The 60,948-nt window shown below is 48.7% G+C and overlaps 5 protein-coding genes across 8 annotated transcripts in view; 2 read left to right on the forward strand and 3 right to left on the reverse strand.

The window, feature by feature from the left end:
* The window catches only part of ago2 (argonaute RISC catalytic component 2), a 15,458-nt gene extending 7,510 nt beyond the window's left edge, over window positions 1-7,948 (forward strand). The window contains exons 16-20 of the mRNA XM_076044407.1: window positions 1-51; window positions 744-878; window positions 1,432-1,533; window positions 1,662-1,861; window positions 2,583-7,948. The exon at window positions 1-51 is cut by the window's left edge and continues 144 nt beyond it. Coding sequence (XP_075900522.1) covers window positions 1-51; window positions 744-878; window positions 1,432-1,533; window positions 1,662-1,861; window positions 2,583-2,691 — 597 coding nt within the window. The 3' untranslated portion in view covers window positions 2,692-7,948. The remainder of the gene's footprint in view (window positions 52-743; window positions 879-1,431; window positions 1,534-1,661; window positions 1,862-2,582) is intronic.
* A 3,762-nt stretch (window positions 7,949-11,710) lies between these two features.
* pals2b (protein associated with LIN7 2, MAGUK p55 family member b) lies at window positions 11,711-24,038 on the reverse strand. The gene is made up of 13 exons (XM_076044408.1): window positions 23,990-24,038; window positions 22,246-22,471; window positions 20,216-20,340; window positions 18,816-18,968; window positions 17,339-17,494; window positions 16,510-16,737; window positions 15,700-15,831; window positions 15,518-15,614; window positions 14,885-14,953; window positions 14,598-14,759; window positions 13,769-13,971; window positions 13,508-13,636; window positions 11,711-12,901 (listed from the first exon to the last, which is right to left on the reverse strand). The coding sequence occupies exons 2-13, from the start codon at window positions 22,367-22,369 to the stop codon at window positions 12,725-12,727; spliced, it is 1,755 nt and encodes a 584-aa protein (XP_075900523.1). The 5' UTR covers window positions 22,370-22,471; window positions 23,990-24,038; the 3' UTR covers window positions 11,711-12,724.
* A 6,849-nt stretch (window positions 24,039-30,887) lies between these two features.
* Window positions 30,888-32,612, reverse strand: npy (neuropeptide Y). The gene is made up of 4 exons (XM_076044410.1): window positions 32,534-32,612; window positions 31,919-32,106; window positions 31,125-31,214; window positions 30,888-31,035 (listed from the first exon to the last, which is right to left on the reverse strand). Exons 2-4 carry the CDS (start codon window positions 32,104-32,106, stop codon window positions 31,014-31,016), a joined length of 300 nt encoding a protein of 99 aa, XP_075900525.1. The 5' UTR covers window positions 32,534-32,612; the 3' UTR covers window positions 30,888-31,013.
* A 5,251-nt stretch (window positions 32,613-37,863) lies between these two features.
* Window positions 37,864-40,758, reverse strand: fam221a (family with sequence similarity 221 member A). 3 transcript variants are annotated; one of them, XM_076043903.1, is made up of 6 exons: window positions 40,568-40,758; window positions 39,372-39,545; window positions 39,100-39,290; window positions 38,931-39,004; window positions 38,668-38,838; window positions 37,864-37,993 (listed from the first exon to the last, which is right to left on the reverse strand). In XM_076043903.1, exons 2-6 carry the CDS (start codon window positions 39,476-39,478, stop codon window positions 37,913-37,915), a joined length of 624 nt encoding a protein of 207 aa, XP_075900018.1. In that variant the 5' UTR covers window positions 39,479-39,545; window positions 40,568-40,758; the 3' UTR covers window positions 37,864-37,912. The 3 variants fall into 3 exon arrangements, with proteins under 3 accessions (XP_075900018.1, XP_075900017.1, XP_075900016.1); XM_076043902.1 differs by lacking the exon at window positions 40,568-40,758 and adding an exon at window positions 40,299-40,423 and having other exon boundaries at window positions 38,706-38,838; XM_076043901.1 differs by lacking the exon at window positions 40,568-40,758 and adding an exon at window positions 40,299-40,423.
* A 1,142-nt stretch (window positions 40,759-41,900) lies between these two features.
* On the forward strand, window positions 41,901-60,261 carry carmil1 (capping protein regulator and myosin 1 linker 1). 2 transcript variants are annotated; one of them, XM_076043899.1, is made up of 37 exons: window positions 41,901-42,201; window positions 43,720-43,817; window positions 45,132-45,182; window positions 47,730-47,789; window positions 47,909-48,033; window positions 48,118-48,212; window positions 48,296-48,366; window positions 48,518-48,591; window positions 48,750-48,825; window positions 48,962-49,050; window positions 49,216-49,310; window positions 49,462-49,548; window positions 49,684-49,787; window positions 49,933-50,010; window positions 50,096-50,172; window positions 50,713-50,817; window positions 50,927-50,996; window positions 51,403-51,484; window positions 51,575-51,674; window positions 51,770-51,824; window positions 52,693-52,865; window positions 52,961-53,029; window positions 53,137-53,230; window positions 53,500-53,598; window positions 54,760-55,044; window positions 55,118-55,302; window positions 55,401-55,488; window positions 55,854-55,973; window positions 56,092-56,152; window positions 56,241-56,467; window positions 56,744-56,880; window positions 57,007-57,505; window positions 57,601-57,637; window positions 57,793-58,008; window positions 58,100-58,231; window positions 58,593-58,727; window positions 59,223-60,261. In XM_076043899.1, the coding sequence occupies exons 1-37, from the start codon at window positions 42,162-42,164 to the stop codon at window positions 59,342-59,344; spliced, it is 4,311 nt and encodes a 1,436-aa protein (XP_075900014.1). In that variant the 5' UTR covers window positions 41,901-42,161; the 3' UTR covers window positions 59,345-60,261. The 2 variants fall into 2 exon arrangements, with proteins under 2 accessions (XP_075900014.1, XP_075900013.1); XM_076043898.1 differs by having other exon boundaries at window positions 41,903-42,201; window positions 57,790-58,008.
* The last annotated feature ends 687 nt before the right edge of the window (window positions 60,262-60,948 follow it).

A 60,948-nucleotide genomic window follows, 5' to 3' on the forward strand; every position in this document is an offset into this window, starting at 1 on the left:
ACCAGGATCATCTACTACCGCGACGGCATCTCCGAGGGCCAGTTCAACCAGGTGAGGCTCAGGACCAGAACAGCAACTCGGCCCTTTTTTTGTTGTCGACTCATCTATTGATTTTTTTTTTTTCCCATTAGTCAATCAATCATGTTTATATTCTTTATTTCTCACCACCATTTTGGACTTCTGTTAAACCTAACTTGCTTAAATCTCCAGTCCTGTGTTGTACTTTTGTACTCTGTACAGCATATGTTTTTTTAAGAATTATATTATACTAGATTAGATTTAAATAATGACACCTAGTACATTTATCTGGAATGTAGTTTTATTTTTCAGCATAAGAAAATATCACAGGTGTCTTGTGTCACAATTTAAATATTCTATGCAATTTTTGTCACAGTTAAATACCTTCAACAGATTTCTAACTACTTAAACTACCTAAAAATCAGTTTATCAGTGACCAGTGGAAGAGTTACATTTCAGTTTCAACGCTGGTATCGGCAGGCGCCGTCATTCATTAATTCCTGCTGTGAAGCACACACTCACTCAAGTGAACTAGCGTTTTCCCAGCTAGCTCGTGCCACTGTTTGCCAGCTGGTGAACGAAACGAAAAAACGTTATGTGCTTGCGTCGTAGGCTGATGGTTCGTAAGTATGTAATTAAAAAAAATAATAATAATTTGGTTGCCTATGGTACTTGCCGGTGCTGACTTGGTCCTTTTCTTTCTCTCTCACCTGCTGCGGGTCCAGGTGCTCCAGCACGAGCTGCTGGCCATCCGCGAGGCCTGCATCAAGCTGGAGAAGGACTACCAGCCGGGCATCACCTTCGTGGTGGTGCAGAAGAGGCATCACACCAGGCTCTTCTGCATGGACCGCAACGAGAGGGTCAGTGTTTGACGTGATTGACGGTGGGCGGGCGGGGGGGTTGGAAAATTTGTGACTAAAGTGAATTTCTTTCCACTTTTGTGCCTGATGGGCTGACGATTGTTTTCCAGCGATTGTCGGTCGGTGTTTTACAATGATAATGGCCTTTCAAAGGTCCAGTGTGAAATATTTGGCTTGATTTGTGATTTTTATATTGGTAAAAGCTTAATGTACTTCCCAGAAATGTATATACAAAAAATAAGAACATACATAGATCAAGGGTCTTGCTCCCAGTTAGCTGCCATCTTGTACTGCCATATTTCTAAGGATGCAAATGTTGCAGATTTTGACAGCATACAGAGGCTGTATGCTGTCAAAATCTGCAACATTTGCATCGTCTCAGTCGTGCGCTTAGTCTGCACGGAGTGTTTTGCAGAGCACCAATCTTCTCTAATTCAGTGTCGGCTAACGCTAACTGTGTCAAAAGGCTAACTTAAAACTCTCGCCCGATGGATCTGCGCTTCGAAGGCCGTCTTTCTGTCACAAGTCAAACAATGCTTTTGCGTCCCTGCAGGTTGGAAAGAGCGGCAACATTCCCGCCGGCACCACAGTCGACACCAAAATCACTCATCCTTCAGAGTTCGACTTCTACCTGTGCAGTCACGCCGGCATCCAGGTGAGGACGCGTGCAGGTTGTAGCCCTACCCCCCCGTCCCCCAGCAGCTGCTGGTTGGTTGGTTGGTTGGTTGGTTGGTTGGTTGACCCACTGATCCCCTCTTCCCCCTCCCCCTCCCCCCCCTGCAGGGCACCAGCAGGCCGTCTCACTACCACGTGCTCTGGGACGACAACCACTTCTCGTCGGACGAGCTGCAGGTCCTCACCTACCAGCTGTGTCACACCTACGTGCGCTGCACGCGCTCCGTCTCCATCCCGGCTCCGGCCTACTACGCCCACTTGGTGGCCTTCCGGGCCCGGTATCACCTGGTGGACAAAGAGCACGACAGGTATGTAAAAAAAAAAAAAAAAAAAGTACAAAACGATCTCCGCCCACTTTTGTGAGAGCTGATAAGAATTAAAAATCGATGTAATTAAAAGGTCAAATAGTTATTATATTGTACATCAGCGACTGTCACAAGTTTCACTGCAGTACAAACACACATTTCCGGTATCGTTCTTGGAGAATATTGTTTTAATTCAAGTATCATAAAACATACATAACAATAATATTATTATAAAATAATAATATTAGTAAAAAATAATTATAACAATAACAATAATAAATCATCATATTGTTAATAATACATTTAATGCAATAATATTCATTATAACCAATTATTGAATAGTTTTTCAGTGCAAAAATTCCGATACCTCCGAGAGAGTAAATCTCATTGTTTTTGCGAGCCAATAATCATTTGGAAGCAACAATCTAAAAAGCAGCTGCTGATTGGCTTTCATGTGATATAGGCGGGAACCAAAGACACCGGCAAACTTTCAAATGAAAATTATTTGGAGGAAATCCTGATTTGAATCAGCAGTAAAATGGGAAAAAAAAAACGTTGTGCTGTCTATGCAATCGGAATCGGCATTGCGTCGAAAAAAACATTCGGAATGGTGCTCAGCCCTGGGCCTCTGAGCCCCCACCCACTCCCTCCCTCCCTCCCTCAAGAATGTGGACCCTCACCACATTCTCTTGTCCCCCCACCCCCCACCCACCCCACCCCACAGCGCCGAGGGCAGCCACACCTCAGGCCAGAGCAACGGCCGGGACCAGCAGGCTCTGGCCAAGGCCGTGCAGATCCACCAGGACACCCTGAGAACCATGTACTTCGCCTGAGCAGCAGCAGCAGCAACAGCAGCAGCAGCAGCAGCAGCAGCAGCAGCAGCAGCACCACCCACTGGTCTGGGGCCAGGTGACCCACACAAATGCAACCCCCACCCGACCCCTCCCCCAACCACGGCCCCTCCCCCTCCCACCAGCGAGCAGAGCTGCCAGTCCAACCGGACGTCATCGTCGTCCACCACTGTTGTTACTTGAGCCTTCGACCTTTGACCCTTGACCCGAAACAAGCCAGCAATTAGACTGTAAGATGCAAAAAAAAACAAAAAAAAAAACAAGAGTCTCTCCCTCTGGTGGTTTTCAGCGGGAAGAGTTTTTATTTTATTTTATTTTTTCCAATGTTGTGCATTAAATGTGTTCAGATTTGTTTCTAATAGAGGAAAAAGAAATTAGTTCCAAATTGTGGAAGGTGAAAAAAGACGTTGGTTCCACCCAGTGAGGGTGGAGTCACGGCCTCCCCTCCCCCCTCCCCACCACCAATTCTCTTCCAAATGATCAGCCAATCACAGCCAAGTGCACTGAGCTGGGCGGCGCCTGTCAATCAAGACGGACGGAAGTGCCAACTGAGACCGCTCCCCCCCCCATCTCTCTAGCCATTTCTTTCCAAGCCCCACCTCCTCTGGGGGGATGGGTCATCAGTATTTGACCCTTGACCCCTTGACCCCTCCCCCTCTTTCAATGCCAAATACTGGCATTTTGTTTTGTTCTTTTAATAACAATTCTACGCCCTTTGCCCTGGTGGTGGCGCTCTCCTCTCCTCCTGCTCTCCTCCTCTCCTCTCCTCTCTAGTCGAGGGTTGCGCCAGGCGCCCCCCAGTGGTCTTGCCAAGAAATGTTGGGGTTGGGACTGGCTCCCAGAGAACCCAGGAGAACCTCACAATGTTTTCTGAGCCGCTTTCTCTGTCGCGATGGAGAGATTCTCTCCCTCCCTCTCTTTCTCTCTCTCTCTCTCTCTCCTTGCCGCCGTCTCATTTCTTTTTTCCCCTCCAATCATGTTTGTTACAAATGTGCTTGTAGAGCCGACTTGTGTTTCATTAGATTTCAAGGCTGATATTTTCTTTACTCCTGTCTTTTCTTTTCTTCTTTTTTTTTGAATCTTCCCTTTCTCTTGTTTTGTGTCGCCTCCTTGCGGCGTGTCTGCGTGTTTCGGGGCGTCTGACTGGATGAAGAGCGACGGCTGCAGCATCTTTTTTTTTGTTTGGTTTGGTTTGTTTTTTTATGTACATCTCTCACTTGATCAAAATACAAAGACAGGAAGAAAGGAAGAATCTGATTGGTGCTCCAGGAAGCACAAAAGCAACACAACGCTTTGGTCATTATGCAAAAAGGACTTTTTTTTGTGAGTCTCTAGACTTTGTGTGTTTGTTGTTGTTTTTTTAATTATCTTTCAGCTGATGATGATGATCATGATGATGATCATGATGATGATCATGATGAGTTTTTCTTTGTTTGTTTTTTTGTCTTTTACGCGACCAGTTTGCCCTCCTGGGTTCTACGCTGCACCAACAACCTTCACACAAAGTTCAGATCCTCTCTTGCCTTTACTCCAGAGACTTTCTACAGCTTATTAATGATTAATGTTATTATTATTATCATTATTATTATTATTGTAATGGATGTTTTTTCCCAAAACCAACCCCGCCGGGCTGCTGTTACAAAGTTGCCCGTATTTCCTAACTATGCATCACTTTGAACCAAGAGGTTGGGCCGTGGAGGGGGAAGGGGGGAGAGGGGGAGGGGCATCTCGTCATGAATTAGGTGTTTTGTTTTTTTTTTCTATTTTGTTTTCTTAGAAATAGCCAACTAGTATTTTTTTTTTTGTGTGTGTGCTTTGTTGTTTTGCGTGTTGGTCGTCTTTCCTCTGTGTTTTCTTCTTGAGGGCTCACTAGGGGGCGCCGTAGTATTTATGTGGTCATTTGTTGTTTTTTTTCCTGGCCTGATAATTGGCTGAAGCCTGTCTCTCTCTCTCTCTCTCTCTCTCTCTCTCTCTCTCTCTCTCTCTCTCTCTCTCTCTCTCTCGCCGCCAAACAAGATTACAAATGTTTTTTCGCGATGATGGTGACGAAGACGATGACAACTCGCTCTGTTAGAAGCACAAGCGGAGGTGCAGGTCGTGGCTGTCAGAACCATCTCAGTTCCTCAGGCGCCTTTGCTCCCCCCTTCCCTCCCTCTCTCTTTGTCGCTCTATCTTTATCAGACCCCCCCTCCCTCCTCTTCCTCCTCCTCCTCCCCCTCCCTCCTTGTAAACTCGACTACAAATCTGACTGACTGTGTTTGTTGGGGCATTCTGAGAGGAAAGAGAGAGAAAAACCAACAGAAAGAAAGAGATTCAGCTACTTGATATTTTACTGTTGTGATGTCGCTGTTGTTCTGATGGTGCTGGTGGAGCAGCAGCAGCGTGTCAATCTGGATGCACTTTTTTTTTTCTGGGCTTTTGTTTTTTGTAGTGTTTGTCGGTGCGCAGTGTGCTGGTGGTGGGAGGGGCTTCCTGCCCTGCGCGACGCTGGTGTAATTGCATGGAAATGGCCCAGTGTTCTACCTCTTGTTACCTGTTAAAGAGTGATGGTAACATCGCAGCGCGGGCCATTTCTGTATAATTACCCCAAAACTTCCCCACCACCACCACCACCCGGCCAGGCCAGGCCAGGAGCAAAGGCTTCTGGGACGCTGTGACACGTCTGCACTCAGTTTTGCGTGTGTGTGTGTGTGTGTGTGTGTGTGTGTGTGTGTGTGTGTGTGTGTGTGTGTGTGTGTGTGTGTGTGTGTGTGTGTGTGTGTGTGTGTCACGCTCTCTTCGCTTTTCCGAGTCGCTTTTCCTCGGATTCTATGCACCTGTGAGCTTTTCCCTGAGACACCTGGAATTGCATAGAAAATCTTTCAATTTTTTCTTCTTTTTTTTTATCTTGATATTTTTTTTTCCTTTTGCACCTCCGTTTGTAATTCTTTTCCTTAGACACCTTGATTTTTTTCGTTTTATTCTTTTTCTTTCGACACCTTGATTTTTTTTTTTCACACTCCTGGCATGGCAGTGCTGTTCGTCAGACTGTTCAAACCACTGGAGAGAAAAAAAGTAAAAAAAAAAAAAAAAAAAAAAAGATAAAACGACCCGCAAGCACAAGTCGAAAGACAAGAAAAAGTTTCTAATTCATTCAGCCAAGCGTCGGATCACAATGTAAAAAAAAGAAAAACATTCAGATTATAATGGAGTTTTGTATTTTTCTGATTCTAGAGCCTCCGTGTTTGGTAACAGAAAAAAAAAAAGATGTCCTTTTTTTATATATATCAATACTGGCCAAATGGATGTGTGTGTGTGTGTGTGTGTGTCTGTGTATGGGGGGGTTTACATCCTGGTGTCCCGTCGGCTTTATATACTGGTTTTTGCATGGTTGACCTTTTAGCAGCACCTTAAGATGAGTGAAATCACCACGGCATTGGAGAGGAAACTACACAATATATACGTATATTTGTTGGACAATTGTTGGGGGGGGCTTTTGCACTAAACTTAAAGAAATGGACATTTGTGGCCGTCGCTGCATTACAGGGGCGTTCTGCTGTTGTGTTCAGGGTCAGAAAAACACTTGCAGCTTTTCTTGACGAGTTGCTATCATATTAGAGAGAGAGAGAGCTGATGGTTGCTCAGCTGATCATTATGCAAACCTGGGCGGCGAGGTTGAGTGGGAGGAGCCAATGTGTGGAAAGGTCTCGGTTGATTGGTCGGTCGGTTGTTTGCAGCTCAGACCAGTTGATTATCATTTTCCATTTCCAAAGCCGAGACTTGAGGGGGCGCCAGTGAGGCGTCAACTATACATATCAACATTCAGAGCATTTTTATTTTTTATTTTCATCATCTTTTTTTTCTTTTTGTTTGTTCTTTTTTGGGCAAAAGCTGAACTGCGCTTGTTAGAAACGAGCCAAATCAAGAATGTTGTCGAGTGACGACGACCGCCAGCGAAAAGGCCGAGGGCGTCGCAGGATCACGTTTCACTCTCGACAACTGGCCTCTTTTTTTTTTTGTCTTCTCACATGTTGCATGTTTCATTATTTTTTTCCCCCTGGAAACGGCCCCGGAGCCGCTGGTTTTGTTAAAATCTTTAAATATCATATCAAATATAAGCTAATGTTGTTTAACGGAGCAGGTTGTTGTTGTTGTTGTTATTGTTTATTTTATTTTATTATTTGATCGCTTCGTTAATCCAACTTCTGTTTGTGCTTTGATTCCCTTCCGGAAAAGAAAAAAAAACCCAGTCGTTGCTCTTTTACGTCTGTCTGACCTTTGACCCCTCGGACGTGGTAAAAGAAAGTCAAAGAAAAGCTGGTAGAGTTAGAAACGTATTTTCCCAGTTCTTCTTCTTCTGATGATGATGATGATGATGATGAATGTACATATAGAGATTTCTAAAGGCTTTTTCTCTACCTGCAGTTTCTCGTCGACACACTTTTCGCGTGTGTGTGTGTTTGTTTTCCTGCTATTTATGGGCTTTGCTTGTATGCAGAAAGTGTTTTTTCTTAGGCGTCGGCGACGGTATCGTGGATGTTTCACTGGTTTAGCGGCTTTCCTGTATTATTTGGGATTGGGATATTTCAGTAGCTGTAGCTCAACTCGTGTTCTGGCTTTAGTTTTCTCTGCTGTGGGATGATCCGTGACCTTTTCTTCCCGTCGGGTGATCGTGCGATCTGGTCAAACCGGTCGGATTCATTTCGAATCTTCTCGTCTGGTTGCATTTATGACGTTGATCCTTCAACTTTTGAAAATTCAGCGCGCCGCGGCGGCAGGTGAGATGGAAAAAAACAAAAAACAAAAACCGACACAAAACGAGTGCCTCGCATCTGATGCTGTGCAGCGGGGGAATTTCAAATGTTGCCCTCTGGTGGTGTTCCGAGAAATGACAGGCGGCAAAAGTGTTATTTATAAAGAGTCTGTGGTCCCTCAATTTCAGAAGTGGTTTCCAGAGTTGCTTTTTGTTTGGTGTTGGTTGGTTTGTTCGCTAAGCTAGTGGGCTTTTCAGCCTTCGGTTGGTAGGGAGGGGAGGAAGGGATGTAGCTGATTGGACGACTGTTCTGATTGGTCCAAACGGACGCCGCTGGCCAGTCTGGCTGTAACTCGTGAGAAAGTCAGTCGGTGTCACCTTGTTTTTATTCCTTTTTTTTCCCCCCAATTAACCCATCGACTTGTTGTCGTCGCAGGAACTCGGATTATTAATTTTCCAACTGGGAGGACGAAATGGAAAAAAAAAAAAAAATACAATAAGATAAAACTACCTCAGAGCGGTTTTCAGGTGCTAGCTAATACTTGCCCTAATTTATATTGATGATGGTAACAAAAATTGTGAGATTGTCATGACCAAACCAGTACAAAGCCAATCATATCATGCGCTTCACTTTTAATCTGTAATCATTTTAACACGTTGGAGGGGAAGAAAATAAAATGGAAGATGAATCATGTTCTCATGGCCGGTTGCTTTTCTAGTTGGTTGCATTCTCCAAGGGGACCAAATCTGTTTTTTGTTTTACATAATCAGGAGTCAAAGTTGTGTTGTCAAAAAGTCTTTTTTTTTTTTTTTTTTGCATTTTTCTTACAAGACGTGACGCAAAATACAAGTTATAATAATAATAATAATAATAATAATAATAATAATAATAATAATAATAATAATAATAATAACAATTGCGTATCTGCAGATGTCGGCCACAAAACTCTTGATTCACTTTTTTATCTAAAGCGCCGGCAGCACTGATGATGATGATGATGATGATGATGATGAAGAGGGGGAATGTTGGTGAGGTCAGCAGGATGGATGTACAGCAATAACGTCGGTGTGTGTGTTTAGCTCGTGCTTTAGCCCGCTACCTAGCTAGCTACCTAGCTAGCTAGCTGGCTTAGCGTGCTCCCTGTTTTTCCCCATTCCAGCGTTGGAAAGTGGGGAACGCCGAGCCTGCCGGCCGGCTGCTTCCTCCTCAGCCGTTCACCTGCAGCTGCAATAATATCCGGGCGTCTGTGGGGGGGCGCTGTCGCTGTGTTTCATCCTTGACTCTGAGACATTTCTTGTTTTGTTTTTTTTTGTTTTTTTTTCATGTTTTTCATCTTCTACAGGCCATAGCATGTCAAACTTTTGCATGTGACAATTTACAAAAGGGAATATTTGACATTTGAAGCAAACGTGAGCTTTGACAAGTACGTGGCGTGAACCTGTCGGAGAAGCACACGGCCGAAGTGCGCGGCTGTAGTTTGTGTAGTTGAGAAATTGTCTTTCTAGTCGTCTTCTGTGCCTTTTGTCTGATCTCCGCATCTCCACCGGCCCCCACAACAGCAACAACTCTTAATGTTATTGTTTTTATTTCTAGTTTGTAGGGATTAGTGTTCCATTAGTTTCTCTTGAAACACAGAGGGTTTTTTCTTTCTGTCTGACAAAATTTGGCTCGCTGCATTGTCACAATAATTTCAAAACTAATTTAGTTTTTTTTCTTCTTCTTCTTCTTCCTCCTATGAAAACATGCAACCTTTTGCAAGTAGATGCTGCATAGAATGATCAGTATTTGTGTTTTTTGCACTTTCAAAGCAGTCTCAAAAAAAGGAAAAAAAAAAAAAAAGAAAACTGCCCACTCGTGGTCGGGCGTAAAGTTTTTAAAAACAAAAAAACAAAACAAAAAAGGTAACTGACGAGGTATTTTATGCTATCGATAGGAATTATAAGGAATTAATAATATGACTTTGAAGAGCTTTTCTAAAAAAAAAAACACCAAAAAAAACATTGATATATCTCTATATATTTATGAAGTACCTCATAAGCCTGATATATGCTGCATTGATTTTTTTTTTTTTTTTTTTTTTCTGGGTAGTGTACTTCATGTTTCCAGTATAAATTTTTTTTAATCCCCCCTCCTCGTCCCCCTCCTACCCCTCACCCTCCCTCGCCCACTTCTCTCTCTCTCTCTCTCTCTCTCTCTCTCTCTCTCTCTCTCTCTCTCTCTCTCTCTCTCTCTCTCTCTCTTGCCCTCCCCGTCTCTCTTGGGAGGTTTGAATGTCCCGCCAGGCTGCGCGCACTCGACGTTCCACGACAACTCGTGGCCAATTTAAAACACAAAAAACAAAAATGTGTCATTTTTATGCAATTCATTTTTTTTTTTTTTTTTGTTTTCCTGTCAAAATCTGAGAATTTGTAGCCGCCTCCTCGGATTTTTTTAAGTGGCGTCTTCTCATTTTGTGTGTTTTTTTTTTTTTTTTTTTTTTTTTTTTTTTTGTCTGTTTGTTTTCACCATATTTTTTTTTTGTGTGTGCGTGCATGTGCTTAGCCAAAACTGTGTTGCGTTAACTCAAACAAAGTGTGGTGTTTTTGGTGTGGTGCAGCAGGGCCACTGCAACTCGACTCAGGTATTGTCGATTCTATTTTAAAGGGCTGTAACTGCGTCTCCCCGCCCCCCTTATCCCCAAGCCCCTCCCACCCACCACCCCCTTGTCTTAAAACAGCCTCGGCGCTGCTCGTGAGGCGTGTGATCGGCCTTAACAAGAACAAATGATGCACTACAAAGTTCTACCGTGCACACCTTTTTTTGAGAAAAATAATGAAAAAAATAAAATGAAATTTTTTTCTGGGTATTTTTGTTTTGTTTGTTTGTTTGTTTTTTTTCCCCCGAGCATTCGCATCCGCAGCGCCGTATATATCTACCTCCTCTGAATGTAGGGGGCGTCCTGGAGTTTGGTCCCGCTTGCGACGTCTCTTTCCAGTTGTTTTTTTCTCTCGCTTGTCTCAGTTTTGAAGAAAAAAAAAAACTGACAATCATGTCGAGTCTTGACTCAAGAAAGTGGGAGGGGCTTGTGTTAGTTTCTCTTTTTTTTTTTTCATTTCCCTGCATAAAGGTTCCTGCTTTGTGTTGTTGTGAATTGGCACCACCAGGGGGCGCCAGTGAGAACTGAAAGAGCTCCCCGCTAGCTCACTCTGTTGTGGCTGCAACGCAGGGACTGCTTTGAAGGTTCCTGCTTTGTTTAGTTTTAAATTGGCACCACCGGGGGGCGCCAGTGAGAACTGAAAATAAATAAATGAATTTAATCGTTAATCACTGAACCATCTGTTTCAAGATGTTCGCTTGCTCGCTTGCGGTTCCTGTCGTGGCTCGTTAGGAACCTGGGACTGGGGGGGGGGTCCCTGTTGGGACAAAATTAAGAACTAGAAAAAAGTGGTGCTACAAAGGGGGGTGGGGGCCGGTGTAAGGGGGGGGGGAGGCTGTCTGTGCTCGAGTTTGTCGACGACTCCAGGACGCTCCGACTCTTCCCCTCATCGGCCGGTTTTCATTTTGTACGTTTTTCTTTTTTTTTTTTTTTCGTTTTTCATTTTCTAATCGCAAAGCCATAAGTGGAGAATCAAAAGTGACCAAAGTCTTTAGGCGGCGGCGGCAGCACAGCGCAGCCTGCTGGATTCAAACCTCCCTGCACCGTGTCCACCCCTGCCCCCACCCTCCCCCTCCCCCCATCCCCTCTCACTCTCTCTCTCCTCCCTTATTTAATGCACGACATGCCAAAACTGAATTTGCTGTCATTCCTGTTCTGGTGAGGGTCTTTTATTTCATTTTTTTTAAAAATTTATTTCATTTTTCGCTGATTTACAATTCGTTGACATCCACTGCTTAAGCTCCTCCCCCTTGTTCATTCATTGTTGTTGTAAAGATGTAAAGCTTTTGATTTCTATTTCACGTTTTTTTCCTCCTCCTCCTAATACTTCTTTTTTTTCTTTTTTTTTTTGTTTTGTTTGTTTTTTTTTGTTGTTGTTAACAAGTTATGCTTACAGACGACAAGATATGCTGTAAACCCTGTTAGGACATAATGTGAATACGTATCATTTAATCTAGTTCACTCTCCGGCTTGACTGTAAGTTGCATTAATTAATAAATCAAAAATGTTTAAAAAAGGAAATTCTGCGTCACGCCCTCATTTGTCTGATGAGATGGATGAGATGACATTGAACTCACCTGGGTTGTCCAGAATGACCGAGGTTTTGACGGCAGATTCTTAGTGACCACCAGGGAAAGTTGCTGTTTTTATGTATTTATTTATTTATTTGTGTATTTTTCAATTCCAAACTTTTATTTAAATTATAATGAATCAGGGCTTTGGCATAATGCAACACTGAAGATCAGAACCACCGGCAACAAATGGGTTTCGTGTCACATTCACATTTACAAAAAAATAAAAGTAAACATGAAGGGAAGCGACCGACCGCAGCGGACACGACAAAAGTAACGACAACAGTGTTTGTGTGGGCGGGGTTACAAAAAGTAATAATAATCATTACAATCACAGGATGGAGGCTGATTGGAGAAAAAAAAATCAAAAACACTACAACACTATAAATCACCACAATGACGACAAATCTAACATGACGACACAAGAACCTACAGCCAAAGAAAATTGACCAAAAAAGGGGAAAAAAAAAAAAGGAAAAAAAAGAGAGAATTTTGATCTTGGAAAAACTGGTTTTGTTGCTCTTTTTGATCCTGTTTTCAACAAAGTTCAGGTCAAACTGCATCAAAGCACCAAAATGATTCAGTTTTTCACATTAAAAACCAGCTGCTCTTGGCGCTTGAAGATATTTTTTTCCCCCCCAAGAGACAGAAACGCCCGAAAATAAAGGAGAACCACAACAGAACCCGAACCAGAAGCTATAATAAATTAATACAAAAACTAATGTGGCTGCAACCAGATTTCATTATAACTTTTTTTGTATGTATGTGTGTGTGTGTGTGTGTTAAATTTTTAATGAAATTGAACAGTGAATAGAAAGATCTTTCATAAAAAGTTATAAAATAAATAAGCACTCTTTCCCTTTTGAGGTTTTTTTGAGTAGAAAAAAAGTTTCATGTGTGCAGCGCCTGGAGGACGTTCGTTTTTATCCTTGTTTTATTTCTTTTATTTAATATTATTATTACTAGCAGGAACCTCTGCACTCCTCTTCGTCAGCCCTTGTGGTCAGAAAACTCACTCACTCTCTCTCTCTCTCACACACACACACACACACACACACGTGTTGGTTCGGGCGACTTCAGAAGACCCAGTTTACGGGGACCCACTGGGACTCGCTGCACAGTTTGTCCACGGCGGCCTGCAGCGTCTCGAAGGCTTTGTCCAGGTTGTCGTTGACGATGGTCAGGTCGAAGTAGTGGCTGTAGGCCCGCTGGATCCGGGCGCTCTCGTCCACCGTCTTCTTCAGGTCCACATCCTGCAGTGGAGGCGGTGAGGTGGACAGACAGACGGACAGGTGAGGCTCCTTTAAAATTTTACCCAATCATAATTATTAATATTGTCATGAAATGTTGGCCAGCGATTTTCTTTTTGTGTGCTTTGTTAAAAGGTTCGGCTGCATCAGAGGCCCACAAACGAATGAATGGAAATGATTTTGTTGTTAATTGTTAATAAGACAAAACAAGAAAACGAAACCCGTAGTTTCTTGTAAACCAGTAGTCTTGTATTCTGGATGTGTTGAATCAAAAGACAAAAGTTCTCCTGCTGAAACATCCGGTTGTGAGCTGGATGGAACAGTGCAAACTGCACTTGGAGACTTCAGGCCGATTCTTAGCAGACAATCCTATATACCACAAATGCATGCTGGTGTCCAAAGATTTTGTTCCACCACTGTAACATGGGAATCTTCAATTATGTCAGAAAAATATTACTCTGTACAAGGTAGCCCATAATAAATATTTTGGGTTAGGTTAGATATAGATATAGATAGATAGATATAGATACAGTATATATAAAAGTATAGATACATATATATGTTCACCCCTTACACCCCCCACTGAAACTCCAGACTGACTGGACCTACCGTCAGCTGCTTGGTGGTGATGCCGGCGTCCACCACGGCCTTGTGCATCCCCTTCAGGGTGTCAAAGTCGGGTGCCGCGATGAACACCACGTAGGGCATGAACTCGGCTGTCTTCAGCACCTTCAGGGCCTGGAGGACCGAGAGAGGACGACCAGAGGAGGACAGAACCACGGCGTGAGGACCATCTGACCACCATCCTGACCGACCGACACCAGCAGCAGCAGCAGCAGGTAATCTTGACCGCCCGGCGGCGCCTCCTACCTGCGGGTTGACGTCCAGGATGCAGGTGCGGCCGGTGGCCACCACCTGGTGTATGGACTCGATCTTGGTGCCGTACAGGTTGCCGTCGTACTCGCCGTGCTCCAGGAAGCGGCCGGCCTTCACGTCTGCCTCCATCTCCGTCCGGCTGGTGAAGTGGTAGGTGTTGCCGTTGAGCTCGTCGTCACGCGGCCGCCGAGACGTGTCTGGGGTCACCAAAACAAAGTCAGGGTCATGGGGTCAAGGACACACAAGCGTTGAGTGTGGGGGAAAAAAAAAAAAAAAAAGAAAGAAATAGAAAAAAGATTGGCAAAGCTACCATTTTCAAAAAGCCAAGCTCGTGAAAGTGGCCAGAAGGAAAATAAACTTGCATTCTATCGTTTGGCCAGCAGGAGTCGCCACTGTCTGTTGCAAAAAGACTAAACATGACAGTGGCTGGCAAATAGGGGGAGGAGCCTATGCACACCGTTACAAACTGGTTAGAATTTTGTTTTTGTGTTTTTCTGAATTACTTGAGTCGCTAGAAAGAACAAAACAACCATTTTGTGTTTTGGATTGAATCTAAACACATCCAAATATGTAATGTTACGATTTCCTAAAACCCTCGAGAAGCCAAACCTCTGGCGCTGTGGTTCTCAACAGGTTGAGTCTCAGGACCCCCCGCCCCCTCCCCCCCCTTTTTTTTTTTTACCTATCATGAAGTCACGACCCAAATGTATTCACACAGAACTCAAAATGACTCCACAAAAATAAGAAGGCTCGCCCATTTTCTATCACGTCTAGTCAATAAATGATTGAAATGAATTGTGTGTCCTGTGAGGGCGGGACCTACAGGGTATGGTGGTTCCGAAGCGGGTGGGGTAGAGAACCATGAGGCGGTTCTTCAGGCTGCGCCGGCCCACTCCCTGGGCACCAATCAGAACCAGCGTCTTCCTCTGGAAGGCCGGAACCTTCGCCACCTCCTCGTAGATCTGCAGCTCGTGCCTGTCAAACTCTGGTGGGGTGGAGGAGGACGGGGTGGGGGGGGGGGGGTGATTAAACTACATGACTAAAAAAGGTGACTAAGAAATAAAGTTGTTTTTTTAAAAAAAAAAAAAAAAGGGGGACGAGGCACCGAACCTGCGTTCTTGGCCGTCAGGTACATCATCTTCTTCTTCTTCTTCCCAGCGATGGTGCCACACAAAATCCCTTCAGAGCAAATGGAATATTTATTTTAGTTTATATTGTATTTATATAGTTTTATTATATATGTATATATATATATATATGTATGTATGTATATATATATATATATATATATATATATATATATATATATATATATATATGTATATATATATATATATATACATACATATATATATATATATATGTATATATGTATATATATATATATATATACATACATATATATATATATATATATGTATGTATGTATATATACATATATATATATATATATATATATATATATGTATATATGTACTGTATGTATAATGTATAATGCATACATTTTGCTTTTTATTATATATTACAGATATAAGGTTTGAATTTGTCATATACTGTTCATTCAGAACAGTATAGGACAGTATATATATTAGAGCCTTCGACCAGCAGAGGGCAGCAGTAAACCATTTTCTGCAGCTTGGTGACCCACAAACCTCATTCTGAACAATTTGTTTTGGGTTTTTTTCTTCCTTTTCGTAATTTGGAGGTGAAGGTCATCACAAGGTCACGACAGCGTCGACTCACCCGATCCGTCAAAGTCTCGTGGGACAAACGCTTTCCTCTTCTCCTCCAGGAACTGGCTGGGGATGAGTCCCGTGGCTCCGCCCACCATGTGACACGCCTACGGTGGATCACACACACACACACAGGATGTTGAGGCGCAATGTCTTGAAAGGACGACGACGTGGAGAGGAAGCCGGGCCGACCTGCCACCAGTTGGGATCTTCTCTGTTGACGATCTGGAGGACGTCGCCCCGCTGGAAAACCATCCCGGCCTCCCGGCACGGGATCAGGTTGTCGCTGGCGGGGTCGTAGTCAAAGTACGGCCGCACGTACACCTGAGAGAGACGGAGAGAGAGACGCAAAGTCAGTACTGGGAGACGGTGGGAGCTCCCCCTGCTGGTAGTGGTGGTGGTGGTCCTACATTATAATTTGGACTGACAGCAGATTCACTGACTTTCTGACTCTCCGGCTCTCTGACTCTCCGGCTCTCTGACTCTCCGGCTCTCTGACACTCCGGCTCTCACACTCTCCGGCTCTCTGACTCTCCGGCTCTCTGACACTCCGGCTCTCTGACTCTCCGGCTCTCTGACACTCCGGCTCTCTGACACTCCGGCTCTCTGACTCTCTGACACTCCGGCTCTCTGACACTCCGACACTCCGGCTCTCTAACTCTCCGGCTCTCTGACTCTCCGGCTCTCTGACACTCCGGCTCTCTGAAAGCCTGGGATGCTGATTGGTGTGTGTGTATGTGTGTACTGCCTGGGAAGGAGCTGGTGTGACCCAGTTAGCATGTGGAGTGTTATTAATAGGCCTCCCAGGGTTCACAATCCAGTGCAGGGCATTGTGGGAAGATGCTGCTGCTGCTGCTGCTGCTGCTGCTGCTGCTGCTGCACCACTGGCCCACATCTGCTGCTGCTGCTGCTGCTCGTTACATAAGGGTGTGTGTGTGTGTGTGTGTGTGTGTGTGTGTGTGTGTGTGTGTGTGTGTGTGTGTGTGTGTGTGTGTCCCTCACCTGCGGGGGGGCGGGGGCGTCCCGGTAGCTGGGCAGGATCTTGAGCGTGATGCCGCCGCTGCAGTCCTTCAGGGTCTCCTGCAGCTCGGTGGGGTTGTTGCCCACCTCCTTCCCGTTCACCTCCTTGATGATGTCGCCCACGTGCAGCAGACCCTGCCGGTCGATCATGCCGCCGTGCAGGATGCGGGCGATGACCAGGTCGTCCTTCTCCACCCGGAAGGTCACTCCCTGGGGAGAGGGAAGGAGGGGCCAGAGAGGGAGGGACGCTTGTCATCATTGGCTGCTACTGCTGCTAGCTGCTAGCAGACTTACTAGCCACAACACTGATGCACTGAATGGGTTTCATTGTGTCTTCATTTAATATATGAATTCAAAGATTTTTTTTTGCATTTGTCACACGTGACGTTACATGGTAGCTATAACACCTATATGGTGTTAAATGTTGGTGAATTGTGCGATTACGAGGAATCGAGAAAGTGTTCAAAGAATTTAGAAAGTGTCAAGTTAAATACGAGTTTACAAATATGAAGTTGAAAAAGATTCAAAAGTGGAAAGTACAGTGTTTGAAGTGTTATGCAACGCGATGCAGTGTGAAATAATATAACATAATTAGTTGCATGACTTATGAAATATAATATACAGTATATAATGTATATCTAGAATATCTGTCTGTCTGTTACAGACGAAAAATACCATCAATCGCAACAATTCTGTCTGACTGTCTGATTGTTGACTCAAACCATCGCTGACTCACTGTATCACACACACACACACACACACACACACACACACACACACACACACACACACACACACACTCGGCCCCTACCAGCGGCTCGCCGGCCTTCTTCCGGATGCCGATCATGCGCACGGCGTCGGCCTGCATCAGGGCGTTGTTCACCGCCGCGTCATTGGCCGTCATCTCGGCCGGGGGCGGGACTTCGTAGCACTTGGACGCCACCATGTCGTGGGCCTCCATCAGAGACTGGAGGAGATGATGGAGGGATGGAGGGACAGAGGCATTGGTGTGAGTGAACTCGCAAACAAATGCAAAATCAAAGCGAATTCGGACCGTAGTGTTTTGTTTCTGCCGAGATGGAAAAAAAGTCGTTGACGGGAGCTCGACGGCTCGGTTCAGCAGGACGTGACTGCAGTGTTCATGCGTGAAAATCTGTTTTATTTTTGGGATTCATCCTCTTAACCATTATTGCAGGACTGTTGAACCATTCATGATGGAGGCCTAAATGCAGTCAGAGTCATTAGCAAATGGCTCCAATCCCAAAATGTGAATTAAAACACCGTCAAAAGCCCAAAAATTAATAAATAAATCGGTTATTTCAACAGACCAAAAAAAAATAATAATAAATACCCATCAGCTCGTGATGTTTTATCCCTGAACCCTCCTCTCTCTCTTTCTCTCTCTCTCTCTCTCTCTCTCTCTCTCTCTCTCTCTCTCTCTCTCTCTCTCTCTCTCTCTCTCTCCCTCTCTCAGTAGGTCACTGAGGTCTTATCCCTCCAGCTTACAGCGCCCGGGGTAGCGCTGCGCTCTGATTGGCCGGTGAGGCGACTGGAAGCCGCGTTCAGCCGATGTTTGACCGAGGATCTGGAGCCATTTGACTCCTGGACTGCTGGTGGATCAGGACATCACAACTTCTCACCCCCCCCCACCGCCCCCCCACCCCCACCCCCATCCATTTCTCCCTCCTCCTCCTCATTGGTCCCTTCAGACTCCTACAAATAGCTTGAAATAATCCCGACTGAAGCTTTTTTTTCCCCCACAACAGATCTGAGAGAATTCAGACTTCAGAGAGAGAATAGAAACATTTCTTTAGACTCCAGTCTGATGAGAACTGATGCGAGTCCAGACAGAACTGATGCAACTTTCTGGCCTTCAGCAGCGACGTCGTATTGATCCGATGAGTCGGTCGTCGATTGCGACGAGCGACTGCTCCGATCGATCGATGGAGTTTGACGACGATGAGCTCTCGCTGCTCGCGGCCGAGAGCCGAATCAGTCACAGTCTCATTTTAACTCGGCCAACATCGCTTTCACTTCATTTCGATTCTCTTCTCACACGCCTGCAAATGCTTGTGATGCCATGCTGGCCCGCTGGCTCCGCCCTCTAATGCCGCCCTCCCGCTTCTGAACACATGGAAGGAGGTGGAGGCTGCAAACAGACGGCTAATTGTTGTGCTTTTCGTGGTAGCGCAGCTATTTATTTATTTTTTTTTATTATTTTTTTTAAGGGAAAATGATTGAGGGAAGTTGTGTCCCCAGCAGGTGGCGCTGCGGAGCCTGTGACCCACCTGGAAGTGCGGCTCCTTCAGGATGCGGGAGAGCTCGGCGGCGCTGTCGTCCTTGACCTTGAGGCCGCTGATGTCGCCCAGGATCTCCGTCACCAGCTCCACGTTGTTGTCCTGCACCGCCTCCAGCTTCACCTCCTCCTGCTGCTCGTGAGCCTGCGGAGGGGGAGCGGGGGAGGGAGGGCGTTCAGCGTGGGGCCACGCCCACTCTCTCACAACTGAAGCAACCGGAGGAGCAGCAACCGGTCTGAGATCAACCTCTGGATAAACAGTGTGACGAGCGCGAGCCCATCGCGACCTTTATGACCTCTGCAGCTGGTGAGCACAGCCTACTTTTCCTTGCGCTATTTTGTTTCCGTCCTGGACATGAAGCCTTGCATGAGTGAACTGTTTTTCAAATTTTTCAGTTTTACATTAGAACAAAAAGCTCAACACAACAGAAAAAAATTAAGTGACACAAAGTGCTGCAACCTGCACATCCAGACCAGCAGGGGGCAGTGACTGAGAAAAGTGTCCAGCGGGTTAAAAGAGTGTCGTCCGAGTGAGGGCCGGTTTTACGAACCGACGGATATCAAATATCAGTCGACGCCTGCAGCAGCCAGTGAGGCTTGACGACGTTCAGACTCATCAGACCTCAGCAGGACGTTTATGTAACTGAGAGTTTGTAATCTGCAGTTACACTTTGACAGTAAACTATGAACATGTGACATTGGATAAGTTGCTGTTACAAACATATAACATATATATATACACACAGTATAGACACATATGTATATATATATATATACATGTATATATATATACATATATACATATGTATATACTGTATATATATATATATATATATATACATGTATATATATACGAATACATATATATACATATATATATGTATACACACACACCACACACACACACATATGTAGCGTACATATATATATATATATATATATATATATACACATAACTCAAAACACTATCTAGATTCAGATTGTTTCCGTTTCGCACAATAGTTTTATTCTTATTTTTTTACATTGAGATAAAAAATTTGCACAAATAAATTGATATATCAATCAAAAATAAAGTGGAAATAGAAAAAATAATTGTTACATCAATCGTTTAAACAAATCCTGGTTTTGCCCAATCCTACACTATCCACACAGTCCCTTCAGACACATCAGTTTCCTGCGGTCCCTTTGATTTGAACAACAAACACGGTTTTAGCAGCTAGCTGCTAATGAGCGACTAGCGGAGTCTTCTGTCATATCAGAGGTCTGCAAAGCTGGTAAAGTCACACAACTGTGACTTAGGTGACTTAGCATGACTCATACTAACACTCCAGGTGTGTGTGTGTGTGTGTGTGTGTGTGTGTGCGTGCACTACCTCAACCTCAGTATACGTACAATGGGACTTTCCATGATGCCGCGCAGGAAGAGCAGGTCAATGTCTTTGGCGCCGCTACCGCCGCCGCCGCTGTTAGTGGTGTTGGTGGGAAGCTCGCAGGTATTATCCAGCACCTGCGGCAGGGCTGGACGATGGGGCCGATCGAGACAGACACAATGAGGGGGAGAGTGAGAGTGAGAGTGAGAGAGAGAGAGAGAGAGAGAGGGGGAGAGGGAGGGAGAGATAAGGGGAGTTAGCCAGGTGTGAAAGTCAAACAGAGGTCGAACACTGATAAAAACCAGCTGCTGGTGAAAACATCATGTGGGAATCTTCATGGCTTCGTGTTAGTGTTCACACACACACACACACACACACACACACACACATACGCACTCAGGAAGACGGTGGAGGTGTGCTCAGCTAATACCAGGGTCTCAAAGCCTCCTTAAGCCTGTTAAAGACACGTAAAGCGCCCTGCAGGCAGGCGTGTGCGACTGCGGTTGATCCTCCCTGTCACACACACACACACACACACACACACACACACAAACACACAAACTAGTGTGGGCAGCACCGCACGACACAACACAAGACAAGCCGTCCAGTCAGCGGCTGGGTTTCCAGTCGGACCGCCCCTGCCTCGTTATCTCTCTCCACTGTCTGGTGGTGGCGCCGCAGAGCGTCATCACAGCGGGTCGAGTGTCAAGTCAGGAGCGATACGCTGACAGCAGCAAAGATGAGAATCCCAACCTGCTCTTAAGAAAACAACTTTAACCAACGCACGGGCATCCCCAAGTTGACCTTTGACCCTGCCACTCAGCTGGTGACGTCACCGGAAACATGTAGCTTGTCCAAAAAAAATCCTCCAGAACGAAGTTTTTTTTTTTTCGGACCAATCAGCGGGAGGAGGGGGCGGAGCTTACAGCCTGATTGGTTGTTCTGACCACCACCGGACAATATTTCCTCAGTTGAAGAAGATCTGAAGGTGCTGAAAGTCTCCCTCTCTCTCTCTGCTGCTGATTGGCTAATTGGACACGCTTGAGGTTCTTCTCCAGATGGACTGTGAAATTGACCCCAGAGGATTCTGGGTATTGTCCATCTGCTGGTGCTGCTCATCGTGGAGATGGAAGCAGGAACCAAGAAACTGGAGGTGTTTGACTCTGAGTTTCTTCCCTCGGGATGTTTCTTTCCTTTTTCTTTTTCACAGCTGCCTCATTTATCCATCCATCCATCCATCCATCCATCCATCCATCCATTCACTCATCCACACGATGAATCGTCTTAATGAGCCGCTTTAATTCCTCCCTGCGTGCGGCTCGGCAGCTCGCCCGAGATGTTTAACTGACGCAGCAGAGGGCGCCGGTGAGGCCTTATTGTTATTATCGTTGTTGTTGTTGTTGTTGTTATCATCATTATTATTATTTTCATCAGGATTCAGACAAAAAAAAAAAGCTGAACTGAACCGGATGAATGCAGAGTCAGGAGCCAAATAAATATCAAGACCCTCAGAGAAAAAGCAGGAAAATCTTAAAGAAATGTTGATTTCTATGTTTCAACTGCAGGTGATTTTGTGATTTGATTGGCTGATAATTTGAAATTTTGTAGATTTAAAGAATGGATGACTGGAGGTTTCGAATCGAATAGAACCTGCATCACAGTAGGTGGGAAACAAAACTTGAAGATTTCATGTGGCTGGACTGGTTGTACTGGTCACGACAGTCAAACTACGACGACCCTGACGACCTTCATGACCCTGATGACCTTCACAGAACAAAGGGAAAAAAACACTGAATCAGAGATAAAAGCGGCGTCGTCTTTGATCTCATCGCACATCATCGCACAAACACTGAGCTCAGCTGCCCCCGATGATGTCACTGACAACGCACTCTCTCTCTCACACACACACACACACACACACACACACACACACACACACACACACACACACACACACACAGAGGAGGGACAGTGTAAACCAGTGCAGAGTTCCATCAGCCCGCCCCCTTCCCTCACTTTAACCCCACCCCCTCCCGGGGTCATGTGACCTCACCTCCAGACGTCTGCGGCTCCTGGTTGGACGCGGCGGTGGTGGAGGGGGCGGTGCCTTCGCCAGCCGCCGTGGTCGTCTCCGCCTCCTGGCCGTTGGGACAGGCGTGCTCCATCGCCGTCACCATGTCCCTCCTCCTCCTCCTCCTCTTCCTCCTCTTCCTTCGCTGCTAGCTAGTAGCGACGCTACGGTCGAGCTAACCGCTAACGACGCCTGGGCAAAACTACGGTTACGAGAGAGAGAGAGAGCAAAAGAGGAGGGTGGAGATACAACAGGGCGGGATTGAGATCGGGGTGGGGTGGGGGGGGTGAAATTTTTTTCAAAAACAGACCAATGAGACGAGTGCAGGGCGGGCACAGATGTGGAGAGGCGCTTCTGCTGGTTGACCCCTCCCCTTCATCCCCCCTCGCTTTTAATACCTTCCTCCCGTAGGCCCCGCCCCTTCCCCTCTCACCTCCCCCAACCCCCCTCTAATCCCACAATCCCCCCCTGCTGTTGAGGCCTGAGTTCCCTTCCTGCTGCCCACCAGGAGGACAGGGGCTCCACTTTTTGTCTAGACGGGGACACACACACACACACACACACACTCACACACATGTATACACACACACGCATACACACACACGTGCACACATGTATACACACACACGTATACACACACACGTGCACACGCAAACACACGGGGTTGTGTAAGTTGTTACATAAGGACGCTCCAGTCTGAGCAGCTCGTTTTTCCTCGCCGTCCGTCCGTCCGTCCGTCTTTCCCTCCTCCCCCCCATCCCTCCTCCTCCTCCTCTAACTCATCGCTCTTCCCCCTCCAATCGCGCCCCCCCCACTGCCCCCCACCTCACCCGCTCCCCTCCTCACTGTGCCCCAACCCCATCCCACCTCCAGCACCGGTTTGAGCTGCTGCATGAACTACGATTTATTCATGTTCCTCGTCCTGGCCGCCATCGCCGCCGCCGCATTCAAAACTTCAGAACTTGGCGAGGAGTCAGTCTGGCGGCGGCTCAACCGGCCTCATGTTGTAAACATGTCGTCATCGGCTCGTGGAATGAAATTTGCTCCGCATGACGCAAAAACCCAAGAAGGCTCCGTAATCTGCTGAATTATGGATGTGATGGAGAGAGAGAGAAGATGGAGAGGAAGCTCCGCCTCCTCCCGCGTCCTACCCGCCGCACAGCTGTGCTGCAAAGGGGGTTTTAATCCAGCCCCTCCCCCTCCCTCAACCCCCACCACCCCACCCACCCAGGACATGGGATTTTTATCCGGCCGCAGGAGCCCGGGGAGGGATTACAGCCTCTCCCAGTGTCCCGCTGTTCAAACATCTCCAAAGTCTGGGAGCGCCGGCGGGAGGGAAGGCAACCACCTCAGACCCTCTGACCTCTGACCCCGAGGTCAGAGCGAGCAGGTGCCTGCTTCACACGTTTGCTGTGGTTTTATTTTTTCCATCTAGGAAAGAAAAAAAAATCTAACACATTTTAGAGCCGACGTCCCGTCTGGTCGTGTGCAAAACGGACCAATAGGATTCTCGTGAGGCAGAATTACGTTTTTTTAATGTATCCATTACTACTAAACTCCGCCCCCCAGCGCCCTCTCTCTATCCATCAGCCTGAAAACGATTCAGCCAGGAGCTTCTCAATAAAAATGGATGGAGGTGATTTCAGACAGCGAAGGCGTCCCATTGGTCGAGGAGGCCCGGCCACGTACGACAGCGATGGCAAGGTTCCAACAAGGTTTTTATTACCTGTTCTAGTTCCAGTCAGTCAGTGCAGTCCGACCTCAGTCCAACAGTCTGCTCAGTCAGTCAGCTGACACGGCCTGCAAGAGAGGAAGAGACGAGGTCAACGACATCATCAGCGACATCATCAGCCTGTGAAGTCATCGGAGGTCAGCGCGGCTGAGGTCAGCAGAGGTCTCTCACTCTCTCTCTGTCTCTCTCTCTGTCTCTCTGTCCCTCTCTCTGTCTCTCTCTGTCTCTCTCTCTGTCTCACTCTCTCTGTCTCTGTCTCTCTCTCTCTCTCTCACTCTCTCTCTCACTCTCTCTGTCTCACTCTCTCTCTCTCTCTCTCTCTCTGTCTCTCTCTCACTCTCTCTGTCTCACTCTCTCTCTGTCTCACTCTCTCTCTCTCTCTCTCTCTCTGTCTCTCTGTCTCTCTCTCTCTCTGTCTCTCTCTCTCTGTCTCTCTCTCTCTCTCTGGCACCACGGCTGAGCTAATTGGGTCGGTCAAGTGCGACAAAAGGAGGAGGTGGGGGGGGGAGAGAGAGAGAGAGGCAGAGCGAGCCAGGGGTCAATTCATTACGCCACGCAGATTACAATCAAGGCCCCGGGAAGACTGATAGGAAGTGAAAGATTTCCCTGGGAAGAATGTTAATGGGGGGCGGAGCCAAGGACTGCGCTTCATCCCGGGATCGTGGGCATTGCAGGAGCAGGGCCTCCGGCCAGGAGGAGGAGCGGATGGAGGAGGAGGGCAGGAAGAGGTAGTGGAGGAGGAGAGGAGAAAGAGGTGGAAGAAGAGGAGGAAGGGGAAGAATAGGAGGAGGAAAAGAAGAGAAAGACGCAAGATGAGAAGAAAAAGAAGGAAGAGGAAGTAGAGGAGGAAAAGAAGGAAGAGGAGGAAGTGAGGAGGAGGGGGAGGGTGGCTGGTTGGGATTTTTGGGGTTTGCAGAAGAAGGGAGACGAATCCTGACACATCAAGGCAGCAGCAGCAGCAGGAGGGAAAAAAGCCTCCGAGGTCTCAGAGGATCAACGGGAGGAAAAGAGGAGAAAAATACAAAAGACTTGGGGGGGAAAAAGAAGAAAGAAGACGAAACCTGCCGGGTTCCTGCAGCGCCTCCTGTGCTGCCGGATGGGATTTTATATCAGTGCCTGCCTGTGTGTGTGTGTGTGTGTGTGTGTGCATTTGCATTCCGCAGCAGCAGCAGCAGCAGCAAGAGGACGAGCTCTGAAAACCTCAAACTGCTCCAGCTCGACCCCCACGCCGTCCCAGCATGCACCCTGCTCAGGACGCCGTCCATTCTGCCCTTGTCCCGCCCCGGCACAAAGATCCACCGGAAGGCCGGCAGGGGAGGGGGAGGGGCGTAGAGGAAAGGGGGAGGGGCTAACCCAGCCCTGATGGACGGCTCGTGGCGAAGGATTAGCGCAGGATCAGATCAGAGGGGTTTTTGTTTTTGTGCTAAACGTCATAGCGTCGCATCACACGCTCGTGTGTGTGCGTGTGCTTGTGTCACTGCGCTGAGAGACACACACAAACATCAGCATCGGCCCGCTGCTGGTGTTAATTCCTCCGGCTCCAGTCACGCTATCAGCAGATCCAGCTCCATCCTCCCAGGCCACGCAGGCCTCGTTTAGCCGCGAGGAACGATACCCCCTGCTGGTTGTCAGGTGCCACTGCGCGCAAAGCAAAAAAAAAAAAACCCCTCTGAGGAGCCTGGAGGACAGTTCAGCAGATAAAAGTCACTCTACTCTGGCTTCCTCTCGCTGACTTGACAATCACAAAAGAGTCGGGAAGAAGCCTGAGACCCGTGTGTGTGTGTGTGCGTGTGTGTGTGTGTGTGTGTTAGCGTGCTATTCATAAGCCCACTATAACCCGGTGCATCCTGGCCGGCCTCGCACCCATCACCCTCCAGACAGGGCCTATGTAGGTCAGCCTGCTCGCCTGCACAGCCAACCAATAAGAGGATTACTCTGCAACTCTGCAACCCCCCCCTCCCCAACTGACCCCACCCAGCACTCCCCCCCCCCAAGATAGACAATCTGAGAGGATCAATATCGGCTGTATATTTTTTAACAACATCAACCAGCTGTTTTAGGCCAAACGGCAGAGTGACCTCATGATGAGCGATGCTACACAGCTAGTGTGGAAGAGCTGTGTGCGTGTGCGTGTGTGTGTGTGTGTGCGTGTGCGTGTGATGCAACAGCATTCAAAGCCATTGCAAAGCTGTTTTTGTTGCTTTTTTACATGAGCAGAAAAAACTCCTCCTTCCTACTCCTCTTCCTCCTCCTCCCTCTTTCTACTTCCTCCTACTTCCTATTCCCATTCCCTCCTCCTTCCATCTCCCTCTTCCTCTTTCCTCTTCCTTCTACTTCCTATTCCCATTCCCTCCTCCTTCCATCTCCCTCTTCCTCTTTCCTCTTCCTTCTACTTCCTATTCCAATTTCCTCCTTCTTCCTCTTCCTCTTCCTCTTCCTCTTCCTCTTCCTCTTCCTCTCCTCATTGGCTGGCCGAGGTCACACCATAAACATGCTGTTTCCATCCCGTAAACATTCCAGCCTGTTGGAACAATGTACCAAACAACTTCCAGGACCCAGTGGATCTGCAGCTGACTGAAGGTTTTCCCACCTTCATGACTTTTTATACCACGTTCACGTGAGAGACGACCAGCTGAAGGTCCTGGACCGACACTGAGTCAGCCACAACGGGCCAATCACACCTGGTCAGAGCACCACGCCCCCTGCTGGACATCGTATGTCCAGCCAGCACTCGAGAGCAAATGTAGTTCTCCTTCTACTGATAAAATTCTAGTAGTCCAGCTGAGATCAGACGGCAGGTTTCCTGACACAGTTTCCGAACCCCTGGTCTGTGGCTCCGCCTCTTCCTCCTCGCAAGAACAGCGCCCCCTACTGACCCGAGTGCTTCTCGGGGATTCTGACCTTAAAAATCTCAGCAGTCCCGCTGCCTACAGCGACCTCGCTGGTGGCAAATGGAACTGAAAAGTGCCTCCTTCACTGCCTTGACTTCACCTCGCAGCCGCTCTTCCACATTCCACAGCGTGCGCGCGTCTGTTAGCCACTTAGCAGCTAAGCTAGGTTGTGTGAAAGAGGCGCGACAAGCTACTGCTGCTGTTAACTGCTGCTGCTGCGGCTGCAGCTGCTGCCACTTTTTATTTTTTGTCTCTCTTATTTCTTTTCTCTCCACGGCTGCATATTAATAATGGAGAAGCCGAGGCTTCGCTCCCTCTGATTTGTTCTCACACTCGCTCACAGCTCTGGTGTGTGTGTTTGTCAGAGAAGATGATGATGACGATGAAGGGGAGGAAGTCAAAGTGAACACCCTGAATTCCGGCAGTGGAAAAATTAACTAAGTGAATTTGCTCAAGGACGCCGCTGGATGTGGACCTGACTCACTCACTGCCGTCGCCCCCTGGCAGTGGGCTGGGACATGACGTCATGAGCTCATTATTTATCTTTCAGGAATATAATTTTTTTTTTTTTAACTTTGCCAATCCAGTTCACACATTTAAAATCTGAAAAAAACGTACAAGCGTTTCAGGAAGTGGCTTCTCTTGTCACTTAATCACCTGTCAGGCATCACCAATCAATCAACGCATAGCAGTCGGCTGGAAGTTCATCTGCTTGTCCGGACATGGGCAAACTATGGTCCGGGGGCCCGTTAAGCTTTTTCGTCCAGCCACACCAAACTTGAAGAAACAATATTAACAGTCAGTAAGTAATAAAATAGTTATATTCCATCCATGTTTAAAGAGTCGTTTACATTAAGATATTTTGCTGTAACTTTGCTTTGGTTCATTTTCAAGTGCAATGTTTTCTACACATCCCATGATGCATTTTTTCCTCCTGTAAGGTGGGGTCACCAAAACACTCCGTCCATCTGCTCCTGCTCCGACCCCTCTGTCACCTTTGAGAACCCAGTGTGGCCCCACCTGTCAAAAAGTTGGCCCGTCCCTGCTGCGATACGATAGGATTCCCTTCACTAGTCCAATGGTTAACTTTATCTTAGTAAAAAAAAAACAACAACAACACACAATTCTTGAAAGTCCAGCTTTGCTCCACCAACTACAAGATAAAATCCGTCCCTGAAGTATTTCTTCTCCCTGCTGTGTTTGTTCAAACTCTCTTTTCAATGAAGCACTTGAAACTTCTCCTACACCCACGTTTCTCTCAATGTCAAAGAGAGAGAGAGAGAGAAAAAAAAAAAAGGGAAACACACAATGCAGGTCATCCTGGATGATCCTGGCTGGATGTTTTTTCAAGGCCCTCCTGCCTGCACAGGAAGTGCAGACTCACCCTGACGCTCTCCTCTCTCCATCTCCTCCTCCTCCTCCTCCTCCTCCTGCTTCACTTTCCTTCTATTAGACCCAAATAAATCTGATTAGCGAACGACCAGATCCCACTTCCTGGTTCCCGGTCTCCTCCCTCAACGTGCGCTGAGGGGCTTCCCCCGGTCACGTGCACGAGCCTTTAAAGAGCTTATCAGCCTGGACGCCACGGTGATCGACCTGTGAGCCCAGGAAGTCCCGAGACGAAACAGCAGCAGCAGGAGGAGCAGGAGGAGCCGCGCAGTCTGTCCCGTCACGTGTGTGTGTGTGTGTGTGTGTGTGTGTGTGTGTGTGTGTGTGTGTGTGTGTGTGTGTGTGTGTGTGTTGGGTTCATGTTTCTTCTGAACACATCCATCCACATCAAGTAGCTTCCACATCATGTCAGTGCATTACAGGGGTGGGGGGGAGGGGGGTAATGATGATGATGTGCAGATCAATGCATCCTGTCTGGCAGCAGTAACAGTAACAGCAGCAGCAGCTCCAGCTCCTCTTCCACCTTTGAAGCTCCACTGCTGATGTTTACAGGCAAAGTTTTTTTCACTGCCAAGAAACACTCCAACTGATTTAGCCCCCCAACACACACACACACACACACACACACACACACACACACACACACACTGCCGGTAACACCTCATCTCACACTCCACTGCAGCGCGTGCCCCCCCCCCCCCCTTTCCCGTCTGGGCTCCCAACCTTCCTCCTCCAGTCACACCTTGGATCGGTGCCACGCGCTTTTCTGACGGCGCGCGGCCACACGCCCCCCCCCCTCACCACCACCTCTTGACCAGGCGACTCTCCGCTTATCTCGCGCCCCACGTGCGGCCATTTTTTTTTTTTCTAAGGATCACCCATCTGAGCCTTTGTGGCGCGCGCTCACACACTCGGTCGGTCGGTCGCCCGGTCGGCCACCAGACAGAGAGAGAGAGGGAGAGAGAGAGAGAGAGAGAGAGAGAGAGAGAGAGACCGCGGTGTGTGTGTGTGTGTGTATCCTGGATCCAACCCCCTCGGGAACGCGCAGTGCACGCGACGCGACTCCCTGTCCAACGAGACCCGTCCGAACTCCGTAACCGGCCAAAGTGTCTATTGTCTCCCCTCCTCCTCCTCCGCGTGACTGGGGCTCGCAAGCAGCACGGCACGCGGACGCGCAGCAGCAGCCTCTTTTTTTTTTTTATTAGCTTACCTGAGCTGAGAATCGTGCGCGCGTCCGTCCGTCCGTCCGTCCGTCCGTCCTGCGAGCGAGCGAGCGAGCGTCCCGGCTGGACATCCAGGCGGCCCCTCCTCCTCCTCCGCTCAGAGTCCCGAGTCCCGGTCCCGCAGCGGACTGCCAGGGGGAAGTGGACGCCAATCAAACCCCACACGCCCCGCCCCCTTTCGCGCCTGACGTCAGAGAGTGCCGGCCAATGGCAGCAGGGCTCCTGTCCGAGCCCTCCCTCCCCCATCCCGGCCCCCCTCAAACGAAGGCTTTTTAATCCTGGAGTATCTCCTTTGTGACCGTCCTTCACTCACAATACCGCCGCTTTTCAAGAACTCTGCGACCCACAACACATCATAGACGGTTTGTAAACGGTGCGGAGTAAGTGTGAGAATAATTTGAGAGTTTTGATATGTTTTAGCAGTCACACAAGAGAGATTTAAGCAAAAATAAAAGCAAATAAAATTCCTCACGAGGTGTTTACATTTTCTTCACTGGGAGAACATAATGCTCTGATGAAAAGTTTAGAATAACTAGCGGCCATTAATACAACTGCTGTTCGGGCTTAAATCGTATTTCGTATTGATGTCATGATTTATTTATTTTTTAATTATATTATTAATATTACCTGGCTGCCAGATTTGAACTGATTGGACGGTTAGTGGTTTGTGGACCTGAGCGGAGCAACTTCGGTCATCATTTGGAAATTAACGCCATTTCTCGCTTGATTTAATCCCAAAACCCGTTCCTTTTAAATCGCTGCGGCCACCAGAGGGCGCTTTTTGTCAAAACGCAGCGCAGCAGTTGACTTCTGTAGCGTGACTGGAGGAGAAGGTCTGGTGCCTTGCTGGACCGGTTCCGATGCGCGGTGTTGACGTCAGAGTTCGTCAAAAGGGAAACACACACACACACACACACACACACACACACACACAACACGGTGACGCACCAGACAGACAGACAGTCAGTTAACAGACAGACAGACAGACAGACAGAACAGACAGTCTGAAGCAGAGATACAAGTCCAGACCGGACCTGACGACTTCGCAGGAGGAGAAACACTCTTTCACAGGGGGAGAGGTCCCAGCAGAGCAGTACACTGTAAGGACACCAGGGGGCGCTCCAGGACGCAGGTTTGAAATCGTCGTTTCAAAACCAAATCAGATCAGACAAACGCCAGCGGTTCTTCAAACTGTCTTTAATTGCACAACTATACAACAGAGTAGAGACCCTCCACCCCACCCTACCCCACACACCCCCACCCCAGTATGTTGTGTTCCATGTGATGGTTCCTCACAATCGACTATTTACACAAATATTTTGTCTTTTTTGTGTTTTTTCCATGTGTCATCAGAAGAAGGTGCAACGGACAGATGTGGAAGCTGGCATGGTGTGTGTGTGTGTGTGTGTGTGTGTGTGTGTGTGTGTGTGTGTGTGTGTGTGTGTGTGTGTGTGTGTGTGTGTGTGTGAGTCCAGCCAGGCAGCAATGAGGTGGAAGCCAAACGAGGACGTATGTTCACCACAACGACGGGTCGTATCTGCAGAGAGACGACAGGGACAGGAAGGGCGACACAGTTAGACTCCTGCACACACACACACACACACACACACACACACACACACACACCTGGACTGTGGCAGAGGATCCGTGCTCTCCTTCAGCAGCAGCTCTGACACCAGCGTGTCCAGGACCTCAGGACTGGACCTCTTCCCATACCTGCACACACACACACACACACACACACACACACAGTGTTGAGTCTTCCTCGCTGTGTCACATCACTGAAAACCACAGACAGGAACATGGCGGGGGGGACGGTGGTGTCTGGTCGTATCTCCTCCTCTGGCCCTCAGATGATAAACTGTCGCTGCCCAGCCGTGACTGTCAGTCCTCAGCTGGAGCTGCTCACCACGGAGCTGCAGTGTGTGTGTGTGTGTGTGTGTGTGTGTGTGTGTGTGTGTGTGTGTGTGTGTGTGTGTGACAGAGAGAGAGCGAGAGATATGATGCGTGTGCAGGCTGAAGCTGCAAGGCTTGGCACCTCCAGCAGGTGGCCCAACATTTGGAGGATTTGATTTATATATTTATTTTATTTCTCTTTCTGTGTTTGTGTGTTTGTTGCTCGGGTGCGTTGACGCGATCTATCTTTGCTTGCCACCATGGCGGTGGACAAAAGAGAACATGTTTGTGTAGGGATGTGATGGGAAATACAGTTAAAACTGGAGACATTGTTGCACCTGTCAAAGTGTATTTTAGCATATTTCATTATTGATTTTGGAGCGTGTAGGCTACACAAATTAATAGAATCAATGAAAGAAACAAATCAGTGCACCTGTAGTCCAGACGAGACCCTTTAAAACAGCCTTTCATGGGGACCCCCCGCCACAACACACACACACACAGATCCAATCAGTCCCGCGCACCTCTGTCTTGTGATGAGGTTGATGTAGTGCCTCAGGGCGGAGTAATACTTGGCCAGCTCCTCAGCCGGGGCGTCGTCCCCGGGGCTGTCCGGCTTCACCGGGTACCCCTCCGCCAGGGCGCCCAGGCACAGCAGCACCGCCAGCAGGAGGCCCAGGCCGCCGAGCCAGCTCACCAGGTTGGGGCGCATCTGGCGGGACACAGACAGACAAACACGTCATGCTGCGAAGGAAAAACAGGACCCTCAAAGACTTCCTCCCACCCCCTGAACGCTGAATGTTGAGAGAGTTCATTGTTAACCGCGGACGTGCAGCTTTACAGAAATTTACAGAAATACTTTTGGAGGATGATTTTTCTGAAAGTTTTCAAGCGTAAAAGCATGAAAACTATAAATACTCTGTCAATGAATGCAGGGAATCAGTCAGCAAAAGAGAGAAAATGACAGTTTGGAGACTTTTTTCAAGTTTCCAAGTGAGATCCTGAGATGAAAAGTGCATTAAAATTAGGATTTATTATTATTATTATTATTATTATTATTATTATTATTATTATTATTATTATTGTTATTATTATTAACAGAGTGTGTTTGGAAGATAGGAAGTCGCGCCGTCACTCACCTTTGACAGTTTGTGTCTTCGGGGATGTTTGTTTTTTTTTCTCTCTCTTTCTTCGTGCGCAAATCCCGTCTCGTGCGCTCTGCTCTCCCGGCGCCTCTGCGCGCTCCCGTACTTATAGCGCATCGAGGCGCCACAGGAATGCGCGTCACAGCTGCGCATCGCTGTCGCGCAAGTCTAAACCGTTTCTTTCTTTCTTTCTCTCTCTCTTTCTTTCTTTCTGCTTCCCCCTCTCTCTCTCTCTCTCTCTCTCTCTCACCCCGCCTCTCTCTCTCTCCTTGGCGTGAACGTCACCGATGATGCCGTCATCATTATTGGTGTTTTTGTGTCTTAAGAAAGGAAAAAACGAGAGGGAGAGAGAAAAAAAAAATCGTCGTCCTTATTCGATTTTAAAAAGCGTAAAATGCTAAAAGTAGAAAAGATTAATAACTCCCACCCGCTTTAATTGAGTGAGATCAGGAGGGATTAGAGAAAATAGGAAAACAGGGGTTTGACAGTGGAGTTTTTTTTGGGGGGAGTGGGTGGGGGGGTGGGGTGGAAAATCTGGTCATTTAAGAATTTTATTTAGAACATTAACACTGAAATTCCAACAAACCACTTTCCTCATCTTTTCCCGTTTCCTTTAGTTGGACAAAAAGAAACAGTTTGCCAAAAAACAATGCGTCACCTGTTGAGCATCAGGTGCTCAACCATCCCAGCAGCACAGATGACCTCTGCGACCTTTCACTTAGTAGTAAATAGTGATGTTGTCAACTGTCAGAGTGCAGGTGTGTGACTGTTGACATCAGGGGCGGAGGTAGAATGGCGCTGATGGGATGCTGTGGGGGGGTTTGGGGCGCTGTGGGAAGAGGGGGAGGGGCGGGTTAGCTGGAGACGAGGCCTCCTCGCCATAGAAGAAGAAGCAGACGATGACTCCGCCGCTGCCGCCTCGGCTGATTTAGATTAGATGATGTCTTTTCTTTTCTTTTTGACTTCCTGAAAAGGTCGATGTCAAACACAACTCGCTCTCGCTTCTCGCCGAGCTTCCGACCCACTTCATCGCCTTCCTGCGGGCCGGCAGCGGCGCCGCCAGCTGGTGGGAAGTGGCAGGATCACAATCAGCGGCTGACAAAGAGGTGAATGTGGAGGCTGATGGGCGACGCCACTCCGCGACAACACCACCCAAATACGGCACTTGGAGACGCGAGCGGCTCATTTGCGTCGTATTCATCGCCGCCTTTTCACGCCGCGGTGCCGTTCCCGGCGGCGGCGGCAGCGGCGCTGCTTTTTTTTTTTTTTAAGTTGGAGACGGAGGAGGAAGAGGGGGAGGAGGAGGAGGAAGAGGGGGAAGATGTGGAGGAGTCGAGGGCCTTTCATGTGTGTTTTGAGCTGACAGGATGCTGGTGGGGTGGAAATGGAGGACTTGTAGTCGTTTTCCACACACACACACACACACACACACACACACACACACACACACACACACACACACACACACACACACACACACATACACACACACACACACAGACTTGATTTCAAAAGGTGCTGCAGTGTAAAAGGAACAGCTTGAGTCTGGATGCAAGTGTTTGTGTCTGAGTGTGAGTGTGTGTGTGTGTGTGTGTGTGCGTGCCCGTGTGTGTGTGCCCAGATGTGTTTGAACCACATGGACGGACGTCTTAGCTGGTGTTTGACCTACAGGAAGTGGGAGGGAAACACTTCCCGTCTGGGTGACTGACTGGTGTTTGCAGCAGGAGGCCCGCATTAGGTGACGCTTGTGTAGCTTTCTAACCAGTATGATTATTTCTTTGCTTAATCACCAACATTTGAATGCCGACACACTGAATCCATCCTCAAAAGATCACGTCAGAATGAACTTTTCCACCGGAGCAATCGGGATCTTTTGAGAGGGAAGAGGCGCCAGCGACAACTGCACCTCAGCTGAAGCCCCGCCCCTCCCTCCTCCGAGGAACCCCATTGGTCCGTCTGAAAACAGTTCGGATCGGAGCTTTTTTCTAAAGACGGATCGTTCACTGTGGAACATTGTGCGACTGTGGGAGCACCTGGATGTGTGACGTTGGCTGCCTTCCATTGTTCTGAATGAGCACTTCGCGAAATGAAAAGGCCTGTAATTGTCCCGCTGTTGTGAGTTGCACCTTGCTTTTTTTTTTTAATCCCACCCTTCCATTTTTTTTTTTACAGTAAGTATACAGTTAGAAAAAACACGACTGACAAACCAGCTACCAGGAGAAAAAAATCACAGAGCCATCGTGACTCTTGCTCGCCTCTCTCTCTCTCACACACACACACACACACACACACGCACACACCAGGATGACAACTTCAATTGCAGCCTTTCGACTGCGCTATTGTTGTAACGGTGACATCCTCTGTGAACAGCAGCACCAGCGATTAGACCGCACCGAGGCTGAAGGTGGGCCCGAGTTTCACGGTGGATCTTCCAATAATGTCTTCGAGACGCACGCACGCACGCACGCAAACACACGCACACACACAGTTTTGAATCGAAGCCCTAAAAGACAATAGATTCTTTTTTCCATTGCGTAACAGAGCTGATTTGTGTGAAGCAGAACTGACTTTGTTCTGAGTCTCTTTAGCTCTCATGTTGCACACAGTCTTTGACGTGTTCTTACAAATGCTTTCAAAAGGAAAAACTCGTCTCCCAGACGTGTTTCTACAGGAACTTGACAGCATCTTCTTCTTCTTCTTCTTCTTCTTCTTCTTCTTCTTCTTCTTCTTCTTTTGCCAGCAATTATTGAAACAAACATAGTGTGACATTTTTTTATTCTCCTCAGCTTTCAGTCAGCAGTTTTGAAGAAACACTCGCCGAGGCTCTGGAGGAGCTGATGTTCTGACGGCTCTTTCCTCCGTGTGTGTGTGTGTGTGTGTGTGTGTGTGTGCGTGCGTGCGTGCGTGCGTGCGTGCGTGCGTGCGTGTGTGTGAGCGCACGTCTCTGCCACATCTGCTCCTGCAGCGTCACGGACGTCACATCTGGGGACTTGTCACTGTCAGCACTGATGGTTGTCAGGAGATCAGAACGTGGAGACGTGGAGCTGCAACTGGGTTCAGGTGTCTGGGGTCACGACCCCCCCCCCCCAACCCTAACCCCCCCCCCACACACACACACACACACACACACACACACACACACACACACACACACACACACACTTTCCCCACATACACACACACAAACCCCTCCTGAGCCTCACTTCCGCAAAGTTGTTTGCCACGTCAGAGGATGACAAACTTTTATTTTGAAATTGGCTGCACAATTCAGATGGAAGGTTCTCGATGAATCTGAGAGAATTCAGAGGTCAACTCTCAGCCAAGCAGCAACTTTTTTCATGATTAGATTAAATCAGTTTTGATTAGAAAACGCAGATCAACGAAGCAGCTATGTTTTGTGCTCTCTGATTCTTTGATTCGTCTCTAACTGGTTTCCAGGAGGTGTGTTTTCCACTCGGATTCCATATGCTACCATTGTGAATGTAATTTGGATTTCTTTTTTCTCCCTCCTCCTCGTGCTCCTCCCGGTCACAGCTGCAAAACGAGTCAGTCCAGTTCAACCCCGACTCGGTTCCCATGGAGTGTTGGTGAGACACTGCTGCCATCCACTTCCACCGATGGTTCAAGTCAATTACCTGGAGCCTTGTAAACTGGGTGGGGGGTTCGGGGGAGTGGGGGGGAGAGAGGGAGGTTGCTATGGCAAAGCACTTACCCTAAATAGTCATTTTGCCATATTAACCCCCCAACCACCCTTAGATTAATTGGCTGTGGGAGAGAACAGGGGAGACGACTTCTGTATGTGTGTGTGTGTGTGTGTGTGTGGTGTGTGTGTGTGTGTGTGTGTGTGTGTGTGTGTGTGGTGTGTGTCATGGAGCTGTCCAGGTGGTCTTGAGGGTAAAGACCTAGGCTCTGGTTTGCAGAGAGTCCAAGATGCACCTGGGGCTAACTGTTTGGACACACACCACACACACACACACACACACACACACACACACACACACACACCTGATGATGCTGCTATAGGTGACTGACTGGCCAGCAGTGACCAGAGGGATCAGGTCCTCCGCAGTGTGGAGAAGAAAAAAAAAACACCCGAATGATTGAGATTTGGGTAAACTGGGCCGCCGGCTGGGCGAGAAACGCGATGAGCTTCGCTCGCCATTCATTCAGCGGCGGGATTAAATCAGCTCCCATCGCGGCTGATCTGCCGTGAGGAATGGGATTAATCAATGGCAGACAAGCACATCTATCGGCAACATTAAACAAAGCAGGGGAAAGACGCTCGTCGGTGAACCGTCTCTCAGTTTTCTGGAGGTGCTCCGCTGACGTGATGATGATGATGATGATGATGATGATGATGATGATGATGATGATGATGATGAGTGGGTGGCTTTTTCTTTTCAAAATATGAGGACAAATAGGAGAACATTATTACTTGGAAGTGTGCGGTTTTAATGAGGCCACATCAAAAGATAAGTGGTATTATTTGAGGGGGGACGAGGTGTTTTAAAGGTGATGGTGAGGCTGCTGGAGACAAAAGTGATCAGAGCAGCAGTGAAAAATAAGTGATCAACTGTTCCTCCTCTTCCCACCCGCCTCCCTTTTAAAAAAAACGAACAAAAAAAAAATTAATATTTATTAACGTTAATGCCTTTTTTCTTTAACACACACCTTCCACCTTCCATTCTTTACTTTTCTCCCACCAGACGTCCATTGCAATAGAATCTTGCTTCTTGCTCTTTTAATGTTCGGAACAGAGTGTTTGAGCAAATTTTCATTGAAACCTGATAGTTTGGGTTTTCTCTATAAAGCAACCAGGACCGAGGAGTGACTGTGCGGGAAAGATGATTACTGAGGGAGAGATGCTTTGGGGAGGTGAGTGTTCAATTCAATTTCTCTCCCTCTCTCTCTCTTCTGATGTGTTTTCATCAACTAAGCTTAGCTTAACAGTGTAACAGCCCTGTTGTAGAACTTGGTTGAATTCAAACATATAATCAATGTTTTCATTTCTCATTTAATCGCATAACCTACATTGATTTGAATGTGTCTGAATGTGTCTTTAAGTCAGTTCAATATAATTTGTAAAAAATATATACATTAAGCTCAGGCTGCCATTGATGGTCCCAATAATGTATATGATGTCATATAATGTAACATATAACCATGTATTATATATATATATATATGTATATATATATATATATATATATATATATATACATATATATATATATATATATATGTATATATGTATAGTTTGTTAAAAGAATGAGAAACAAAATATTGATTAAGATGTGAGAGGAAAAAACAAACTGTAACAGAGCAGCAGTTTCAATTTTTTATTGGATGATTTGACAGATGATGATCCCAGTTTTATGATTCATGGTTTGCTGGTTTCGTCTTTGGCAGGAGGGGCAGGGCAGCACCACTGGCGGCCGCCGTCTCCGTCTGAACCTGCACAAGATGCAGCAGCAGACGGTGAATTTGAAGGACTCCACCGCGTTTTGCATCACAACACAACTACTGTCTTGAGGCTTTGTGAATTAGAACGTTGAGGAGAAATCAAGATGCCAGCCGACTAAATAATTTCATGCATGATTCATCTGGTGCCACAACTGGATTAAAATTAAATCCCTGATGCACATTTACTCACCTATTATATTCCTCTGATTACAGAAGGAGGTGAAATATATTATTTCCATTTTTTTTTTTTAAACTGGCACCGTGGCATTTAAAATATTGAGCACATGGTAAAGATTGTATCTTCAAAGTCATGGGAGGATACGCTCATGTGTTTTGGGTGCAGAATTTTGACTGAGAAGTACTTCAAAAGACTTTAATCATGCCAACAAACTACATGAAGCCACTGCTCATTTCTTCATGGGTGATTTTGTAGTTTTAAAACTGCAGGTTTTTAAAAAAAAAACGTTCTTAAAAGGACGGATACTGTTCCTCTCCACCTCCATTCGACCACTCTGCTGAGCCGTGCGGCTCTTTGCATCCCCCTCATGGTTGTTACAGAAACATTCCTTTGTGTGAGTCGTTCTAAAATAATTCTATCAACATGGTTGTTTATTCTTGTGACTATTGAGAAACACAAGAGAAATAAAGTGTGAAGTCGTCCTTGCCTTGTCAGACCCTCCTGCGATAGTCGGGTCAATCTCACCTGAGCCGGCAGCCCCCTGACCCAGGTGACCTTCCAGCAAGGAGCTGAACCCTACGAGCCCCCCCATGGCAGCGTAGGGGACGTCCCAGCCCACCGGGCGTCCGCGGGCCACCCTCTCTGACTTTGTCTCCACCTACCGACACATTTTTTTAAATTATTAATTTTTTTAGGTTTTTATGATGAATTTACCGTCAACTATTGGTCCTGGAAGTATTTGTGACTCACCAGGGTACGGTGGGAGGAGCTCGGCTGAGTGCATGTACAGGTGAAGGTGCTCCGGAAGGCGGTGCAGGAGATGCCTGAAAGGTAAAAAAGAAAAAGAAAAGAAAATTGCAGCAGTTTTCTTTTTTCTTTTTCTTTATTTCTTTGAGTGAAGGGTCGTCAACTGACTCACATTTCTTGCACGGATGTGCATCGACCTCGCTGTGGTCGCGTGGCAGGTGTTTGCACTTGCACCGTACAGGCGTGGACCAGAACTGAGGCACGTAGTTGTAGGCGGTGCACTTGCAGCCGGGGGCCCGGCAGGGCAAACACAGGGGGCGCTCTGTAGGAACCTCCTCGAAGTCGGTCTGGTGCTGCTTGTACCTGCACACGGGCGTCTATGTACATTAGCGAGTGTGTAGGGCGGCAGGGAGAGGAAATCACCTTGTGTGTGTGATACAGAACCTGTGTGTGCAGAAACACGGCGTGTCGGGCCCGATGGCTTTACAGTCTCGGCCCCCAGGGACCCCATAGCTCACGTACAGCCGGTTCCTCAGCCGCAGGGGGACCATCTTCTTTTTGTAGGCCTCGTACTGCTCCGGAGTGAACAGGGTCCCTCCGTCATCATCGCCCACGATCCTTCAGAAACACCGGGCAGACAGTGAGCAGACCGACGGACATCAGGCGGTGTTTCTTTGAGAAGAGCCAAGACCAAGAGGTTGCTGTGATCTTTGAAGTTGAGTAATGTATCACGTGAAACTCAGTGCCTCAGACACGGTGCCTTAAATGCATTACTTTTACTTTACTAAACTAAATAAATTTTTTGCATATGATTAAATATTAATCATATGAGTAAATATAACAAAGACTGAACAACCATGACATGACTGTACTTATATATACTTATATATGTACTTTCATTTCGATTTTTTTTTGCATAACATGCACTAAAATCCACCACAAAGAGATGTAGTGTAGCCCCTTTTATCCTGTGTAGCAATGAATGTATGACTGTATGTCACATGACTACGGTTATTTAAAATAAGAACTGTTTATACCAATATTTCTTGAAAATAAATCGATCAGCAAACTAGTTTGTGTTTTCTCAAATCCATTATTTCCGCCCGCCCCCCCACACACACACACAAACACAAACACAAACACACACGAACATTACAGTAGAGTGGAATTAAGAGAATCGGAAGTGCTTCTTTGTCTCGTTCGAACGGAGACTCGTGTGAAGTCCATCGAACATCGCCGTCGAATCTGCTGCCGTAGCCCCGTCAAGTGTTTTTTTTTTTTTTTTTTTTTTTTTTTTTACTTCAAAGTTTCTGTTCGATTTTGTCAAAAATTCTGGACAGAACCTTGACACATGAAGTGACGAACACGAACCTCTTGTACTCCAGGTAGCTGTTGATAGCCCCTAAAACGGATGGCAAACGTACCAATTCCATTATCACAAACTGATTCTGAGGAGACGTCTCCTTGTTTTAGGTGGCTTGTGTTTACCTCCGACTTTAATGTTGCCATGGTGAGACCGCCCTCTACCGGCGTGCAAGGGGAACTGCAAGTAGCTACACTATGTACTTCGCTATGCTAACACAGCGCTTTGAATGTGACTATAACTAGGGCTACTGATGTTAACTTAACCCCCTTCTTACCCTTTAATGACACACCAGGAACACTTTTACTAGCTTCCCACTGTCAAATTCGCCACTTTGCCGCACTATGGGCATCATTTCCCATAAGGCCACAGCGACGATGACGCACTTCAGTTGACGTCCGGTAGGCTGACAGTCGCCGGCGCCACTGCTGAACTCCTGGGAAACAATTTCGCTCCAGACTTTGGCGGCGAGGGGCGGAGCGGGAGGTTGAGCATGGCTAATAGCATACTCATAGATGTGTCTAAACTACTGAATGATCTGCCCGGAAACTTTAAGCTTTGTTGTGTCTCCAAAAAGCCCTTTCAAACTGCTGCTCGAGTGGGAAACTGGGAGCGGCTGTTTGTCTCCATCTTGTGGTCAAACCCAACAGACACAAAAATCAAGAACAGCCACACGAAATCGAATGGTTTTGTTCATTCATTCATTCATTCATTCATTCATTCATTCATTCATCTTCTATACCCGCTTATTCCTATTCAGGGTCAAGGGGGTCAGCTGGAGCCTATCCCAGCTGTCTTAGGGCGAAGGCAGGGTACACCCTGGACAAGTTGCCAGTTCATCGCAGGGCCAGTGGTTTTGTTGTTGTTGTTTATTTACATTTTTTTTAAAAGGAATCTTCACCCAGTTGTCTAAAGAGAGAACAGATCTTAATCGGTAAATGGTATTTTTTTTATCTGTCCTCTTTATTTTAACCTGCAACGATGTGGCGCAGTGGTTAACGCTGCCGCATCACAGTAAAAAGGTTGTGGGTACGATTCTGGGCCTGGGACCTTTCTGTGGGGAGTTTGCATATTATCCCTGTCCCTTCAACTTGTCCTGGGTGTCAACTGCCTTCAGCCAATGACAGCTGGGATAGGCTCCAGCAGACCCCTGTCACCCTGGGCTCAGGAATAAATGTGTATGGAAAATGGATGGATAGACTTTATTTTATTTTTCCTTCAAGTATCCCGATTTTCAATTCAGAGTTTTCATGTTCTCCCTGTGTCTGCGTGGGTTCTCTCCGGGTTCTCTGGCTTCCTTCCACAGTCCAAGAACATGCATGTGAGGTGAATATGGTCCTGTGATGAACTGACAACTTGTCAGTCGTCAGGTGTGCCCTGCCTCCGCCCTATGACAATCAGCAGACCCCTGTGACCCTCAGCTCAGGAATTAACGGGTATAGAAAATGTGATTCTACTCTTGAAGCTTTTCAGACACTCTTGAACGTCCCAGTGCCCGTCAGTTGGTGCGATTCTCACAAACGGCCGCCAGGTGGCAGCGTTCTGCCACTTAAAGTTTTCCAAAACAAACTTTGTTCCCCCCCTTCGTCTGGAAGGAGGAGGGAGGGGTCGGTGTGTGTGTGTGTGTGTGTGTGTGTGTGTGTGTGTGTGTGTGTGTGTGTGTGTGTGTGTGTGTGTGTGTGTGTGTGTGTGCGCCCCGCGCGCGCGTGTGGCTAGGCTAGGTGTCGTCAGGTGTCCTCTTCTCTCGGCTCCTAGCGGGGCGACCGACGACTCCTCCCGATCAGCGGCGTCTCCCCGTCGGCTCCGCCCGCCCGCAAGCTGCTTCTTCCCGCCGGACTGCCGGGCTGCAGCAGGTCGTATCTCCAGCGGACATGTCGGCAGAGAGGACGGAGCTTTCCGGCGAGCTGCTCGGTAAGAGCCGAGACGCGGAGGGAGGGTGTCGGTGTCAACTTTTTTAGCCAAACTTTAGCTCAACTGTAGCCAAAGTTTAGCTAAACCGCTGCCTGGTCACGAGCCGTTATCCTCTCAACTGAAACCGTTTTCCCTGCGTGTGTTTTTTAACCGGTCCGAACGAGTTGTCACACGTCTAAGAAACTATTAAAGAGGGTACAAGCAAAAATAAATAAATAAATAAATAAATAAAAAAAAAAAAAAAATAGATCAGATTTAATGAGTGAATAGGGAGGAAGAAAGATGTCTGATGGATCTGCTGGGAAAGTTGTTAAAAAAAACTAAGCAAAAAACAAAACAAAACAAAACAAAAAAAACGGACATTTGTGCGAGATAACAGATGAATAATTAATACATTAGGTGTTTACACACGCGGCAACAATAAATATTAATGGTATGATTGTGTAAATTTTCCTGTTAAATCTGGAACCGCTGGTTTGTCATGGCCTGAGGGCTCGACTGGCTACCTGAGAGCCGCTGCCACTTCCTTATCTGTGTGTGTGTGTGTGTGTGTGTGTGTGTGTGTGTGTGTGCTGGGGGAGGGAGGACGGGAGGGGTGTGTCCTGCCAAATTCCTCTGGACTGTGAGATTTTATCAACAACACACTGAAACTAAAAGTGTTTCTGCTGCGACTGACTGACTGACTGAGAGTTGAAGAAGAAACACTGATCATCGGGGGGGAATATCCATCTTTGTGAAATTGATTGATTGACTGATTGATGGCCGAAGTGAGCCTGACCTCAGGCTCAGGACTGTGATTCCTCTCTCTTTTTCTCTCTCTCTCTCTCTCCTCCTGGATGTGGTCCAGTGAGTAGCGTCCTGCTCTCTGATTGGTGGATGGTGGTCTCAGCGCTCCGTGCTGGTCGCTGACCGACCAACAGCAGGTTTTCTGTGGCTCCGCCCACTTTCTGTCAGGTGACAGCGGTAGCGGTCAGGTTGTTTAGACTGTGCGACTGGAATCTGTGTATGTGTGTGTGTGTGTGTGTGTGTGTGACATGGGGGGGAGGGACATGTGTTTGTAATCAGACTGCTGCTGTTTTTATCCCCCCTCATGACCTCATCTGGGCACAGAGGTGGGGGGTTAGGAGCGAGGGCAGCATGATGTCAAAGCCTACACACACACACACGCACACACACTTACACACTCCACTCATCACTCAGGTGGAGTCTCCACCATCACAACCAGTAAAACCGTCAGCAGCTCTGAGCATCTGCATTGTCAGAGTTCACCGTCAGCCTCTGTGATGGCACAAATGGCACCTGACACACCCCTACTGAGTTAGTGAGTGAGTTATTTTTTATTTTAGTCTCCTTGCAAATGTGTTGGAAGGCCCAACAAACATTAGTTTGAGCAGCGGGCTGTAAACACAGGGCTAAACATACACCCTAGGGGAGGTTCCAGGTGTGAAGCTGTTGCTCCCCCTGCCTGGAGATGGAAGTCGTGGAAGCCTCACTGTTGCCCCCTGTTGTCTGTTGCAGAGAGCGTGCGGGAGGCGGTGGGCCGCAGGGTGAAGCTGAGCCTGCGCCGCCGAGTCCAGCTGGAGGTCAAAGGTGACAAGTGGGAGAACAGAGTGCTGGTGAGTGTTGCCGCCTACCATCCGACCGGCCGAAACAGGAAGTGGCCTCCTGCCTTTGGCCACCACTGAAGAAGAAGAAGAAGAAGAAGAAGAAGAAGAAGAAGAATACAGCATAGCTAGCATAGTTAGCGTGAATCAGGACGACTTCTGGTGGGAGGAGCCTCCTGGTGACCAGTCAGAGCAGCAGGATGACCCCCCCACACACATACGCACAGGCTCCGCCCACTGGAGGTGTGTTGTGTGTGTCACATGACCCCTGCTCTGATTGTGATGAAACTGCGTGCGGTTGTGAAACGGACGATGAAGCCACTGTGAGTCACGTCCTCGTGGGAGGTCACTTCCTGCTTTGGTCATGTGACCTCGGAGGGGAAGGCAGGAGGAGAGGGGAGGCAATCCCAGGACAATCTGGCAGGTGTCGCCCAGCAGGGATCTGAGTTCCTCAGGTTCCAACTTCTTCCTCTTCTTCTACTTGTACTTCTTCTTCTTCTCCTTCTTCTTCTTTTCCAACTTCAGACCGTATGTGTGTGTGTGGAGTTGCGGCGGCTCCTGTCAGGACTTGACTCAATCCACACACACACAGCCACAGGGTGTTGGGTCACACACATTCCACAGCTGCAGCAGCAGCACCTCAGTTCTGCGGTCGACTCCGCTGGCTACGTGTTTTGCTGTCTCGGCTTTTCTCTGAGTTCAAACTGCAGAAATAAATCAGTGAGGAGGAAACTTGAGCGGAAGGAAGCGGCTCAATCAGCTGAGAGGAAAAAAAATCTCATTCATCAGCTTTATCAGGTCCCTCCTGCTGTGCACCAGCGTCCGTCATCATTTGTTGAGCCGTGAAATTCTTGCAATACCTCCACAACCTGCGCAACCCTAACCCTCCTCCTCTACCGCTCCTTTTCTTCCTCCTCTTCCTCTTACACCTCCTTCTCTTCCTCCTCCTCCTCTATTCCTCGACCTTCTGCCATGACAGAGGTACAGCACGTAGACATTGTCCCACAAACATGACCAGTGCAGTGCAGCTATTTTAGATCTGTGTGTGTGACCACACACAGCAAACCTGCAAACCTCTTTTATTTAAAAAAAAAACAAAACAAAAAGTCATGAGGCAAATAAACAAACCGACCACTGCAAGTGAAAACATTTGGCAAAGAAGGTCATCGTCCTCCCATCCAGCAGGGGGCGACCATTGATATTAACAAATGGACGTCTTGGCGCGAAACTTTGAATTCTGCTTCTTCTTTTCTTTTTTTTCATACATGATTTGTTCGTCGTGTCACTGTGCAGTGACGCTGGTTTGTGTGTCTGTGTGTCCCACAGGCGTTGGCCTCACACCGAGCCTACCTGCTGACCGCCAAGGTCCCCTCCAAGGTGGGTAGACCAGCACAGTGTGTGTGGGGCTCCTCCTCCTCCTCCTCCTCCTCTCTGCAACATTCCCTCTCTCTCTCTCTCTCTCTCTCTCTCTCTCTCTCTCCACCTCTCCATCTCGCTCTCCTCTCAGACGTGCCGCCGCTTGTTCACGCCGCTGTCGACGTGTTTGTTGTGTGTTTTTTTTCGTGTTTTGAATTCTGCACAGACAGAATCTGCAGCGAGTCCAGACGTCTTCCCCGCAGTTAGCGTCAACAAGTCTCGGGTCGCTGCTAGCATACATACAGCACACACACACACACACACACACACAAACACACACACACTCGGGTCGAGTTCTAGGGTCCGTCAGACTCTCTAGCGCCACCTTCAGGCTGCTGTTTCTGCGTCAACTACTGCAGCTTTCGTTTTAAACTGGTGGATCCATCAAAGCGCAGCGCCACCATCGGGTCACCCTGGCCAGTGTTTTGGTTCTAGCGGCATCCAGTTTGGTCCGGTCTAGTTAGCACGGTTAGCATGGTTAGCCATAATCAGTCTTGTGTCAGTCATCGTCAGCTAGCAGGGTTGTTAGCGACAAAACCGATTAATAATAATGATGATCTCTGCAGGTTCTGTGTTAATGGTAACATTGATCATAAAGTTGTGGAGCACCTGTCAGAAATTGATTGCAACTCAAAGTGTGACACAACAGTGTGTGTCAGATGATAGGTCTGTGGTGGGACTTGAGGCCCCCTGCTGGTTGTGATGAGTCGGTGGTTGAGATCCGTCCGGTTCGGACTCGAACCCCTCGAGGCTCAGCTGACCTTTGGCTTTATTTTTTTTTATGCAGGAGCTTTTGTGGTTTTCGCACAAGGAAAACTTTTAAGACCCAGAACCACCACATTGCCCCACCCACTCTGAGTTTTATTCACGCGGACGCTGCGTGTGAAAAACGTCAAATCCCTCTGTTGTCTAAAAAAAAAAGAAGAAGAAAGATTTTCATTATTTCCATTACTGAGCCCCTCCCACTTCCCTTATTGCCCCAGCACGACTGGTCTTGTAGCCAGATGTGAACCCGGCCGTCCCACCATATGGAGACATCTGATATCTCCTCTTTTTTTTTTTTTACCCACAATGCAACTGAGAGAGCACAGCCAGCCTGTGGGAAAGAAAAACAGAAGGGAGGAAGGAAAGTTCAGCCTTGGAGAGGAGGGTGGGGCGGGGGTGGTGGCGTGGGGGGGGCGATCGAGTCTGAGAAGAAGCAGAAAAAAAACTGGGAAACAGGAAGTTAAGGTCAAAAGAAGAAGAAGAAGAAGCTTCACATGTGATCAGCAGAAGCTTCAGCAGCTCCTCCAGTGTTCCAGTGGATCCTGAGACACAAACATTATCACCAGACGTCAGCGGCCAGCTGACCTCCTGCTCTGGCGGGAACACAGCCGTCTTTGTCTGGTGGCCGCGTCCAGCAGAGGAAAACAGGACAATGGAGGAATTGAACAGCAGCTGCTGGTGGTGGATGGAGGACAGGGGGCGCTGTTTCCTCCTGCTCCTCTCTTCTCCTCCCGTTCCTCCTCCACCTCCTATCTCCTACTTTTCCTCTCTCCTCCTCCCCCCCTCCTCCTCTTCATACTCTCTCTCTCTCTCTCTCTCTCCTCGTCAGGCAATGGAGGAACTCAACAGCTACTGGTGTTCCTCTTGCTCTTCTCTCCTTCTCCTCCTCCTCTGATTTCATTCCCATGGTCCTCGACTCTCTCTCTCTCTCTCTCTGTCGCTCTCTGTCTCTCTCCCTCTCTTTCTCTCTCTCTCTCACTTTGTCTCTTCCTGTCTCCCTCCGAGACGTCTCTTCTGCCCGCTCCTTTTTTCCCCCTCCGGGTCATAACACTGACATGGCCTCAAGGGGGCGTCCTTGAGTTCGTCCTTCCCTCCCTCCCTACTGGGTCTGTGGGCTGTGATAAGACAGGGAGGCTGTTCTGCTGTCAGGAAGGGCATCGCTGGTCATGCTAGACATGACTCTCAGTTGGCTGTGGCGCCCCCTGGAGGGAACAGACAGAATTTTTTTTGATATTTTTTTGATTAAAAAAAAGTGTGGCTAAAGCAAATAAAACCCAATTGAAATACATGTGACAGGTCACATGGCACATCACACCATGAAGTTATTGACAAAAGCATTGAAAAACAATCAATATATGAATAAATATCTTAAGCACAATAAGTTCAAGGTTAAAAAAAAATCATAAAAAGTCAAATTTGGATTTGTGGTGTGCTGGACAGTTGTGTGTTTCTGTGGGTGTGTGTCTGTGTGTATTCTTCAAAGCCTCAATGTGTCATCAGTGATTACTGATGATCATTACTGATGTTGGGAAATGATTAACTTCTCTTATCAAAGGTTGAGTTTCACAATCAGCCTGTGTGTGTGTGTGTGTGTGTGTGTGTGTGTGCGTCTCTGTGAGTGAATAAGTTTGAAATGTTGATTGAAAAGCAAATCCTGACAATTATTCATTCATTAATCGTTCATTAATACAGTGACTCGGTGTGTGTGTGTGTGTGTGTGTGTGTGTGTGTGTGTGTGTGTAGGTGGAGCACTCCTTCAGCTACCTGGACCTCCAGGGGATCAGCAGCAACAAGCCCACTCAGGTAGCCGCACACACACCTGTGTAGCCCCAACACTGTGTTTTCTGTGTACTGGCCCTTTAACTGCAGCCTGCCCTGCTGCTCTGTGCTGCTCTGTGCTGCTCTCTGCTGCCCCCTTGCAGCTGGTGCTGGAGTATGACCGCGGCCCAGGCTGGAGCCTGCGGCTGGGCTCGGTGGAGGAGGTGGACCAGGTCATCGGCCACATCGGCCGCTGCCTGCAGCTCATCTGTCCCGCCGGCTCACCTGTGTAGGTAGCGCGTAGCCACCTGACACCTGACCCCTGACCTCTGACCTCTGTAACCCCACCCCCTCTCCCTCCTCCTTGCCACAGGAAGGCCATGAGGAGGCTGAGCCTGACGCCCCCCGAGAGGACGGCGGTGCTGCAGGCGTCGTGGGAGGAGCTGGGCGGCGACGTGGGGCCGTGCGGTGAGTGGGCAGGGCCACAATTACCCACAATCCTCTCTGCTGAGCCTCACACTTTGTATCTGTCTCGCTGCTGCCTCCTGCAGGTGGATTCTCCCACCAGTACTGGTGTGCGTGCGACCAGCTGGGCGTGGCCTACAGGGAGGAGGTCCAGTGGGTGGGTCCTACTCCTCCTTCTCCTGATGACCTGATGAAAGAATTCAAATAAATCACTGAAACCTCCTGGCCTCTGTGATGTCTGACTGACTAACTGACTGTTAGCCTGCTGTTTGTGTTCCTTCGGCCTGGCTCTCTGTCGCTTCCTGCAGGACGTGGACACCATCTACCTGAGCCAAGACACCAGAGAGCTCAACCTGCAGGACTTCATCCACCTGGAGAACAGGTGAGGAGGAGGACCTGCTCCTCCATCCTCTACTTCCTCCTCTCTCTCTCTCTCTCTCTCTCTCTCTCTCTCTCTCTCTCCCTCCCTCTCCCTCTTTGTCTCTCTCTCTCTCTTCCCTCCTCCCCCTCCGCACTGTCTCACCTCCTCCTCCTCCTCAGGGACCTGGTGGCCATCATTGCAGCTCTGGAACACAACCAGTGGTTCACCAAACTCTCCATCAAGGACCACAAACTGGTAACACTGGTTCCCAGTCGGACACGTCAGCTTCTGGTCAGATACAGCTGTCCTTGATGTGTGTGTGTGTGTGTGTGTGTGTGTGTGTGTGTGTGTGTGTGTGTGTGTGTGTGTGTGTGTGTGTGTGTGTGTCCAGTCCACAGATGTGTGTGAGCAGCTCCTCAGGGTGGTGTCTCGCTCCAGCTGCTTGGAGGAGTTGGTCCTGGACAACGCTGGCCTCAGAAGGTCACATGTTCATTCAACTTCCTGTTTCTGTCCTCAAACTTTTTTCTTGTTTTTTTTCATGTGTTTGTCTCTCTGAAGCTCCGCCCCCTCAGCTCACTTTCACCTGCTCCTCTCCTTCTCCTTCTTCTTCTTCTTCTCGTCCTTCTTCTTCTTCTGCTGCTGCAGTGACTTTGCCCAGAAGCTGGCCGCCGCCCTCTCTCATAACCCCGCCTCCTCGCTGAACACCCTCAACCTGAGCAACAACTCACTGGAGGACAAAGGTTCTCAAATACACACACACACACACACACACACACACACACACACACACACACACACACACACACACACACACACACACACTGCAGGCTGTGGTGCAGGTGGTGCTACTGTCTCTCTCTCTCCCTCCCTCACACTGTCTCTCTCTCTCAGGTGCCGCTGCACTCAGCAGTCAGCTGACCAAGCAGCCGATGGGCCTGAAGCACCTGAACCTCAGCAGGACATCTCTGTCCCCTAAAGGTGAACACACACACACACACACACACACACACACACACACACAATCACACACACACTGGTGTGTTTCTTCTGGCTGCCTTCTTCTGACTTCTGTGTGTGTGTGTGTGTGTGTGTGTGTGTGTGTTGGTCCTGCAGGTGTGAACAGCCTCTGTCAGGCTCTGTGCTCCAATCCGGCCGTGAGCTCCACCCTCACCCACCTGGACCTGTCGGGGAACTCCCTCCGAGGAGACGACCTGCCGGTACACAGCTGGCCGAGCGCCGAAGAGAAGACACACACACACACACACACACACACACACACACACACACACACACACACACACACAGAAAACAGGAAGTTTGACGTCACTGAAGTGTTTTTTGTTCTGTTTCATTTTCTGTCAGAACCTTCACAGCTTCCTGAGTCACCACAACTGTCTGCAGACCCTGGACCTGTCGAACAGTGACTGCTCCCTGGAAATGGTGCACATACACAGACACAGACACAAACACACGCACACACACACACTGTTGTCGAGGTTGACTGTGTGTGTGTGTGTGTTTCCAGGTGTGTGCGTCTCTGCTAAGAGGTTCTCTGAAGCACCTGTCCGTCCTCAACATGTCCAAGACCGTCTTCTCCCACAGGTCAGGTGATCACGTAGGTCAGGTGACCACATAGGTCAGGCCATCAGGTGACGTCGTCAGGTCTTTGGAGGTCCATCACTCTGTCCTGTCAGAAAAAAAACATTTGTGTGTACTGAAGCTGTCCCAGTTCTGGAGACCAGCCCTCTGTGATGTCACAAAGGGCACTGACACCCCTCATCTTAGTGACCACACCCAACCCAAGCAGGGATTGACTCCTCCCATCTGAGACTTTGTTGCCTTTGTCTCCTTCCAAACACGGGGAAGGTGACGATCATGATCACCTGATCGCCTCAGTTTTAGCAGCAGGCTGTCAACACAGGGCTAATGCTGCAGCTGTCTGGATGGAGACACAGAGGGATCAGCAGTCATGCTGCCATGGTCCACTGGAGTCCAGGAGGGAGGATGAAGTCCTAAGGATGGGTGGTGTGTGTGTGTGTGTGTGTGTGTGTGTGTGTGTGTGTGTGTGTGTGTGTGTGTGTGTGAGACCTTTGACCTTTGGAAGTGTCTTGCTGAAGGTGTTTGTGTGTTTCTGTCTTGCAGGAAGTGTAAAGAAATCCCACCGTCCTTCAAGAAGTTCTTCAGCAGCGCCCAGGCCCTAACCTCCGTCAGCCTGTCGGGGACCAAGCTGCCAACCGAGGCTCTCAAGTAAGTAGCAGCAGCAGCAGCAGCACCGTCACAGACACTGGCCACAAGGGGCCGATGCTACAGTTGCACTCACTGCTGTGTGTGTGTGTGTGTGTGTGTGCATGCACAGGGCCCTGCTGCTGGGACTGGGCTGCAACCCCAACCTCAGCGATGTCTCCCTGGACCTGAGCTGCTGCGAGGTGACCCTGCCTGACTTCTGCTGCTGCTCCACCAGCTCGTGCACCTCCTGCAGATCCTGTAGCTTCTCCATCTTCTGTAGCTCATGCAGCGCTTGCAGCTCCTGCAGCTCCTGCAGCTTCTCTAACTTCTCCAGATTCTCCAGCTCCTGCAGCACCTGCAGCTTCTCCAGCTCCTGCAGCTTCTCCAGCTCCTGCAGCTTCTCTAACTTCTCCAGATTCTCCAGCTCCTGCAGCACCTGCAGCTTCTCCAGCTCCTGCAGCTTCTCTAACTTCTCCAGATTCTCCAGCTTCTCCAGCTCCTGCAGCTTCTCTAACTTCTCCAGATTCTCCAGCTCCTGCAGCTCCTGCAGCTTCTCCTGCTCCTGCAGCGTTCAATCCTCCAACACTCTTCTTCTTCTGCCTTCAGCTGCGCTCCGGAGGCTCCCAGATCCTGGAGGGCTGCGTGGCCGAGATCCCCAACATCACCAGCCTGGACATCTCGGACAACGGTGGGCGGAGCTCATGCAGGGAGGGAGGAGTGGTGGGCGGGGCTGAGTGAGTGGGTGGGGCTGAAGCTGCCTGTGTGTTACCTGCTGCAGGTCTGGACTCAGACCTGAGCACCCTGCTGGTGTGGCTGGCCAAGAACCGCTCTATCAGACACCTGTCACTGGGCAAGAACTTCAACAACATCAAGTCCAAGTGGGTCCTTGGAGCAGCAACAGAGCAGCACCTCCACCTGACGACCCCCCTCCGTCTCACTCTCACCTCCTCCATCTCATCTTTCTCCTCCGTAGGAACGTGGCTCCGGTCCTGGACAGCCTGGTTCACATGATCCAGGAGGAGGAGTCGGTAAGGGAAACACCTGCAGCACCTGCACCTTCAGGGGTGCTGCTCCTCATTTTGTTTTCACTTAAATGTTTTTAGCGTGAAAATACACGATTGAATCAGGGAGCAGAAGCTGCTCTTCTGGCCGAACCGTACTGGAGAAACCAAGAAACATCTCAAGTCTGGGGTGGTTCAAGGTGGATCCAACAAGTTCCTCCTATGTTCCTCCATCACTCAGAATCAGAACGTCCGTCTGTCCTGCTGCTGAGGTGGTTTCAGTCCATCTCAGCTCTTATTCCAAATCCTTTAAAGGTCCAGTGTGTAATATTTGGAGATTTTGAGAAGAAACAGCAACATCAAGTTGTTACATTTTAGATTGCAGCTCTCACCCGCTCACCCTCCCTCACCCAAATTTGCCAGTGAACTACGGTGGCCTGCACACACAAACCTGGATACCTCATCCACCGTCTCTTTCGTTGGTTTATTTGAGGACGCGAGCGTTTACCCTGAAAACGAAATGCACTCTCAGGCAGCTGGATTGTCCACACCAGGCTTCCGTAGAAATATGGCAGTGCAAGATGGCAGCTATCTGGGAGCAAGACCCTTGTTTGTGTATATTCTTACATACATATAAGAACCCTTTTTAAAAATAAATAAATAATGTATTTAAGGGGTGTATGTTAAGCTTTTGCCAATATAAATATATGATGTAAATAATAATAATATATAAATAATTAGATAAATCTAATAATGTAAATATATATATATATATATATGCTGTATATCTATCTATCTATCTATATCTATAGATATATAGATATAGATATATATATATAAAAATCAGGGCAAATTTCAAACACCTTTAATTCTGAAGGCATCACACAATCCTCAGCCCCTCAGCTCGCTGTCATTGGCTGACTCCCGGCTGAAAGCGGAGCTCTCCATGGTGCTGAACGCTCTGGGCAGCAACACCTCGCTGACCCGCCTGGACATCAGCGGCAACGCCATGGGGGACATGGGTGCCAAGATGCTGGCCAAGGCCCTGCAGATCAACACCAAGCTGAGGTCAGGAGGGGTCGGGGGCGCGGGGATGGTTGGTCAGGGAGGTCAGGAGGTCAGGTGAGTGGGCGCGGCTTGACCCTGTGTGTTTGTGTGTGCAGGACGGTGCTGTGGGACAGGAACAGTGTCAGTCCTCAGGGTCTGCAGGACGTGGCTGCCGCCCTGGAGAAGTAGGCCCTCACGACTCCTGCATGTTCCCATGTTCCAAGCCACGCCAACCGCCCCATCATCCCCCCCCACTCACTGAGCTCTGCTTCCTGTCGCCCCCTCCTGATAGGAACTACACCATTCGCTTCATGCCAATTCCCATCATGGACGCAGCCCAGGCGCTGAAGGCCAACCCCGAGAAGACGGAGGACGCCCTGCTCAAGGTCCTGCTGCACTGTCCAACACATTGAAGGATGACCAAGTGTAGCCAGGCATTGGTTCCGGCATTGGCACCCCCAGACTGACTCCTCCCATTGTGGGAGGAGTCAGTCTTTCAGGGCTTGAAATTATGTGAAGCTGGAGTCAAGTGTGGAGGACAAAGTAGAAGGTTGAGGATTGTGTGTGTGTGTGTGTGTGTGTGTGTGTGTGTGTGTGTGTGTGTGTGTGTGTGTGTGTGTGTGTGTGTGTGTGTGTGTGTCCTGGTCCCCAGCAGATGGAGCAGTACCTGCTAAGGAACCACGAGACCAGGAAGTATCTGCAGGAGCAGGCGTACCGTCTGCAGCAGGGCATCGTCACCACCACCACCCAGCAGGCAGGATACACACACACACACACACACAAACTCTTTAGGTCCTTACACACCAGGCAATAGGCGAAGTGAAGCGAAAAAGCCGGCAAATATTTGCTGTACACACCTGGCACGACGTGAACATGCGTCGCAAATGAAGTTTGGGGCTCTTTCTTTCACACCAAAATAGAAACAATGGAGTCGACTACATCCTCAAGTGATGATGCCCAGGTGATGGTTGGATTAAAAAAGAAAAAGAATGAAAGTCTTTGGGTTCACCCAACATTGTTCTTCAGAGAGGTGTTGCAGCCGTCAAATTAAAGTAGTACCTTAGTTTATAGTCGACATGTGTATTCTGCTTATTGTGTTGCTAAAAATATTTATTATTATTTATTTTTTGTTTTTCCTGTCTTGCGAGGGCATGTTGAGTGCGTCAGGTGGATATATTGGTCAGGTGATTATGCGGCGGCGCAGGTGGAAGGTACTAAATGTTTGGTTCAGAAACTCCGATTACAAACAGTTGTCTGACCACATTATTGAAGTTCCTGTTGCCATTTAAAGATTTTTTTTCATTTTCCATTGAATGTGCTTATAATTTAGAACGCTTTTCGGAACAGATTTAAACAAAACAATAAAAGATATGATTTTTAAAGTGTGGCGAAGTTTTGTTTTATGTGCGTAAAATGAGCAACCGCCTTCTACACCACGGCTTTCACAAGTAAAAGTCGACATAAGAGGAGATGGCTGAGTTCAACACCGCCATCCAGGATCGTAAATTTTAATGCAGTTAAATTTTGCGAGCACTTTCGAATGTCCGTCGGACAATTTGAAGGACTGCTCCGTCAACTGGCTCCACGTTTGCAGAGGGAGAGAACATTAACGAGGTTTTGATGTGACGTCATCGACATGCCACCATCATTTTGATTGGCCAGCCGTTCGCCTTTTCGCCTCCACAAAATTTGACACAAGAGCAAAAAAAATAACTTTTTCACTTTGTGGAAATGCGTTGCTGGTATGTAAGGTTGCATTGACTTAATGAGGTTTTAAAAAAAAAGAAAAAAAAAAAAGCAAATTATTCACTTAGCGACTTTTGCCCCCGGTGTGTAACGACCTTTAAACACACACACTGACACACTCACACTCACCCACCTGGCTGAGGACCAATCAGGAGTCTCCCTGCTCCAGATGATGGACTCCATGTGCGTGAGGGTCCAGGACCACCTCAACTCTCTGCGCTTCTCCGAGGTGGCCTCCGTCCAGGAGGACCTGAAGGTGGCCGAGAACCTCATGAAGGACGCCAAGAACTCCAAGACGCTGCTGCCCAACCTCTACCACCTGAGGGGCGGGGCTGGGGGCGGAGCCAGTGGTGTGGGAGGGGGCGGGGCCGGGGGGCCGTGCATCAGCGCCATCCAGGAGAAGCTGCAGGCGACAGCCGGCGAGGTGGCGGCGGTGGTGGAGCAGCAGCTGCAGGTGAGTCCCCGGCCCCTCCCTCCCACCTGTAAGCTCTGCGCCCTGACCTCTGACCTCTGACCTCTGACCTCAGGCAATGCTGGGCTCCATGCTGGACGCGGCCGAGGCCCTGTGTCCCCACGTGATGCGGAGCGGCGGTGGCGACGACCTTCGGCAGGAGCTGCTGAAGGTTGCGACCTCCAAGATGACGGTTTCTCAGAGCTTCATCAGCAGCAGGCTGCTGGAGCAGGCCGGGGTGGACCTCCTCAACAAGATCAGGTTCTCCTCACCTCCTCCTCCTCCTCCATACGGACCACCTCCTGCTAGAGAACCCCTGGTGTGACCTTGTGACCTGTGTGTGTGTGTGTGTGGATCAGTGAGGTGAAGCTGAACGTGGCCTCCTGCCTGTCGGACCGAATCGCCGACCAGATCCTGGAATCCCTGTCCCAGTCTCAGCACCTCCTGGTAGAGCTCCTCCTCCTCCTCCTCCCCCCTGTCCCAATCCCAGTACAGCACCTCCTCCTACTCCTCCCTGTCCTAGTAATAGCACCTCCTGGTAGAGCTCCTCCTAATCCTTCTCCTCCTTCTCCCTGTCCCAGTCCCAGTACAGCGCCTCCTCCTCCTCCTCCTCCTCACTGTCTCAGTCCCAGCTCCTCCTGGTACAGCACCTCCTCCTCCCAGTCCCCCTTCTTCCCTGTCCCATTCCCAGCCCCCCCTGGCACAGCACCTTCTCCTCCCCCTCCCTGTCCCAGTCCCAGCACCTCCTCATATAGCACCTCCTCCTCCTCCTTCTCCTCTCCTCACCACCTCCTCCTCCTCACCTCCTCCAGGCCGACCACCTGATCAGGAAGACTCAGCCCCTGGTGCAGCAGGAGGCCAAGCTGGAGACGGAGGTCCTGGACGAGGAGGTGCTGCAGGCGGAGGGTCTGGAAGACCTGGACACCTGCATGGTGGGACCTGTGTGTGTGTGTGTGTGTGTGTGTGTGTGTGTGTGTGTGTGTGTGTGTGTGTGTGTGTGTGTGTGTTCCATCCTTCAAGTTCTGCTGGTTCTCCTCCTCTCTACTGTAGATGAAGTCCAAGAGGAAGAGCATCCTGGTCCGGATGCTGCGTCCCGTCTCCGTGGCTTTTGGTGTGTGGCTGATGACATCATCAGGGGCAGAGGAGGTGGGGGGGGGGGAGCCTGTGCTGGTCACTGACGTCTCGTCTCTTCCACCCAGAGATGGAGTTTGACCTGGACAAGGCCCTTGAGGAGGTGCCCATCCACGTGGAAGATCCCCTACCTGTTGCCCCTCCCCCTCCTGCTGCGTCGCCATTGGACGGACCGTGGCCGGCTCCTTCTGACCTCCCAGCTCCGCCCACCCTGGCCGAGCTGCCACCGGCGCTGGAGCACCGCACCAAATCCCGGCCGAAGCCCAGGAAGAGGACCAGGCCCAGCCGCCCTGCTGTAGGTGGCCACCAGGGGGCAGAATCACTCACCGCCATCATTATCACTGTCAGAGACAATTCAAAATTCAAGATCTTTATTGATCTCCATCACATTGAGAACCTCTCCGGAGTCTCAGGGGGCCGATTCATCCCTTTGTGACATCACAGAGGGATCCATGTTTCATCACATATTTTGTGAAAAAAAAAATGCACCAGGATAAGTGAAGGTTGGAAGTTTCCTCAGACAGACAGGAAGTAGTCTCTGATTGGCTCCTCTCTGTTGTCGGTCTCTCAGCGGGGCTCTGCCCACGCCGCCGCCACCTCAGCGGCCGCCAGTGTGGCGCCGGAGTCGGAGCAGAACGGCATGATGGGAAAACTGGACGAAGGCCTGGAAGACTTCTTCTGCAAGAAGGTCATCAGGCTGAGCTTCAGGTGAGAGGGCAAACTCGGACCAGTGGTAGGAAGTGATGTCACATCCTGTCTAAGACCAAACTCTTCCTCCTCCTCCTCCACCTCCTTCTCCTCTTCCATGTCTTCCTCCTCTTCCTGCTCCTCCAGACTTCCTGGTGCAAAGGCTCCGCCCCCTGGCGTCCAGGAAGCTGCAGAGAAGAAGCGTGAGTCAAGGAAGAGCGGCTTCTTCAACCTCCTCAAGTCTCGGGCGTCTCGCTCGGAGAAGAGCCACGGTGGTGGAGGGGGCGGGGCCACTGTAGCTCCACACCCTCAGCCCTCCAGCCCAGCCCCTCCCTCCTCCCTCAGCCCCATCGGCGCTGAAACCACGCCCACATCACCCCCGCCAGGTGGGAGGAGCCCCGCGGTGGAGCTCCACCAGGAGCCCCACAGAGCTCCTGGTGGAGAGGTCACGCCCACCACGGCTGAGGCCGCGGAGGAGCAGCAGGAGGAGGCGAAAGCGCAACGGGCGGAGGAGGTGGAGGAAAAGGTGGAGGAGGAGGAGAAGAAGGAGAACCCGCACGCTCCTCGCCACATGGGCGTCCCGGTGATGGGGCTGGACCTGCTAGCCGAGATGAAGGCCAGGCAGGAGCGAATTGCAGCGAGGAAGGTGGGCGGAGCTTTCTAAGGGTCAAAAGGTCGTGCTGTCGATGTCGCTACTGCTGGTTTCCTGAAACTCTGTTCTGTTTTGTTTTGTTTTTATAGTCCGAGTGTCTGCTGGACAAGGTTGACACTGACAGAGGTGACCGTCACACGCACGCACACACACACACACACACACACACACACGATGTCAATCATTAATTTTGTGCGTGTGCAAATGTGGATCAGGATGACAATCGAGATACTTTGACCTTTGACCTTTGACATGTTGGGGCTTTGTTCTATGCCCAGAAGAAGGCAACGAGTCGAGACCAGAACCAACACCGAGGTCCAAACCGCCTCCACCTCAGGGCTCCAAACCAGCGCTGGGACGGCGCAGCTCTGGTCCCACCAGCACCACCAGTCCAACCAGTCCAACAAGCACTACCAGTCCAACCAGCACCACCAGTCCAACCAGTCCAACCAGTCCCACCAGTCTGAGGCCCAGCAGCAGCAGCAGCGTCACGACTGGTGAAGTTCTGCTAACTGCTGGAAACAGCATCACAGCCCCCCCCCCCCGGAGTGAAAATGAAATTAAAGAGTCTCTCTGTTCTTCCTCCAGATGGCACCGCTGAGCCTCCTTCTAGCAGAGGTCCACTTCCTGCCCCCCGCCTGAAAAGGGCGCCGTCGGAGCCCGACAGGGAGAGCATCAGCAGCAGCAGCAGCAGCCCTGCAGGAGGCCCTCTGCTGGACGGTGGGTGTTACAACCTGCACTGCGCTTTGATGTCAGGCGCAGTTTTTAAGCACCACCTGGTGTTTAGAGGGCTGCCGTCTGCATGACGACATGGAGGAACAAAGAATCCTGGGAGATTTTCCCTCTTTGATGACGGCGGTTGCATGAGTCAAAACTCTGTGGGAGCAAAGCGGCAGTTATAATGAACCAGTTCTAGCAGCCTTAATGACTGTCTTCTGTGTGTGTGTGCGTGCGCGCACACGTTGCGGTGTCACAACACTCGGCTTGTGTAAATTACAGGCTTCAGGGACTCGACGTCTTTGCTCAAAGTGTTGTTTTTGGTTGTCCCACGGCCCCTCTCTCCCTCGCTCTCTGCCCACAGTGGAGTTTCCTGCAGACAGTGGCGATGCGTTCGACGTCCCCAGTCCAACAGACGTTCCGAGCTCGGCTGGTCTGCCTGATGCTGCAGAGGAGGACCAGCAGGACCAGGAGAGGAGCGAGCCTCCAGTGCCCTCTGGTGAAGACAAAAAAGAATTATGACATCTGAGAAAAAAAGAGAATTATGAAGACCTTCAGACGTCCTGCCTTGAATTCACAGCCGTCCGCTTCTTTCTTGACCTCAGAGGAAACAATTCCACCTAGTGGTCACAAAGCATTTTGCAAACAATGCGGAACATTAAACTGTCAGTGAAGTCACCGAACCCCCCTGAGCAGACCACCACACCAAACAACACAACTGCCTCTGTTACAGCTAGCAGTCATCATAAAGTCTGAACTTCAAATTTAGAACCTTGAGCGTGAATGCTTGGTTGTGTTCACCCCTCATGTCTAATCTGATTCTAATTTGGTTCTGATCTGGTTCTTTAATCTGGTTTTGATCTGGTTCTAATCTGGTTCTGATCTGAAACTAATCTGGTTCTGATCTGGAACTGATCTTGTTCTAATCTGCCTCTTATCTGGCTTCTGATCTGGTTCTAATTAGGTTCTAATCTTGTTCTCATCTGCTTCTCAGCGCTCCCGTCGACTCCTGGTCACAGTCCAGCTGTGGAGGTGACTCCGCCTACGCATGCTGACGTCACACCTGAGGACCAATCAGAGGACGGGTCTGTCAAATCCCCGCAGCTGGCAGTTTAGCCCGTCCACCTGATCAGCTGACTGATCAGGCTGCTGATTGGTTCCCTGATCCTGGCCCCACCGCCCTTGACTGATCAAACACTGAAATGGTTCCACCATGAAGGGGGCGGAGCCTGTGAGCCGCTACTGAACACCAACTCCCACCAGATCAATATTCACATCACCTTCATCGTGAGGAAGAGGAAGTTTTATGAATAAAAAAATACATATTTTTTTAATGTGATTTAAAGACTTTTTCTTTCTTCGACGTAAAATCAGATGTTCAAACTTGGCTGTTCTTCATTGTGTTAGCGTTCTGAAATGTCTTCACTCAACTTTATTTATAATCCTGGATGTCTCTTTTTTTTTTCTTTAAAAGTTTAAGAGTGGAAGTTGGTTTTGGCACTGATCTTTAGTACCAGTTCTATGCTTCACATAGCCTTAGCTATCCTTTACTAGCCACCGGCTAGCTGTAGCCCTAGATGTTCCTGCCCATTAAGTGAATCCATTTTAATCTGCTGGTTTATTTATGTGAATTTCTTGGTTTTTCGATTTTGTGGTGCAGAGGTCATGTGACAGGGGCAACTGACCATGTCACATGACCTCTGCGTACTGTATCGAAGCCGCTTGTCGACACACTGCTGCACTTGCCAACCTTCTCCGTCACTGTACTGATGTAAATACAACATCCAGGTTGAGGGTTGTTGTTTTTTTTTTTGTTCTTCTGTTTTTGGGGAATTTAGATGAAAATATTATTTGACTTTAAATGGCTTTAAAATGTGCTGATTCACAGATTTCCAGGTTTGAATGATTTTGTTTTGATTTAAAAAAAAAAAAAAAAAACATTTTTCAGAAAATGTTCTTATTTCCTATCAATATGTTGATCTGTCAGGCATTTCTTTTTTATGTTTATACCAATAAATAATACATTTCATATATATTTCTCTTCAGACTGTGTGTGTGTGTCTCTCTCTCTCTCTCTCTCCACTCTCTCCTGTATCTCTAGTGTCTCTCTCTCCTCAAACCGTGCTGGTTCTCACTGGGCTGCAGGCAGCAGACGGCCTGTCGCTCTCCCTCCGGATCTCCGCCTGGAGCTCCACCAGGACCTCCATCTGGAGCACCACGAGGACCTCCGTATGGACCTCTTTGCTGGTCTTCAGCACTTTGGACAGCAACTTGGCCTGGCCAGCCTGGACGCCTAGGGCTTGCTTGCGTGTGTAAGAGTGAAAGTCAATGACTTTTGATCGTTCTTCTCAGAACTCATAGACGGAACTGGCCGGAACCACGGAACCAGATGTTCAGAGTGAGGCTGTTAAAATGGACAAAAAAAATGTATGTAAATAACATGTAACAAAAAATAGATTTAAAAATAAATGTGTAAATAAAAATGTATATACATTTACTTATTTATATAAATAAACCCAATGTATTTAAATGTTAAAAAAGAAAAAAATAGGCAGAAAATTGGCCACTGACCATGCTCATTCGTGGCCACGCCCACTTCCCCTCCTCAGCCCAGCATCAGTGGCTCCCACCGGAAGATTGTGATTGGCCACTGCCACACTGGGCCTCCGGCTGGGCTAACAGAGCGCCACAGAGACCCCTGCTGCTGGTTGCCTTCCTAA

The sequence above is a fragment of the Nelusetta ayraudi genome, unplaced genomic scaffold (assembly GCF_046127955.1).
Source record: "Nelusetta ayraudi isolate G7.1 ecotype Tasmania unplaced genomic scaffold, CSIRO-AGI_Nayr_v1 ptg000079l, whole genome shotgun sequence".
Classification (NCBI taxonomy): domain Eukaryota; kingdom Metazoa; phylum Chordata; class Actinopteri; order Tetraodontiformes; family Monacanthidae; genus Nelusetta; species Nelusetta ayraudi.

Excerpts from the sequence above, each read along its gene's own strand:
- pals2b (XM_076044408.1), bottom strand. The coding sequence starts at position 22,369 with ATGGTGACGGCGATGGAGCACGCCTGTCCCAACGGCCAGGAGGCGGAG. Across the intron at positions 20,341-22,245 it reads GGAGCCGCAGACGTCTGGAG|CCCTGCCGCAGGTGCTGGAT; the intron begins GTGAGGTCACAT and ends CCCATCGTCCAG. Across the intron at positions 18,969-20,215 it reads GCATCATGGAAAGTCCCATT|GCTCACGAGCAGCAGGAGGA; the intron begins GTACGTATACTG and ends CCCCCTCCGCAG.
- npy (XM_076044410.1), bottom strand. The coding sequence starts at position 32,106 with ATGCGCCCCAACCTGGTGAGCTGGCTCGGCGGCCTGGGCCTCCTGCTG. Across the intron at positions 31,215-31,918 it reads AACCTCATCACAAGACAGAG|GTATGGGAAGAGGTCCAGTC; the intron begins GTGCGCGGGACT and ends GTGTGTGTGCAG. Across the intron at positions 31,036-31,124 it reads GATCCTCTGCCACAGTCCAG|ATACGACCCGTCGTTGTGGT; the intron begins GTGTGTGTGTGT and ends GTCTCTCTGCAG.
- carmil1 (XM_076043898.1), top strand. The coding sequence starts at position 42,162 with ATGTCGGCAGAGAGGACGGAGCTTTCCGGCGAGCTGCTCG. Across the intron at positions 48,826-48,961 it reads CCATCAAGGACCACAAACTG|TCCACAGATGTGTGTGAGCA; the intron begins GTAACACTGGTT and ends GTGTGTGTCCAG. Across the intron at positions 50,818-50,926 it reads CTGCCAACCGAGGCTCTCAA|GGCCCTGCTGCTGGGACTGG; the intron begins GTAAGTAGCAGC and ends GTGCATGCACAG.
- fam221a (XM_076043901.1), bottom strand. The coding sequence starts at position 40,360 with ATGGAATTGGTACGTTTGCCATCCGTTTTAGGGGCTATCAACAGCTAC. Across the intron at positions 39,291-39,371 it reads CCGTGTTTCTGCACACACAG|GTACAAGCAGCACCAGACCG; the intron begins GTTCTGTATCAC and ends GCCCGTGTGCAG. Across the intron at positions 37,994-38,667 it reads TCGCAGGAGGGTCTGACAAG|GTTCAGACGGAGACGGCGGC; the intron begins GCAAGGACGACT and ends CATCTTGTGCAG.